At 38.9% G+C, this 72,089-nt stretch overlaps 1 pseudogene; it reads left to right on the forward strand.

Annotated features, from left to right (window-relative positions):
• The first annotated feature begins 34,659 nt into the window (after positions 1-34,659).
• Positions 34,660-45,594, forward strand: LOC136125733 (coiled-coil domain-containing protein 150-like; annotated as a pseudogene).
• The last annotated feature ends 26,495 nt before the right edge of the window (positions 45,595-72,089 follow it).

Raw genomic sequence — 72,089 nt, forward strand, 5'->3', positions numbered from 1 at the left:
GTTCTCCTTTTAGGTGGATAATATCATGTAGAGTCTCAAATTACAAATCAGAGTTTTGCACCATGGTGAGCACAGAGTTAGAATTAGAGGCATTAGATATTTCTAAGGTCTTTTCCCATGTATTTACATCAACACAATGAATTGCTCTTATACACTTCCGGCATTTGCCTACATGAACACAACAAAAAACAAACAGTACTCACATGGAATACTATAAAGTAATGAGAATGAACAAGTTACAAGCAAATAACGATATGGGTGACTCTCACAAACATGAAGTTGAGTGAAAGAAGGCAGACACAAAAGAGCATAGATTGTATAATACATTAATTAATGCCATTTAGAAGTCAGGACAGTGGTTACCTGGGGGTGGGGTGGGAGGTTATGACAGGAAGAGAGCCTCAAGGGGGATTCTGGGAAGCTGGTGATGTTCTCTTTTTTAATCTGGGTGCTAGTGACACAAGGGGATCCACTTGTGAAAATTTATCAAGTTATACATTTATAATAGGGGTGCACCTTTTTGTAGTTACATTATACTTCAATAAAGTTTTTCAAAATTATCAGTACCACTCCTAGAAACGGAGCTTGCCGTCTATTGGACAATACTCTAGATCCACTGACCAACGACCACCAATTTTGCTTTTCTGATGGGGTAGTCACTGTCAGTACTAAAGCTTCTATCATGACATTATCTCAAATAATAATGTCTAACATCACAACTATTTTACATTAGCACCTCATACTTTCTGGATGTCTTCCAGATGAAACATAATGATAACTCTTTGGTTCTAGTCACAAAAAATTCTTGTAAATAATACCTTAGATTAGGCTATTTCTGGAGAGAGTTCCATTGATGTCTTTTAAAACTTTAACCTCAATTTTTATGTGCCTTCTTGATACACCAGAGCAGTGATTTGTAATCAGATGTGTGCCTTGGAATCTCAACCCACACCTGTTGAATCAAAGCCTCTATAGTCTCCCACTTTCTTGTCATATGTAGTTTGAAAATGTGTCCAGGATGAATCAGATGCACTTCTCTATTTAAAAACCGCTCTCTTATTTGAACAGATATTGGCTACATCAGTGTTCATAGCTACATTATTCACAATAGCCAAAAGGCAGAAACAACAAATTTCTGTGACCAGATGATTGGATAAACAAAATCTGGTATATACATGCCATGAAATATTATTCAGACTTAAAAAAGAATGAAATTCTGACACATGCTACAACGTGGATGAATCTTGAAGACAGTATGCTAAGTCAGACACCAAAGGACAAATCTTGTATCATTCCACTTATATGAGGTACTTAGAGTAGTCAAATTCATAGAAACAGAAAGTGGAATGGTGATTTCCAGGAACTAGGGAGAGGCGGGATGGACAGTTAGTGTATTGGGTACAGAGTTTGTCTGGGAAGATGAAAAAGTTCTGGAGATGATGGTGGTGACGGTTGCACAACACTGAATGCATTTAATGCCACTAAACTGTACACTCAAAAATGGTTAATGTGGTAAATTTTATGTTACATATATTTTACCACACAAATAAAAACACTCTCCTGGAGGCTTATTTAACTTATTTTATGCCAAAACAAACTAAGGGTTCACACTATTGGAGGAAGATAATAAAATCAAACACAAGGGCCATCTAATGGCACCAGCAGCCCCCTACTTGAAGGCCAGAGTGACCCACAGCCTTGCATGTAGATAGAGATTTGTACAGTGCCATTTTTTTTTTTTTTTTTTGCGGTACGCGGGCCTCTCACTGTTGTGGCCTCTCCCATCGCGGAGCACAGGCTCCGGACGCGCAGGCCCAGCGGCCATGGCTCACGGGCCTAGCCGCTCCGCGGCATGTGGGATCTTCCCGGACCGGGGCATGAACCCGTGTCCCCTGCATCGGCAGGCGGACTCTCAACCACTGCGCCACCAGGGAAGCCCTGTACAGTGCCATTTTTGTTCTTGCTTATTTGATCTGGACGTTGACTAGTGGGAGGAAGCATTAGGTGCTCAGCCTACAGACTACATATGGTTCCTCTGGCTTGTTGATTAAAAGCAGCCTCTTATCTCATTGATCTCCTTAGGAAGCTAAGCCCTACCTGGCAACAGTTGCCATGCCAGAGGGACTTTGTTTAAACAGCATTCAGAAACGTCATTCATGAGCATTAAAGGAACCCTGCAATAAAGAATTTCATTCCATTTTGCCTTGACTCCTCTAAAGAAAATATCATTTTTCTTTGAGCACTGTCATATAATTGTTTCTAATAACAATAATAGTTTATTACTTTAGGCATTTGATAATTATTTTGGTTTAGTTGTTTATAACAAGATTTATCTCACTCACCTAGCTGTCAAAAGAAACAGGATACCTTCATGGCCTTCATAAGAAGCCCCTGGCTCATGACAGCCAGACTTCCAGTGGGAGGTTTTCTAATACAATTATAGGGGCTCTAACCGACTTTTTGAAATCCAGTTGCAAATATGCTCTTTTTTGGCTAACTAAAGCTGTGGCAAATATAGGTGCTATTACTCCCCCCCACCCCCGTCCCACCACCAAAACCAAAACCAAAACCAAACAAAAAAAACCCTTACTTTTTACGAACTAAAGATCTGATGAAATGACAATGTGGGGACTTCTTTTCAGCTAACTATGGTTCCAAATTAAAGTACATCGACTAAGGCACTCTCTTTAGATGAGCCTGCTTTTATGATTAGAAGAATGTAATGGTAATTGTCTTGTAAACTGGCTGTACCCAAGCAGCGACAGGTTTGGGGATGCAAAACCCTCCACGCGTATATTACCTCCCACTCCGGCAGAAACTGATAGAACACATTTCCTTGGTAACAGAACACTGACTTCATCTGGAGTAGTGTATTAGTTTCTTATCATTGCTATGACAAATCACCACAAATTTAGTGCCTTAAAAAATACAAATGTATTATTTTGCAGTTCTGGAGGTCAGAAGTCTGGAATCAGTCTCACTGGACAAAAAGTCAAGGTATCATCAGGCCTACCTTCTGGAGGCTCTCGGGAAAAATCTATGTCCTTGCCTTTTCCAGCTTCTAGAGACTGCCCGTACTCCCTGTTTTGTGACTCCCTCGTCCATTTTCAAGGCTCATCACTCCAACCTCTCCTTCCATTGTCCCATCTCCTTCTTCTACCTTGAACCCTTTTGCCTCCCTCTTATAAGGATCCTTGTGAATACATTAGACCCACCTGGAAAATTCAGGATAATCCTCCTGTCTCAAGATCCTTAACTTAGTCATATCAGCAAAGTACCTTTTGCAATGTAAGGCAACATGTTCACAGATTTGAGGGATTAAGGGGGCCATGATTCAGTCTACCATGGGAACCTATAGCTCCAGATAAAATATTATACTTACCAGCTTCTTTTCCAGATACAATTATAAGATTAAAATTTGGCCAATGAAATGTAATAAGTGGGCCTTCCAGGAAGAACAGTTAAAGGAAGTTGATTTAACTGGAAGGTGTACCCTTCCTTTTGTTCTTCCTCTTTTCTTCCTATCTTCTGCCTCAAATACAGATATGTTGGCTGGAGTTCAGCAGCTTCTATGGACTCCAGAGTTAACACTGGAAGCGGAATCCATGACTAGGGCAGTGAAGCAAAAAAGGTAGAATAAGCCTGAGCCTTTGCAGGGTCACTGTACCAGCTTGAAATGCCAAACTCTGGATGTATTGTCCATGAGATAATAAACTCTTGGGTATACAAGTCACTATTTGTGTCTGTTACTATCATACAAATACAATTCTTGCCTGATTTGACTCCCTGTATAATTCAGCAAATCTACCTTTTCAGTTGATCAGAGGGTATTTGTTAAGAGTCACACTGTACTATGTGCCTCTACATTAGTAGGGCTTTCAAACTAAATGTAGGAGAAAGAAAGAAAGAAAGAAAGAAAGAAAGAAAGAAAGAAAGAAAGAAAGAAAGAAAGAAAGAAAGAAAGAAAGAAAGGAAGGAAGGAAGGAAGGAAGGAAGGAAGGAAGGAAGGAAGGAAGGAAGGAAGAGGGAGGGGAGAAGGAAGGAAAGAAGGGAGGGAGGGAGGGAAGGAGGAAGGAAAGAAAAATGTGTCAGCCCCCATAGCTTCAGTTAGGGCTGGCACCAGGCACAGCCTGACTTCAGGCCAAACTAGAACCCTAGGATCCATGTTGGCTTTGCCCGCTCAGGGCTTCATCATCAATCTGGTTGCTCTCCTGATGGTACAACGGCTGCAGCAATCCCATCTTCCTCATATCCTTAATTCCCTAAACCCAGAGGAAGAGTGAAAGCCTCTCTGTTCTTGAAGTCCCTTCAAGGTCTTATTAGGCCTCATTACTTCTGTTTAGATTATGTGCATATTCCTGAGCCAGTCGCTGCTGTGGGGACTGAGGGTTGGGATAATCTGATTGAATTGGTTTACACCAATCAGGACCTGCCCTTATGGCTGGGAGTGGGGTCCATCCCCCACATACAATATGGCTGAGAACAAGGGAGGGTGTATGTTATAGAGGCAATGAGTATTCAGAGGCAGTCTAGAAGACTTAATGTGTCAGCCCATCAGTTTCATCAGAGACTTCTCCAAGGCCCTAGAAGAAGAATTTGAGCCATATAATAATTAGCAAAAAATGTTTCTAGGTTAGAAAGTGAGGATTTAAAGCAAACACCTTTAATTCCTAGTCCCCGGCCATCCTCACAGTCTTCCATTCTGCTTATACTGTTGCTCATGGACTCTTTTCCTCCCCAAACCAGAAGCTGCCAGGGCCAGTAAAGATTTCTCTTTGCAGTAGCCTCAAGGTTAAATCTACTCCAAGTTTATCTGTATATACATTTTTCAGGAGATCATGTGGCCCTGAGATACTGTTTCCATGAGAACTCTAAGATGGGTAATGTCATCACTTCTCCTGGGAACAATAGGAAGTTATCTTTGTTACTATGTGTATAGACTCAGCTACGTTTTTGTGTGCAATTCAACCAGTCTAGGACCTTAAATGTTCAGGCATGGTTTTCCCTTTCCTTAGTCCATGAACACAAATCTGCATTCATGTGTACATCCAACCTGCCATACAGGGTAGATTCTTTTACAAACAGGTTAAATTTAAAATAAGGTAAATTTTACTTCATTTCTTATTTTTCAAAAATACAGAAAAAAGACATTCATGTGTCCATGACTGAGATTAAACAAGCATTAATTAATTGTCATATTTATTTTACTTTTTTGTTGTTATTGTTAAATATTAGTTTCAGAACTAAGACAGTTTAGAAATAGCTTAAAAACAAACAAAAACAAACAAATAAAACCCCTAACTCTCACTTTCCTCCTTCCCTCTCTTCCTCAAAAACAACCACTACCCTGAAGCTGATGTACATCATTCCCATTCTGTTTTGTTTTAAGGGGGTTGGCAACATCTTTCTCCCTGTGTATATGTCCAGAAATAAGATATGCTATGGTTAAATCAGTTAGGATACCAGCAAGAAGGTGATGGCACACTCAAAGGAGTAATTAGAGAGAGGTTACGGAGGGTTAAAAGGGACTGTTCACGGAGGGATGGGCAGTTATAAAGAAAAGCAAGACGTGGTGAAGCAACCAGGAAGTAGCAACGATGGGAAGTCCCGACCACCTGTGCATTTGAAAGGGCAAGGGGAGGGAGTCATGTTTCTAGAACCTGGTGTGAGCTGCAGTTTGGGACAGGGGTCTGATGGGGCTTTGACCTGCAGTAGAGGAATTAGAGGATCTCAGTTGTTGCCTAAACCAAGGCCTTCTAGAGAAAATCAATACCAGGCTCTCTTTCCTCCCTCCTCTGATCGCTTGCCTGTGCCTTCCATTGGCCACAACCAACTAAAAGCCAGGATAACTTGTCTGATGCTCTCCATAAAGGTCAGTTTCCTGTGGCACAGAACAGGGAATAGAGGGGTGAAAATGCAATGTGGAAAGTCAAACAGATAACACAATGGTTCTGTATTTTAAAAGGTAACATAAAGACTATCATAAAGTACATAAATTTGATTTTTAAATGATATATAAACTGTTTCCTTCAACCATAAGTTAAAAAACCAAGTTACTAAACTACAAGTTTTATCTCTGAGCACTACAGTTATTCATCAATATGCATTTGATAATCAAAAAAAAGAAAGAAGAGAAAAAGAGGTTGAGGTGGAGGGAGGAAAGAGAGGGAGGATGAGAGGCAGGTGGCGGGGGGCGGGGTGGGACACAGAGAGGTTGGTTGATTCCAGAGTTCGTTGAAGAAAGGGGTAGATTTATTTTTCCTCTATGATGGCTTAGAGAAGCAGCAAGAGCACAGAAGTTTCTTATTTCCTGTCAACTGAGCATCTTCAGAATCACTACGGGTTCCACCCTTCACCTTGCCCTAGTGGAGAATAGAGATATAGCATCTGAAAAAAGGCCGTAAGCAAATAAGCACCATTGTCCCATCTTAAAAACAAAACAAACAAACAAAAAATGTTGAGATATAATACAAATACTATACAATTCACCCATTAAAATTGTGCAATTCCATTATTTTGTATATTCATAGAGTTGTGTATCCATCATCACAACCCGTTTTAGAACATTTTCATTATCCCAAATAGAAAGTCCACACCCCTTAGCCATCACCCCAATACTTTCTCTTTTTCAACTCTTTGGTCACTTGCTGTAACACTGAAAAAAGTAATATTGTTATCTAATTTATGCAACTCCCTAACTTACACAATCTACAATTTTCCTGTAAATTCTGACTCCAGAAATCTAAAGAACTAGACCAGATATATTATAGTAACCTATTGAATGTACTGGAAACATCGTTAACATTCTTCCCTTATTTATTACCCTTCAACACAGATGCCCAAATTAATTCGTCAAACCTGTCAATAACTATATGTTCCTTCTCACTCTTTATATTACGATTAGATATGCTCTGAGGTTTTTAATTACTGTGAGGAGACTTCAATTATTTTTTGCTTCTTTCAGTATCGTCTTTGGTAAGTGAAATACCTTTTAGGATACAATAAATTATTTAAAATCTTTGAATATATTAACGGGGACAGACAAAAAAGACATTGAAATTCCTTGGAGGTAGTTCTGCTTTGTTGGGGATTAATCATAACCTTTATTAATGCACCGCCTCTTATTTTAGTTCCTTCATTTAAGCATAATGTACAAAAACAAGTGAATGTCCAGAGGGGAACAAAGGAAATAAAGGATTATAAAAATGAGTAGGTATGGAGAAATTAGAAATGGGTGTTTGGCATTGTTTCACTCTGAAAAGAAGAAGGCTGAGGAACAACTTGGCTGTCCTCAAGTTTACAGAGAAGATATTAATTCATCTCCATCTCCACAGACCCTTACATATACACTCTTCCTGGACAACATCATCTACTTCCATCATTTCACCTGCCATTTATATTCAACATGCATTGTGGGTTTATAGCTCCAGCCCTAAGTTTCTCTTTTGGTTCTAGACTCACATATCTCACTGGACATCTTTACTTAGATGTTACATGAAACTCAACATGTCCAAACTGAACTCATCTTTCCCCTCTGTGGCCCTTGATTCCAGCCTCATAGTGTTCACACCTTTGTGTAACCCTTTCCCTTTGACAGTGGGTGGGGCCTGAGACTTGCTTCTAACCAGTAGAATACGGCAAAGTTGGCGGGATGGCACTCCTGTGGCGTTAAGTTATACTAGATTCTGTCTTGCTAGCAGACTTCCTCTAGGGACTCCTTGTTGGCTAAACGAAGTTAGTAGTCATGTTGGGAGAGTCCAAGTGGCGAGGATCTGTGGCCAGCCTCTAGAAACTGCAAGTGGCCTCAAGGAGCTGAGGGCAGCCTCCAGCTGTCATCATCAATAAGCTGGGGCCCTCAGTTGTACAATCACAGGACATGAATTTTGCCAACAATCTGAGTGAGCTTAGAAGCATATACTTTCCCAGTTGACCCTCCAGATGAGAATGCAAACTTGGCCAATACCTTGACTACAGCATTGTGAGACATTAAGCAGAGGACCCAACTAAGTCATGCCCAGATTTCTGGCTCACAGAAACTGTGAGATAATGTGTTTTTTAAGCTACTAAGTTTGTGGAAATTTGTTACACAGCAGCGATAACTAATATACCCCAGAATCTCATCCACTTCTGCTTTTCTCTGTCTCCTTATGGCTATATATTCTGCCCTCTTGACCAAGCCATCCTGAAGTCTTCCCTCTTCACCTCTACATTCAACCAGTCTCTGTGGGCCACCATTTCTGCCTCCTGAATAGCTTCTTAATTTAACAATTCTAAAACTCTGTTCCACGGACTGTAAGTAGATACTGCACACACAAAAATTTTTCAGTGGTATATCATGTATGCCATATATAAATTCAGATCTTCAGAATCATTTGCCTGGATATTGCTATAGCCTTTTAATCAGTTTCTCTATGTCCATCCTTTCCTGTTTCCAATCTGTTTCATGGAACTACAAATCTATCTTTCTGAAGTGTAAATCTAACCATTTCACTCCCTAGGCAAATAACTTCATATTTACTGACCAAATTCCTTAGCATAACATTGATCCAACTACCCTTGTCTAGTTTCATTTCTCACCATTTCTGCTCTACTCACCTGCACTTTCAGTTCCCATATACATCTTACTTTTCACCACAAACACACTTGCACAGACTGTTCTTCCATCCTGGAGTTCCCTTTCTGTCCTTAAGTCAACAGGACAACTCCTACCCATCTCTTTTCACTTAATCTTGGCATTATTTCCTCCAGAAAATTTTCTCAGACCTCACTCCCTGGATCCATGTGAGATGTCCTCCTGAGATGCCTTTCCTATGTACTCTCTGGGCCTTATTAGGCTTGATTACAGCAGATGGGTTGTTTGCATTTCAGTCTCTTTTATGAGATAGTGATCCCCTTGTCTTCTGGATTCTTGTCATTAATTTCTGTTCCCCCTGTAGTTAGCATTGTGTCTGACCCAAGCAATAAATGGTTGTTTAATTAATGAATCAATATGCTTGCACTTTTAAGATACATGAAAGTTGGCAGAGAATGCCGTTAACTACACAGTGAGAAGGTATTGACTCTTGGAGCAAGATGTGAAAGAGAAAAGTAGCCTTTCCTCTGCCCTCAGCTCAAGGTTAAGTTCCCATTTCTAAGGCATGTGCTTCACAGGCACTTCATCTTTGCAGAGAGAGATGGCGGGGGATTGAACGTGGTTCTTGAAGATTCAGTCTTGGCTCAACACACTTCTAAGATCTTTGAGGCACTGATGGAAATAGTAGAAATCTGGAGATAGAGCAAAATGTCATCTCAGAGCTACAATCAGTCTGAGTATTGGAAGATACAGAGAATTGAATGCAGGTTTGATACGAGTTATTTTTAATTTGAAAAAAAGCCACCCAAGTAGAACATTTAAATATACAGAAGAAAACAGGAGCCCACATAAAACGGTGTAGAATTGGAGTTCTGTGATTTTTAGTTCAGGTTTTCCCAATACCTGAAACAGAATCAGGACTTGGGTGCATGTTGTTTATTTAGGAGGTGATCCCAGGAAGCTGAAATAAAAGGGTGGAAAGACTGAAATAGAGAAAGGAGAAGAGCCAACAAAGAGTGCCTCATTGACCTGTGGGCAACTGGGGTTTGATTCCCCCTGGAAGACCCTCTGAAGAACCATGTAGAATGTGCTCCAGAATCATTTTACTAAAGAACTGGAGAGGGGCTGGTTATTCTCTGACCTCCCTCCACCATTGGTTGATGGTTGCCCACAGGGCTGTTAACTATCCCCTCCCCCAACTTTCCAGCTGAGCCTGCTTGTTCTGAGTGGCCTTCTGTGGCTTCAGAGAAAACCTTGAGCTAGAAAGGTGGAGAGATTTCACTGCCCACATTGAGACTAGACACTGGCACTGTGCTTGGAATTGTCCACCACCTCTGTGCTGGAATCACATGAGCTAACGGGATATGACATGGGGCACCCAAGTGTCTGCTCTGTGTGTTCTAAGAAGCTGAACTGAATTTGTGATCATGGATTTGTCTCTTTGCTTGAGCCAGAACTGAATCTCTGCAATCTGTGTCCTCTTTGGAGAAACGTTTACTGTGAGTAGATTTAAACTGCACTGTGCCTGTAGAATGTTGCTGAGTTCTGATGAGATGGCTGTGTTCTCACTTGAGTGGTTATCACAGATAAGACCCCGTAATCCTAAGAATGGCAGGAGCATGTGCATACATTTTCATCTCACACTGGAGAAGAGGTCATAAAAGGAACTAGACTGCGTTTGACAAAGCTCGTCTCAGACTGAATTGCTGCTGTCTCACGTATATTATTTAAAATATAATAACACAGGGTTGAGAAATGTTTTTAAAAATCTGTCTCTCTGCTATTTGGAAGTGGGGAATTTAAGGTTGCAATTTCTCTGCTGCTGGGAGTGCATCTCCCGTACTCATATCAGATACTGTGCATTGAGCTGTCATGTCAGGGAGGGTATTCGAGCTGTTATGAACGGTGTGATTATTGTCACTGTCAATCATCTTCGGAAGATAAAGACCTTAAATAGGGTGAGAAGGGAAATTTCCCCCCTTTTCCAGGCCTGGGTTCCAAGTACATGAAGCTATTCATAAGAGGTGAAGGAAACCAGTCTCTGCCACAGAAGCAATGTGGTAACTAGGCAGAAGAGAGGCTGTATGGATAAACCAGGGTTACAAAAACAGCCACACCAAGTAGCCAGTAGTCTGTACTGGGTTTCCCTTCCATATCCTCTGAGACTTCAGTCAAGTTTTTTTACAGCATAGAGTCTAGCTTCAAGCTCAGCTTTGAGGATTTTAGTTTGTGCTTGATTTGGAGTGCTCTATTCTAAAATTCAAGTGAAGAGAGTATGTCCAAAGGATAAGGGTGATAATGGGGTCATATCTGCAGAGAGGTCAGGAGGAATGGAGGCAAATAAAAGCCATTGGGATTCTACAAAATGGAGGTCAACAGTGTCATTTCAAACGGCCATTACAGGAAAGTATTGAAGCTAGTCACCCAATTACAATAACTAAAGAGAGATAAGAGAAATGGAAAACAATCAGTTCAGAACATTCTTTCCATTACAAACTAAGAGAAATAATGTGGTTTTTTAGTTAAAAATTATTTTAACTGTCACACCCTCAAATTCAAACTGAGTCTTAGATTATGACTTCCCAAAGTTACAAATCTAGAAAGTTTTTCTCCCTCAAGTTCAATTATTTTCCAGCTGGAGACCTTCAAGATGATGGAGGAGTAAGATGTAGAGATCACCTTCCTCCTCGTAAATACATCAAAAATACATCTACATTTGGAACAACTCTGATAGAACACCTACTGAACGCTGGCAGAAGACCTCAGACTTCTCAAAAGACAAGAAAATCCCCATGTACCTGGGTGGGGCAAAAGAAAAAAGAAAATCAGAGACAAAAGAATAGGGATGGGACCCATACCTCTGGGAGGGAACTGAGAAGAGGGAAAAGTTTCCACACACTAAGAAGCCCCTGCCTTTTCTTCTGAGCCATGTGGCTGGCAGGGGCTTGGTGCTCCAGCAAGGCAAGAGAAGAGCTAACACCTATCATTCTCAAACTCTTCCAAAATAGAGCAGAGGAAGGGACACTCCCAAACTCATTCTACAAGGCCACCATCACCCTGATACCAAAACCAGACAAAGATGTCACAAAAAAAGAAAACTGCAGGCCAAAACCACTGATGAACATAGATGAAAAATCCTCAACAAAATACTAGCAAACAGAATCCAACAGCACATTAAAAGGATCATACACCATGATCAAGTGGGGTTTATCCCAGGAATGCAAGGTTTCTTCAGTATACGCAAATCAATCAATGTGATAAAACATATTAACAAACTGAAGAAGAAAAACCATATGGTCATCTCAATAGATGCAGAAAAAGCTTTCGACAAAATTCAACACCCATTTATGATAAAAACCCTGCAGAAAATAGGCATAGAGGGAACTTACCTCAACATAATAAAGGCTATATATGACAAACCCACAGCAAACATCATCCTCAATGGTGAAAAACTGAAACCATTTCCACTAAGGTCAGGAAGAAGACAAGGTTGCCCACACTTACCACTATTATTCAACATAGTTTTGGAAGTTTTAGCCACAGCAATCAGAGAAGAAAAAGCAATAAAAGGAATGCAAATTGGAAAAGAAGAAGTAAAACTGTCACTGTTTGCAGATGACATGATACTATACATAGAGAGTCCTAAAGATGCTACCAGAAAACTACTAGAGCAAATCAGTGAATTTGTAAAGTAGCAGGATACAAAATCAATGCACAGAAATCTCGTGCATTCCTATACACTAATGACAAAAATTATAAAAGAGAAATTAAGGAAACACTCCCATTTACCACTGCAACAAAAAGAATAAAATTCATTCCTAAATGAACCTACCTAAGGGGACAAAAGACCTGTATGCAGAGAACTATAAGACACTGATGACAGAAATTAAGGATGATAAAAACAGATGGAGAAATATACCATGATCTTGGATTGGAAGAATCAACATTGTGAAAATGACTATACTACCCAAAGCAATCTACACATTCAATGCAATCCCTATCAAACTACTAATGGCATTTTTCACAGAACTAAAACAAAAAATTTCAAAATTTGTATGGAAACACAAAAGACTCCAAATAGCCAAAGCAGTCTTGAGAAAGAAAAGTGATGCTGGAAGAATCAGGTTCCTGGACTTCAGACTATACTACTAAGCTACAGTAATCAAGACACTATGGTACTGGCACAGAAACAGAAATATAAATCAATGGAACAGGATAGAAAGCCCAGAGATAAGCCCACGCACCTGTGGTCACCTTATTTTTGATAAAGGAGGCAAGAGTATACAATGGATAAAAGACAGCCTCTTAAATAAGTGGTGCTGGGAAAACTGGAGAGCTACATGTAAAAGAATGAAATTAGAACACTCCCTAACACCATACACAAAAATAAGCTCAAAATGGATTAAAGACCTAAATGTAAGGCCAGACACTATCAAATTCTTAGAGGAAAACATAGGCAGAACACTCTATGACATACATCACAGCAAGATCCTTTTTGACTCACCTCCTAGGGAAATGGAAATAAAAACAAAAATAAACAAATGGGACCTAATGAAACTTAAAAGCTTTTGCACAGCAAAGGAAACCATAAACAAGACGAAAAGACTACCCTCAGAATCAGAGAAAATATTTGCAAACGAAGCAACTGACAAAGGATTAACCTCCAAAATATACAAGCAGCTCATTATCAGAAAAACAAACAACCCAATCCAAAAGTGGGCAGAAGACCTAAATAGACATTTCTCCAAAGAAGATATACAGATTGCCAACAAACACGTGAAAAGATGCTCAACATCACTAATCATTAGAGAAATGCAAATCAAAACTACAATGAGGTATCACCTCACACCAGTCAGAATGGCCATCATCAAAAAATTTACAAACCATAAATGCTGGAGAGTGTGTGGAGAAAAGGGAACCCTCTTGCACTGTTGGTGGGAATGTAAATTGATACAGCCAGTATGGAGAACAGTATGGAGCTTCCTTAAGAAACTAAAAATAGAACTACCATATGACCCAGCAATCCCACTACTGGGCAAATACCCTGAGAAAACCATAATTCAAAAAGAGTCATGGGCTTCCCTGGTGGCGCAGTGGTAGAGAGTCCGCCTGCCGATGCAGGGGACATGGGTTCGTGCCCCGGTCCGGGAAGATCCCACATGCCGCGGAGCGGCTGGGCCCGTGAGCCGTGGCTGTTGAGCCTGCGCATCCGGAGCCTGTGCTCCGCAACGGGAGAGGCCACAACAGTGAGAGGCCCGCGTACCGCAAAAAAAAAAAAAAAAAAGAGTCATGTACCACAATGTTCACTGCAGCTCTATTTATAATAGCCAGGACATGGAAGCAACCTAAGTGTCCATCGACAGATGAATGGATAAAGAAGATGTGGCACATATATACAATGGAATATTACTCAGCCATAAAAAGAAATGAAATTGAGTTATTTGTAGTGAGGTGGATGGACCTAGAGTCTGTCATACAGAATAAAGTAAGTCAGAAACAGAAAAACAATGGGAGGGAGATGCAAGAGGGAGGAGATATAGGGATACGTGTATATGTATAGATGATTCACTTTGTTATAAAGCAGAAACTAATGCACCAGTTTGGGGCAATTGTACTCCAATAAAGTTGTTAAAAAAAAAAAAACAGATACCGTATGGTAACACATATATATGGAATCTAAGAAAGAAAATCGTTCTGATGAACCTAGGGGCGGGACAGGAATAAAGACAGACATAGAGAATGGACTTGAGGACACGGGGAGGGGGAAGGATAAGCTGGGACGAAGTGAAAGAGTAGCATTGATGTATATACACTACCAAATGTAAAATAGCTAGTGGGAAGCAGCTGCATAGCACAGGGAGATCATCTCAGTGCTTTTTGACCACCTAGATGGGTGGGATAGGGAGGGTGGGAGGGAGGCACAAGAGGAAGGGGATATGGGGATATATGTATGCATGTAACGGATTCACTTTGTTATACAGCAGAAACTAACACAACATTGTAAAGCAATTATATTCCAATAACGATGTTAAAAAATTATATTTTCCACTAGCTTTCAGGAAATAAGCCTGTGGCTTGAGAACCAGGCTATATGACTATAATTTGATCAACTGGATGTGTTTAACTTCCAGGGAATATCTTTAGGAAGGAGAGGTGCTCCTCTTTATTTCTTCTTTTCTGCCTTGTGCTGTACAAAAACGATGGCTAGAGCCTGAGGAGCCATCTGGAACCATAACGTGGAGGTCCCTTTTAAGGATGGTAGTCAAGAAATGTCTAGAACCCTGGCACCAAAGAGCATCTGCCAGCCCTGAACTGTCCATCTCCTGATTTCATTTACATGACAGAGAAGTAATCCCTCCCCCAACACCATCTTATTTCAGCCACTGTCATTTTCAGTTTACTGTCACTTAATGCAAAATCTAACATTAACTGAGCATCTGGGGATGTGAGCAAGTGAGTGCAGCCACGTTGATAGAAAAGGAGAGGGACTGTGGTCTTAGTTGGTAATCTCAATGGAAATGCAGGTTTATGTGTTGACATTATCCTTGCTGGGTCTAGCTAGTAAAATGACTAGTTGTTGTGGACATTTGTTCACTTTGTCTGAATGCACCCCTTCCTACTTCGGAGAATTTGTTACTTTTTCCACGTGCTTCTAGTGGGACTGCCATTTCATTACCTTCCACGTAGCTGCAGGGGAGGGGTCTGCAGGTGACTTAGGCAGTTCTGGCTTATCATCATTCCCTCTTCCATTTATTGGGATAATTGGTTCAATGGTTGGGTGCCTGACCCTAGCCAAGCCAATTAAAGTCCTCCTCTGAGATCGTTCTAAATGGCTCTAGGGCATAAAGTCCCATTTGACTCCGAAGACACAGGGCTAGAGAGAGGAGAAATTGGTGCTGCTTACAGCCATGTTCCTTACCATGTGGGAAAAGCCTGTATCTGCAATAGAAATGAGGTCTAGCAGAGATAAACGGGAAGAGTAAGTTCGTGGAAGTTGTGGGGGAGGGAGGGAGAGAGGGGGAGGAGTTGGGCCCTAGCCTTGCTAATAATAATTTAATTTTGTGGCTGAGCTAACTGTATTAGTTTCCTATTGCTGCCATAACAAATTGCTACAAATTTAGTGGCTTAAAACAATATAATTTATTACCTTACAGTTCTGGAGGGCAGAAATCCAAAATCAGTCTCACTGGGCTAAAGTCAAGTTATTGACAGGACTTATTCCTTCTGGAGACTCTAGAGGAGAATCTGGTTCCTTGCTTTCTCCAGATTCTAGAGGCTACCTGAATTCTTTGGCTCATGGCCCTTTCCTCCATCTTCAAAGCTCTCTCTCTCTCTCTCTGACCCCTGCTTCCATTACATCATCTTCTTCTATAATTCTGACATTCCTGCCTTCCTCTTTCCCTTATAAAGTCCCTTGTGATTACTTGGACCCAGAAAATCCAGGAGAATCTCTCCATGACAAGATCTTCACCTGTGAAGTCCCTTTTTGCCATGCAAGGTAACATATCACAGGTGCTGGGGATTAGGATGTGGACATCTTTGGGGGGGGCCATTAAATCCCCCCTGGACTTGTAAAAAATTATTTTCTTCTTCTCTTCCTCTTGCCACTTGCAAATAAGAGTCCTGGCCTCACTGACTGACCACAAAACTCCTCATATTAAATCTTACAGAATAAATAGTTTGAGCCCACTTGGATTTATTGTGGTCTGTAAACCTCTTCACCCAGGTCAATGAGGATTCATCATAGGAATTCATTCACCTGTTACATTCTAGTATAAATTCTCAGGATTCATGAGGATTGATGGTCTTGGGTAATTCAAACATGATATTGCCTTTTGCATATTCTGAATCCCAAGAAGTCCAAAATTTTAGAGCAAAATTATTACCAAATAGTGCTATATGGATTATTAAGATATTGCTTAGGATGTGTTTATGCCCTGGAAATCTCAACCCCTTAATTCCATGCAGGAGTTAAAGCCTTATACAAATATAAACCATGGACAGTATATGAATAGCAACTACCTGGGGACTTCAGGGAGAAAAATAACAGGTGGACCATGGAGAGGACTCAAAACTTGAAGAATGGCCTGTGCAGGGGTTAATTTCCCTTTCTTCTTCTTTTTTTCTCTTTTATCTGCTGGTGTTAACCGAAGGAAAACTCCAGTTGCGTGTAACTCTGCAGTACCATGGGCAACTATAACTCTGAGAGAAATACCATCTTTCCAGCCAGAAGACTGGGAAGAGGGGCCCTAAAAAGTTGGAGAAAATGATGGAAATATCAGAGAGGAGAGAGCTAAAGGAGATCCTCTGGTTCTGTGTATGAACCAACATAAGTCACAAGCTCACCACCGAGCTGTACACACACAGAATAGATGTAAAGTAGCATAGAAAAGCCTTCACAAATTGAAATGATATTGGAGCCACTCCCACAGAAGTTGAGACAGAGCTTAAAGTGTGAACCTAACTAGGTTGATTTCTGTTCAATCAGAAAGTAATCAACATTCTCCAGAGGACTTTAACAGGTCCCAGAGTCTCACTATATATTATTCAAAATGTCCAGGGGCTCCCCTGGTGGCGCAGTGGTTGAGAGTCCGCCTGCCGATGCAGGGGACACGGGCTTGTGCCCCGGTCTGGGAAGATCCCACATGCCGCAGAGCGGCTAACATTTGTTGAACATTTGTTGAACATTTTCTACATTCCAGACTCCAAGACTGTCATATGTGCCAAAAACTGTAAAGGGTCTCAGATTATACCCTACTTTCAAGCTAACAAGTTATCCTGCCACAGTTTCACGGATGCTGACAGAGACACGAGACTCCTGGGTAAGAGACAAAGGACTTTGTTACTCTGGACACAGCAAGCAGCATAAGGGTCAGCATGTTTGCATTTGTTCCATTTTCCTCAAATTACCAGAGGGGCCTCATTGCATATGAAGTGGATGGTGTTACAGGAGGGGATCCCTGAGCTTTGGGAATCCAAGTCTTTTATAATGGATGGTAAGCAAGCCTTCCCTTTGCTCCAGAGGCAGACTCTATCTCTATTTTCCCTCTAAAAATGTTCTTGAAAAGAGAGTCCAGAGAAAGAGCAATCAGTGCCTTTCTTCACAAGTCATAGAGAAATGTGAGAGACCTATAGACAATTGTCTCCTGGTGGTATTATTAACTTACTTAATCCTCTCTACTTTACAAATATGGAAACTAAAGTACGGAGAGTCTAGTAACTTTCCCAAGATCATACAGCTAAAGAGTCAGGCATATTGGTTAATATTTCTAGAACAAAGATAGATTTCTGTTTAAGAAAAATCTTTAATACTGTAATTCTAGAATAAGGAATATATGAACTCAATTTCTTCTTTATCATATTAAATAGTAGTCCTTTTGACTTTATTAAGCTGTTGAGTTTATATAAGGAAAAATATTATATCTTCATAGCACTGTATCTAGAGAGAATGTTTTCCACGAACAGTTATTTTAAGAAGCCAGGACGCTTTCCAGGAAGAGAATACACGGGGGTAGAAAATGAAACCAGCCAAGTTGTCAAAGGTTTCAAGAGACAGTATGCACTTCAGAGCTAATATAGAAGCTTGATTTTATCAACAATATGTTTGACTGAATTTACTATCTTTGTGGGTTTTCAGTACTGATTGTTATGGAGGAAACAAAGAAGAAAGCAATGTGAATATGGATTTTCCTATTTGTTGAGTGCCAGAGGAGAAACAGTTCTACTTTGTCATATAGTCTTATTAAATAATGTTCTTTTTTTTTTTTTTTTTGCGTTACGTGGGCCTCTCACTGCTGTGGCCTCTCCCGTTGCAGAGTACAGGCTCCGGATGCGCAGGCTCAGTGGCCATGGTTCACAGGCCCAGCTGCTCCGCGGCACGTGGGATCCTCCCAGACCGGGGTACGAACCCGTGTCCCCTGCATTGGCAGGCGGACTCTCAACCACTACGCCACCAGGGAAGCCCTAAATCATGTTTTATAAAGATTTAACCTTTTACCATTTGATCATTGTTTCACCGAGATATCCAAGTGATACCTTGATCTCGATTTGAATGTTTTTAGTGGAATAAATATATTTATATTCTGTAGGGATTATCACTATTGTAACAAGGTGTCATCTCTGTCCAAATATAATTATGAGAGGTGTATAAAGGAATCATAGAACCTTAGCAATAATGGAACAGATTCTGAGAAATAAGATCTATAAATTGGCTGTTTAGAATTCAATGTCTGGGTAAAACATTATTTTGATTTCCACCTTTTTCACCCACCTGAAATTTCCTATATTTTAGATGAGACACATTCCTGTTGTAATACTGACCTGTAGCTTATTCCAGAGCCTTGTGTTTTGAAGGGCTGAGTTAATCTTTGATTATTAAAAATAGAAGCATTCTTATTATTTATAGGAACACTTATCTGAATTCATCACTTACATTTAACTTATCAGATCAGTTCTTTAAGAACCTTTTTTCATTCCATAAATAAAAATTTTATTCTATTCATATGATTTATTGACTCATGGAACTCAAGGATGTACTGAATATACAATAATGCAGCTAAACTTCAGAAACAACTGAACTAAGGTCCTTGCTGCAGTTATAACATTTCACCCATTGAATTCTAAACAACCACTTTATAAATTTTATTTCTCATCAATTTTCCCATTACTGTGCAGTTTCTCTTGGCCAAAAATTATGTGGAAAAGACTCTGGCTGTGCTGGAGACATATATACAGAACAATGTATGAAAATGGAAATCCCTACAGTAACCATGGAGATGAGGCACAGGTTCTGAGGAAAAGGAACAGCGCTGAGGAAACCCTCAATGATGCCCTCTACAGGACCTCAATGATGTCCCTTTCTTTTCTCCCGATTTTCTACAGTAAGTTGCAGTTTACTCTTTCTTCATATGTAAGATGCTTCAAATAAATCAAAAAACAGGCAAAGAGGGGCTTCCCTGGTGGCGCAGTGGTTGAGAGTCCGCCTGCCGATGCAGGGGACGCAGGTTCGTGCCCCGGTCTGGGAAGATCCTGCGTGCCGCGGAGCAGCTGGGCCCGTGAGCCATGGCTGCTGGGCCTGCGCGTCTGGAGCCTGTGCTCCGCAGCGGGAGAGTCCGCAGCGGGAGAGGCCGCAGCGGTGAGAGGCCCGTGTACTGCAAAAAAAAAAAAAAAAAAAAAAAAAAAAAAAAACAGGCAAAGAAAGATATAAATAATGAGAACAATATAACCAAGTCTGAGATAATAATATTCATGTCACCAAACCTGCAGGTTAGGAATACAGAGCAAACGAATCATTCAATTCTGATACATATGTTGTAGACTTTCAGAGTTGGATATATAATGATTATCCTATTTTCTCCAGTGAAACTCAGGTAATCACCAATGCTAACTAATCGACTGATTCATTCATTTATTCAACAGCATACACTGAGATCTTACTTTATGCCAGATATTTAAAGAAGTACATTTATTTTATTTTTAATAAGTTATACATTCAAATGATTAAAAATGAAAATAATACTAAAAGGTATACACTATAAAGTTTTATTCCCACAGAGGGTCCCAGCTACCATTTTCCCCATCCCATATACCCTATAGGTAGGGTGACCATACACCCTGGTTTTCCTGGAACATTTCCAGTTTGTGCTTTTTGTCTTGGTTTAATTATTAATAGTGTCCCCTTTTTATTCTTGAAAATGTTCTGGTTTAAATAATAAAAATGAGAGAAAAAAGTCAATAAATTTGATGACAGAAAATCAATAGAGAGAATCAATGAAACCAAACGCTTGTTCTTTGAAAAAAAAATCAATAAAATTGATAAACCTCTAGCCATATTGACCAAGAAAACAAAGACAGAAGACAAAAATTGCCAATATTAGGAATGAAAGAGGAACTATCACAACAGATCCCATAGAGAATAAAAGGATAATAAAAGAAGACTGCAAACAACTCTATGCCTATAAATCAACTCAGATAAAAGAGACCAATTATTAAAAGGCAAAAATTACTTAAACTCACTAAAGAACACTGCAATACCAAGAACAAAACAAAACAAAACAAAACAAAAAAGCTAGTCCTATAGCTATAAAAGAAACTGAATTTGTAGTTCAAAACCTTTCAACAGAGAAAACTCCAGGCCCAAATGTTCACTGGCAAATTCTAAAAAACACTTAAGGAAGAAATAATATCAATTCTAAATAATCCATTTCAGAAAATATAAGAAGAGGAAACACTTCTCATGTATTTTATACTGCTAGGATTATCCTAATATCACAACCAAACACATTATAATAAACTGAAAATAAATACCAGTATCCCCCCACAAACATAGATACAAAAATCCTCAATAAACTATTAGCAATAAGATATGGTACATATATAAATGGAATATTACTCAGCCATAAAAACGAACGAAATAATGTCATTTGCAGCAACCTGCATGGGCCTAAAGATTATCATACTAAGTGAAGTAAGTCATACAGAGAAAGACAAATATCATATGATATCACTTATATGTGGAATCTGAAAAGATGATACAAATAAACTTATTTACAAAACAGAAACATTCACAGACTTAGAAAACAAACTTATGGTTACCAAAGGGAAGGGGTTGCAGGGAGGGATAAATTAGGAGGTTGGTATTAACATATACACACTACTATATATAAAATAGATAATCAATAAGGACCTACTGTATAGCACAGGGAACTCTACTCAATATTCTGTAATAACCTATATGGGAAAAGAATCTGAAAAAGAATAAATATATGTATATGTATAACTGAATCACTTTGTGTACACCTGAAAGTAACACAACATTGTAAATCAACTATAGTCCAATATAAAATAAAAATTAAAAGAAAAACTATTAGCAAATCAAATCTAGGCATATATAACAAAAATAATACAGAATGACCAAGTCGGGCAAAACCTAGGAATACAAGGTTGGTTCAACTTTTGAAAACTCAGTGTAATTCACCAGATTACCAGACTAAAGAAGAAAAAAACAAAACAAAACATGATTATCTCAATAGCATTTGACAAAATTCAACACCTCTTCATAATAAAAACTCTCAACAAACTAGAAATGGAAGGAAAATTCCTTAACCTGATAAAGGATAACCATAAAAAGCCTACAACTAATATCAAACTTAATGGGAACATGGTAAAGATAATCTTCTTTCACCACTCGTACTCAACACCACAGTGAAAGTCCTAGCCAGTGCAACAAGGTGAGAAAAATAAAGTCACTTCAGATTGTAAGGGGTGAAAATACTCTATTTACAGGTGACAGGATTTTTACATAGAAAATCCCCCCAAATATAGCAAAAACAGTTCCTAAAACTAGTAAGTGAATTTACCAAAGTCACAGGATAAGAGATAAATACAAAAGTCAATTACATTTCTATAAACTAACTTGGATTAAAAAATTTTTTAAACAATATTTACAATAGCACCAAAAAAAAAAGAAAACATAGATATAAATCAACCTATGAATAGGATCTATATGCTGAAAACTACAAAATACTGATAAAATAAATCAAAGAAGACTTAAATAAGTAAAGAGATATATCATGTTCGTGGATTGATAGACTCAATAATATTAATCCTAAATTCTCCCCAACTTGATATACAGATTCAGCATATTCCCCATCAAAACCTTAGCAGAATTTTTTGTAGGTATCAACAAGTTGATTTTTAAATTTCTAGGGAAAGGCAAAAGAATTAGAATAGCCAAAATAAAGTTGAAAAAGAAGAACAAAGTTGGAAGACTACGCTTTCTGATTTCAAGAAATACTGTAAACTACACTAACCAAAGACAGTGTTGCACTAGAAGAAAGGATGGATAATCTTTCCAACAATAGTGCTAGAATAATTGGATGTCCATAACCAAAAACAAAACAACTTATACCTCATACCTTATTTTTAAAAATAACTCTAGATCATAGACCTAAAGGTAAAACACAAAATGGTACAACTTCCAGAAGAAATAATAAGAAAAAATCTGCATGACCTAGGGTTAGGCAAGGAATTTTTAGGTATGACACCTAAAGAGCAAATACATAAAAGAAAAATAACTGGTAAGTTGGTTCTATCAAAATTAAAAACTTTTGCTCTGCAAAACACTGTTCAGAGAATGAAAAGACAAGCCACAGACTAAGAGAAAATGTTGTCAAATCACATTTTGATAAAGGACTTGTATCTCAAAAAATTTATCAGGAAAAAACCACCCCATTTTTAAAATGGGCAAAAGGTATGAACAGACACTCTATTATAAAAGATACATTCATGTCAAATAAACAATATGAAAATATGTTCAACATCATTAGTCACTGAGGAGATGTGAATTAAGCCACAAGATATCACTATACACTTACTAGAATGGCTAAAGAAAAAAAAATACTGACACTATCAAGTGTGGACAAGGATGAGAAGCAACTAGGAATGCCATACATTGTTGATGTATATGCAAGATGGTAGAGCCACTGTGGAAAGCAGTTTGGCAGTGTCTTACAAATTTAAACATATACCTACTATATAATCCAGAAATCCCACTCCTAAGTGTTTAATCCAAGAGAAATGAAAAATTTATTTTTACACAAAAACTTCTATGCAAATATTTATAGAAGCTTTATTAACAACCACCCCCCCCCCCAAACTGGAAACAACTGAGATGTCCTTCAACCAGTGAATGAATAAGCAAACTGATATATCAATACAGTGGAATGCTAGTCAGCTATAAAAATGAATTATTGATTCATGCAACAACATGGATAAATCTTAAATGCATTTGCTAAATGAAAGAGGTCAGACCCAAAGGATATGACTGCATTAACATGACATTTTGGAAAAGCAAAATTATGGGTATGGAAAACATGTCAGTTGTCAGAGGCTGGGTGGTGGGGGGGAGGGACTGACTATTAAGGGGTAGAATGATGTAATTTTGAGGGTGAGGAAACTTCTGTATACAACTGTGGTGGGAGATAGAAAACTCTAATAATTTGTTGAAACTCATTGAACTGTACACCACAAATAGTACATTTTACCATATGGAAATTAGATAAAACCAACAAGGATTTGGACAGAACACAAGCTGGAATGCAGACTGGGACATATAAATCTAACTGTATTACAAATAAATCAAATAGCCACCCTGAAGCAGGTGGAGAAGAAAGGAGTGACCCAAGTAACTTTGGAAAATGGTGTTTGGACTGGGTGCTATAAGGCTGAAGACAAAAAGATCTGTGGCCAAGCAACATGCTCTAGTTTTAAATGTGTTTCTTATCCGGTATGGATTAGCAATTTTTAAAACTGCTTTATATGTGTACTAGGGTTGAACAAACAAGTAGATTTGTTGTGGATAATGAGAGCCAGGTTTCCCACAGTCACAGAAAGAAGTTAAAAGAAAAGGGCAAAAGTTAGAATAAACTGTGGTGCTGGATTTCAGTGGGAATATCAGTATGAACTCATGTCTTGTTTATATGTCCACACATTTACATACATGTAAAACATATATATATACACAGATAGATACAGAAATATAGATATATTAGTGTATATGCATGGGGTGGTATTTATACATATATTTCCTATCTATGTCTTCTGAGGGGAACTAGAAGCAGTGAAAGCCTAGCATTCAGATTTTAAATACCATTCTTTAATAAAAAGAAACAGGGCTCCTTGCAGAAGTGGTTGAATCTAGGGCTGGGCCAGGAAAATACAAGATGAGCCTGAAAATCTTGCAATGATAGAAAGTAGGGTAGTGCTTAAAGAAAAAAAAAAATGAGACACAGTGGCTCCTTAATGGTCTCTGAATGGCCAAAGCTGGAACGATTTCAGCAATAAAAGAATAATGGTATTGAATTATAGCCCAAAAAATAAAATAAATATCCATAAGCTCATACTGATGTAAATAACTGAATAAATAAATAAATGGGAGAAAACATACAACTCCTTTATACAAAAGAACTCCAACTAGTAAATGAGGAAAATAGAAGCCACCATTAACACACCATAAAAGCTGTTAGCAAGAAAAACCAGCTAAATTTAGTGGGTGAAAGTTTAAGGAGAAACAGGATATTTGCACAGGCTTGAAGTGTCTCTCCCCAAATACTTATTAGTTACAGAGAAGAACACAGTAAGATTACTGGAGAAATCTAACAGGCATCACCATAAGCAAGAGATGAATATTAACTTAAACAGTAATAAGGCAGGCATATCATGTACTCCCGAATATGAGGCACCAAGAAGTACACAATGTCACTTCTGTGGTATTTTTCCCAAATTGCATAACCTCGATCTAGTCATGAGAAATCATGACAAACCCAAATTGAGGGACATTTTACAAAATAACTGACCAGTAGTCTTCAAAGATCCTAAGGTCATGAAAGACAAAGGCTGAGGAAGGAGACAGGACAAGTAAATGCAATGTAGGATCCTGGATTGCATCCTGAAACAGAAAAAAGACATTAGTGGGTAAACTGATGAAATCTAAATGAAGTTTGTTGTTTCATTAACTGTATCATACCAGTACTAATTTCTTAGTTTTGATCACTGTACCATGATTATATAAGATTAGTCAGGAGAGTGAGACATAGCCTCTGTAGAAGCATTCAAAATTTATTCATTAATTCATTCACTAAACAAGGACTTGCCAAGCCTCTACTGTCTGCCAGGCCTTGTGCTTGCTGCTGAAAATTTAAAAATCAAAATAAAGAGAACAAAGGTCCTGTCCTCAAGTAGCTTACAGCCTAATCAAGGGGAGGTAAGGCACACTGACAATTATGCTGTACAATAAATACTTTGGGAGGGAACAGAATGGCTCTGCGGAAGAGGTTACATTTCCGTTGAATTCACCAGACTGATAAGAGGGAGGGCATGCCTGGCGGAGGGTGCAGAGCCTGCAAGCACAAAGACGTGCCTGTAGGCTTGAATTCAAGGTTTCCTTGGGGGGCCAGATGCAGATGAGGCTGGTGGATTAGGCTGAAGCCATTAGAAATTTGGGCTTCATACTGTTCAATGGAAAACTAAAAGTTCAAGTGGGGAACTATTAAATGTTTTTAAGCAAAGGAATAAGATAATCAGATTTACTTTCTCAAAAGATCATTTTAGGAGCTATATGGAGGATGCTTTGGGAAGAGTGATCAGAAAACCAGTTAGAAGGCTATCATAGTAGTCATGAGAGAGGATGGTCCTTATGGAATCCCTAGGATTTCCATGGCTGAAAAGACCTTGTTTTTGAGTGGGGTCAACAAGTGTGAAACTATTTATCAATTGAAAATCAAGAGGGAAATCAGAAAAAAAAATCAATACGTTCAGGCACTTAGATTAAAAACAGACTTTTAATATAGTAAATTCTCAGGTGTCCAGAAACCCCTTCTCTAACAGATGAATTAGTTTATTGGCGACTTCAGATTCTTTAACTCTGTAATTGCCTGACTTAAGTTCTAATGTGGTTTACCAAATGGTAGACAGAGGAAAATAAATTAAAAACACTAAATTTAATCAATTTGGCTCCCTGACTGCTGTTTAATATGGAGAGTCAAGGAGAAGGTGAAAACTCTCATTACACTGAAGTGTGCAGATTATCTACCGAGTGCATACACATATCCCCCATCTTCATCCATAAATCAGAGGTCACTGCAAGAGAAAACCTACGAGTAATTTGGCTCTTTGTATTGACGCTCTAAAATACTCTCCCACTTTTCATATTAAAAGCTTTATTTGGCCCCTCCACCTGAATAACGTTTGCGGTGCTCATTTCTCCTTCACCGGATGGCCCTACAGTTTGATGAATATGCCTTACAGCTGTGGTTTGGACATTCTCTCCATCTCACGTGAGTCCCATCTATCAGAATAAGAATTGCCAGATCAATTCAGCCAGCCACTCGCTAAGCAAAGGAGGACTCATCTCGGATCTGACTGCATTCACTTGAGGGCTAAAGTTATTCTCAGCTGCAACCCCAGAGAGACAAGAAGAATACATTAATTGCCCTGGTGCTGGTAAAAGGTGTTCTGTCCAGCTACCTAAGGCAAAGCCGTGTTGCCTTTTCACTGTAGAAGACTTCCCGGTAAGGGCGAATTCCCGGTCTTACGGCAAAACTCAGAAACGACTGCAGTTTTATTCTCGGTGCTCTCTCTCGTTTCGCAGCTACTTACAGTCAAACTGAGAAATACCTACTCACCTGTAGACAAAGCAAGAAATAAATTATGCTGAAGAGACAAAAAACCAGGGAGCAGACATGTGTTTTACTCTCGGTCTGTTCATGATGAACGAGGATGAAGAGGGGCTTGTTTTTTTCTTCAATGAGAAGAATGTTTGAGCTCGGTATTTTTACCATTTTTTATGCTCATTAACAAAATCTTATTTTCCTGTCGTTCATAAGTTACTTGATACTTTCATCCTTCTAAAACTAAAAACAGTTTCTTCTCTTGGACTCTGACCGTTTGCAGGGTATGTGTCAAATGACCCAAACGCTGCACGCTCACCGGCATGGGATGGGTAATTCCGCAAAGCGGACGCCGCAGGACCTCCGGGACGTGAGTGGGCTGAAACTACCTATCCCGGCGTGCCCCGCTCGCGAGCTCAATGGAGATCTGTAGTCGTCCGGGTCACGGGGCTGCGCGCTCAGTGCGCGCCTCCGGATAGCGGCCTGGGTCCCGCCCGGGGCGGAGGGCCCTCCAGGGCCGGGAAAACTGCGATTCCCGGCATGCCCTGCCACGGGTGCGCCTGCGTACGGGAGCTACCGCGCCGGAGAGCGGGTAGGTTTAAAACGCTGTCTTAGTTCCGTAGAAGCCAGCCCATCTGCTGCCGGACAAAGCCACAGGCGGACAGACGGACTGTGGGGTGAGGCTGCGGGACCCTGGGAGGTAGGGAGTCCGCGGGGGCGGGTCGGCGGTTCAGTTAAGGTCCCAGTCATCTCTCCCTGCCGCCCTCTCCCCTAGCTGGCGGAGTTTACTCTTGCCCTCTGGACCTCAGGACCCTGAATTATGGCGCTTCTGCGCTGGATGCCGGTGAAAACCGTTTAGGAGCGAGGTTTGCGTTGACTTGGCCCCAGCGGGGGAAGGATAGCCACCAGACAGGGCCGCGCATAAGCCCCAGTTCGACTTTTCTTTATTTATATGTTAGGTTGGCGTTATAGGTTCCTGGGAAAGCCGTTTCGTTTTCTGGTTTTGCCACCGGTTATCTTCCCTGGCCCACTCGTTAGAATGCAGGTGTCAGGAATTTACATTCGTTCATTACTGTTTCCCCAGCTCCTACCAATTAGGCTGGAACAAAGTTAAATTTTTGTTGAACTATACCGCTGTTTGCCACCCACAAATGTCCCATGTACTGTCTGGGCTCTGAAGATAGAAAATGATTAAGAATCTGACCTTACTGAGGCGAAGCTCGGGTTAGTCTGGCTTGAATGCTCCACACTGATCTTGGAGCGCCCAGGACTAGGTCCTTGAATCTTTTCTGTTCTCTGTTATCCAGTCTCCGCGGCTTTAAAAGCCATTTATATATTGACAACTTCAGAATTTATATCCCTTATTTGGAGTCAGGGGAGAAAGGTCCACTGAGTACAAATGGAGTACAAGTTTCCCACATATTTTTAATAAGATGCAGATTCCCACCTAAAATTTTTTCGCGTAATTGTTGAAATGTCATAGTTTTGCTGTTATTTCCCCAAGGTACCCAAAGTAGATATAAAATGCTTACATAACCATACAGGGTATGTGTGCGCATTCAGCCATAAAAACAAGACGGAAAACAACACAAATTAAATTGCTTCATTTTCTCAGAAAAGGGAAAGTAAGTCTATATATGTTTAGGTAAGAATTTGATTGGCATCATCACTCACACCCACCTGAACCTCATCTATACTGGAGCGTCTCAGGCTTCTGGAGAGAAAAAATATTCTCAAACAAAAAGGAATAAACTTGGCCCCCAGCCTCTGCGGGAGAGGAGGTTTATAGAAAATTCATCCTAAGGAGGGAGAGATCGAGGTGCCTGGGACACTGACTGACGGTGGGCAGAGGATAAAGCTTTTGAGTGAAATACATGGTGTTGTCCTTGAAATATCCTCTTAGTCAATCACTGAGGTTCAGGTCATCAAAGAAGTGGATTCAAAAACTAAACAAGACAATCTACCTTTGAGGATTTATTACAAACAGGTCTCAGGGTTAGTTGACAATTCTTCCCTACCCCCTCTCCACGTGAGGAGAAAAACAATGTCAAGGTCAGGAGAGCCCTCAGAAACAAAAATGGAAACAATGGTGACCCAGTAGCAAGAGGAGGACAGCCTTAATAGCCACCAGGAAGTCCCTGAGTACCTGCGAGCCTGTTAAAGGAAGAGTAAAGTAAGAACTTGGGATCCAGTGAATCCGTTGAGTTGAGGTTTAGAGTCAGGAGAGATTCTCATTTTCGCTGCAGTTGCTCATACTCCTGCCTCTCCTCCCTTATCCGGCAGGTCCAAGCAAGGGTAACAGAAACACCATGCCTCCACACACAATCCGCAGGCCACCTGGAGGCCAGTGGCCGTAACTCTATCACTTCCATGCTCAGTAGACTTATAACTCTATATGTTATTAAGAAGTTACAGGGCTTCCCTGGTGACGCAGTGGTTGAGAGTCCGCCTGCCGATGCAGGGAACACGGGTTCGTGCCCCGGTCCGGGAAGATCCCAAGTGCTGCGGAGCGGCTGGGCCTGTGAGCCATGGCCGCTGGGCCTGTGCATCCGGAGCCTGTGCTCCGCAACGGGAGAGGCCACAACAGTGAGAGGCCCGTGTATCGCAAAAAAAAAAAGAAGTTACAGACTTTCAACTCTATCTATAACTTATGGGGAGAAGCCATAACTCTTCTTACAAGAAGAGAACTGAGCTCTAATTGCTAATATTCCAGCAAAGAGACTATAGCTTGAACATATCTGTGCTTTGCTGTTTTTGAAAAGGAGTAAATATCATTGAATGCAGCCTTGAACCTAAGCCCTGATGCTTGATAGCAACGATAATAAAAACACTAAGATATAAGCTTTTTTTTTTTTTTTTTTTTTTTTTTTTTGCAGTACGCGGGCCTCTCACTGTTGTGGCCTCTCCCGTTGCAGAGCACAGGCTCCGGATGTGTAGGCTCAGCGGCCATGGCTCACGGGCCCAGCCGCTCTGCGGCACGTGGGATCCTCCCGGACCGGGGCATGAACCTGCGTCCCCTGCATCGGCAGGCGGACTCTCAACCATTGCACCACCAGGGAAGCCCTAAGCTTTTATTTTTAAAAAAGTTAATTCACAATTACTTTCATAAATATATCATTATCAAATTAATACAGTGCTGTCTCTATGTTTAGGGAAAGTATTTCCAGAGAGCTCAGGTTACCTCACTGAAAGCATGGCATGAATAAGACAAATGTCATAAGTAATATACTAGTACAAGCCAGGTGGCTTTGAAAAGGCAACACTTGCTTCTGTAGACACAGGCTCCATTCTTATATCTGGCAATAGCTACAACTATATGCTGTTGGTTCCAAAGTAACAGGCCAGGAACTCAGTGTTGCTTACCACAACCACTGGAAAATAATTTGGTCAGTAATATTTTCTTCATTTACTCATATGTCCAATAAACATTTCTTGAACGCCTACCATGAGCCAGAAACTGTTTTGACACCAGGGAATGCAGCAATGATCGAAAGAGACAAACTCCCTGCCCTCTTGGAGCTTATATTCCAGTTGAGGAAATAAGTAAAATATATAGTTTGTTCACTGGTGCTAAGTACAATGGAGAAAAAGTAGGAAAGAGGATGGGAGGGAGGCTGTGGTGCAGGCTTCCATTTTAAACAGAGCGGTCAAAGGAAACCTCACTGAGATGATATTTAAGCAAAGACCTGTGAAGGAGGTACAGGAGTGACATCTGGATGGGACAGAAAGGTCCAGAAAGAGTAAACAGAGTGTGAAGACCCTAAGTCAGAAGGCCTGATGGGTCCACAAACAGTAAGGAGGTCAGTTTGACTGGGAAGCACAAAGTGAAGGAGAGAATAGTGGGAGATAAGGTCAGAGAGTAATAACAGGACAGGTTACTTAGAGCCTTAAAGGCTATTGTAAATGTCTGCCTTTGCTTTCAGAGCTATTGGAAGGTTTAGAGTGGAGAAGTGTTGTGATCTACCTTAACTTTTAACTGGATCAGGCTGCCTAGATGGTAGCCAGGCAGAGATGGTAGAAAGACAACAGCAAAGTAGGAAGACCAGTTGTAAAGCTACTACGATAACCTGGGGAGATGCCGCTGGCTAGCACCAGGGTACTAGCAACGGAACAGTAAGAAGTGGTCGGAGTCCAGACATATTTTAAAGATAGGTTTGGTTGATAGATTAGATGAGAGAGGATGCACTGGAAGCACAGTGTCGCCATTAACTGAGACGATGAAAGCCTGTTAGGAAGAACAAGTTTAGGGGGAAAGATCAAGAGTTGTTTTGGAAATGTTAAATTTAAAACAGGAAAGATGCCCAATACCTGACTGAACTTGTCCACCAAAAATGAACTTTTATATTTGTGTTAGTATTATGTATCTGACTTGTGACATAAATTAATTAGACAGTCCTTTATATTATAACCAGCTCCCTGGGCCTAACAAGTTGCCACAGAAATTGCCCTCCCCTCCCACCTCCAGCACCGCTTGTCATTTTCTTTACCTCCTTCTTCTTCCCATCTCTCTACCAACTATTATCTGGGACTACTATGTATTCCAGGACTGCTTTTGTTGCAAGCAACAGGAAAGCGTGACTAAACAAAAGTTTATATTTCTCACATAAGCAAAGTTTGGAGGTTACTAGTAAGTCAGGTTAATCTGAGCTTCTCTGGCCTTTTCCTTGTTTCTCAGATGCTGGTGATCCCAGACTCTTTGTTTACATTTAACAGTGAGGTACTGCATGGCTGACTTAAAGAGAGCCCTCAGAGCTCCGGGCATCATACAGGGGAAGGAAAGGACAGGTGCCATCATTTCTGTTCTTTTTATCAGGAAAAAAAAAAGTCTTCCCAGAAGCTTCTTGCAAACTTCTGCCTAAAGTCTCACTGGCCAGGATATGTCACATGGATGTGCCAGCTGTAAGGGAGGGTGGAGACATGAACTTTTCAACTTCTTTTGGAGGGAGGACAAAGGAGCCAACTGCCTGTCACAAACCCCATTAAACACCCTTTCCGTACTTTTTCTCCCAACCCCAGGCCTGGTTTATTTCTATGTTGGCAGTAGCCAGACAGCAGGTGACAGAAAATGGAATGGAGGGTAAACCCATCTGGTGTTTCTTCACTGTTACCTCTCTATTTTCTTCCCACCCCACACTATTGGTGGTTCCCCCAACCCTAGCCCTGGTTTCATGGCAGTAGAACCAGCCCTAAGGTTTGTCTTTGAGGTTCTTCTTTCTGTTACCTGAGGGACACTATCCTGGCCCATGTGGTAACCTGAGCAGGAAATTCCAAACTTGGCTTTTTTCAGAAATGTAGATGAACCTTACTTCATATCTTTGTGTATCTAGAGACTCTATTTATATCTGTGTCTACTTTTGTCATTCCCTTCAAGAATGAATTGAAAGCATGAAAAGCAGTTAATAGAAGAAAACTTCTTTACCCCCTGTCTTTAAGCTGATTGTTAACAGAAAATCTAAAGAATTCAAAAAGGTTATGTGTGTCAGAAATGCATTCTGTTTTATAGAGGAGCACAAAGGAGAGAAATCTTGGTCAGGAGTATAAAATAAGAATAAAAAGAAAATTTGTACCCTTTGACCTACATCATTCCATTTCCCCTATCTTCCAGCCCCTGGCAACCACCATTCTATTCTCTGTTTCTATGAAATCAGATTTTTTTGTTTGGTTGCTTTTTAGAGTCCATATATAAGTGATATACCACACACTATTTTTTCTCTGTCCAGCTTATTTCACTTAGCATAATGCCCTCCAGATTCATCCTGCAAATGGCAGAATTTCCTCTCATGTGGCTGAATAACATTCCATATATATATATATATATATATATATATATATATATCACATCTTTATCTGTTCATCCACTGAAGGACATTTAGGTTGTTTCCATCTCTTGGCTATTGTGAATAATGGTGCAGTGAACATGGATATGAGGATATCTCAATATACTGATTTTAGTTCCTTCAGATATATACCCAGGAGTGGGGTTGCTGGATCATATGGTAGTTCAAGTTTTAATTTTTTGAGGAACCTCCATACTGTTTTCCATTATGGCTGTACCAGTTTACATTCCCACCAACGGTACATAAGGTTCCCTTTTCTCCACATCCTTGCCAACGTTTGTTATCTCTTGTCTTTTTAAAACTAGCCATTCTAACAGGTGTGAGCTGCTATCTTGTGATTTCGATTTGCATTTCCCTGATGATTTGTGATGTTGAGCATCGTTTCATGTACCTGTTGGCCACCTGTATATTTTCTTTAGAAAAATGTCTATTCAGGCCCTCTGCCCATTTTTTAATTAGATTATTTCTTCCTTTGCTACTGAGTTGTATGAGTTCTTTATATATTTTGGATATTAACCCTTTATCAGATATATGGTTTGCAAATATTTTCTCCCATTCTGTAGGTTGCCTTTTCAAATAAGACATTCTGAGGATCAAATGTATAACATGGTGACTATAGTTAATAATATGGTATTGTATACTTGAAAGTTGCTGAGAGATCTTTAAGTATTCTTACCACAAAGAAAAATGGTTACTTATGTTAACTATGTGAGGTTGTTAATTATGTGGATGTGTTAATTATTTTGATCTTGGTAACCATTCTGCAAGGTATATGTGTATAAAATCATCATGTTGTACACTTTAAATGTATACAATTATATTTGTCAACTATTCCTCAGTAAAGTGTTTGTTTGTTTGTTTGGGGTTTGTTTTGTTTTGTTTTAAGTAAAAAGAGAGAAACAGGCCATATTCTGGGACCTGTGGGGGAAAAATAGAAGATGGTTAAAGAGCTGTCCTCAGTGGCTGTAACAGTGTTACATTGGCAAGAAGCTCAGCCTTTACGCTGGTGCCCCCTTAAATCCTGCCGCCAGTTTTAAGACTTCTTTAATTCCTTCCCTGGGTCCTGGGGACCACCTTCAGTGACTTGAACCTGAGGGAGTCCCCACTTACATTGCCTGGGATACCTCAGGGAGGTATCTAATCACACAGTAAGTGGGAGAGAAAGGTGTATTACAAATATCCCAGGTGGGGCCTTTGTGAACACATTCCCACAGATACACTATTGCTAGTGATGCTTAAGGTTTATTGTTTGATTAGTATAGAAATGTCTGTACAGGATAGAGTTGCAGGAGAATGTCCTTAAAGTTTCCACCAATGATCTTGTCATTGAACTTTGGGCACATGATTTGTTTAAATGTTGGGACTGCTTATAAGCTGATTCTGCTTCTGTCACTAATACCTGAAAGAGTAGTCTCACTACTCCCATTTACTCTCATGTGGTCTTGCGGGAGGAGTCTGGAAATTTGATGTCAGTAGGTGTAAAAGAGTCTTTGCTATGGAGTTATGTTTGCAAGTTATTTTTACAAATCACTGCTTCAAGGTAGTTGGTAAATCTATTTTATGACAACTGCTCGGAGATCCAAGTACTGTAGAGTGTTGTTTTGTTTTCAGAAAGGTTGGATGGGAATATGTTAAAATGAAAATGGCTGGCAATGAAAAGAGGTAATAACTCCTTCAGCCAAATCATAGGTCCTAGTGTATGTCTAATCGTAGCAGACAGGGTAGACTAGATTGTGCTGCAGTAACAAACTACCTAACAATCTGCGGCTTATAACAGCATTAGTTTCTTGCTCACTCACACTGTATGTCATGGATGGGCCATGGCTCTGCTCATGTAGTCTTTACTCTGGGATCTTGGCACATGGAGCAGGCCCTATCTGGGATGTTGGTCATCGCATGGAGAAGGGAAAAGAGATGATGAATGACAAGTTGGCTCTTAAAGCTTCTACCCACATTTAATTGACCAAAGCAGGACACATGGCCATTTCCAAGCTCAACAGGACAGGGATGTATAATCCTCCACAGGAAGGGGCAGTGGCTATTTTGAACAATAGAACCAACTACACTAATATTGTGACTTTAATCTCAGGTGCATATGGAAACTACAATGTCCAGACCAGTCCTCTCTCCAGCCCGCATCAATGCTACAGCTTCTGAAACAGTCACGGTACTTCAGCAAAGGATGAGAATAGTTGAGGAACAGACCAGTTCTCTGAGGGATGACCTAATAATGTTGGACTTTGGTGAAAAAAGGTAAGAAATTAAAAAATTGTGTCACAGTATCTTTGTAGGTTGAAGAATTTTGCCTCACTGGTTACTCATAAGGAGTCACAGTGTGGGTGGTTTGGCAGGTGAAATAGGTACTTAGAAAAGAATTGAGAAATAACATTAGAATATTAATTAGAAAATATTTGCAAGATAGAGTTGTCCTGCTGTAATGTCCTGCTGTAATGTCCTACTACCACTATTCTAAACAGATTTTTAAAGTGTGTTAATTAGGTGCACAAACTTCAATATCCTATTCTCCCTCAATACTTGATTAAAAACAAATGTAATTTTTTATATAATTAGAAAAAAAATTTGGTCCTTTTTTAAAAATAAGAATAGATTTTGATATTAGTTAAGGTGAACATCTACAACTTGATTCATGCATTAATATGGTCTTTATTTTCTTTCTCCAGATTTATTGTAAATTAAGAGAGGTTATAAGTCTTAAAAAAAATTCATAGTTTATAATGAAGTACTCAAAAGAAGAACTGTGTTTTTCCTTTGTGCTCCTGAAGAAGTTATTGCCATTAAAAGTTAGATTGTCAAAGGCCTTGAGGAATCTGGGTGCTTAAGTGGCCAATGCTGAATTTACTGGTGTGATTTTCTTTAAAATTATGTATGTATTTCCTGAATGTCTCTTATGAAGACCTAAAATTAGTATAGTTGGTATAGCACACATAGAATAAATAACTCTTCAGCAAAGATTAAATTTGTACCATTGTTGAGTATGTTAGAACAAAATGGGAATGTTTATTATCACCTTGTTTAAAACTTTTCTAAAAAGGATGTGAAATACTGCCTCCATGCTAACTTTAATTCTTAGTTTACCATTAACATTTAACATGTTTTATATATCACTTGCTTTTACATACAAGATAAGTTTACAAAAAATTCCAATTAAAATAACCATTAAAAAATCAGTGGTCTTGGGCTTCCCTGGTGGCACAGTGGTTGAGAGTCCGTCTGCTGATGCAGGGGACACGGGTTCGTGCCCCGGTCCGGGAAGATCCCACATGCCGCGGAGCGGCTGGGCCTGTGAGACGTGGCCGTTGAGCCTGCGCATCTGGAGCCTGTGCTCCACAATGGGAGAGGCCACAACAGTGAGAGGCCCGCGTACCGCAAAAAAAAAAAAAAAAAAAATCAGTGGTCTTTACCCATCCCACATTGGTCTCATCCTCTTTACCTAATAGTGCTCTCTATGTTTAAATTTGCAGAGGCTATCAGATGCTGGTTAACTAAAGAATATAGTTTTTATACTCAGTAGAAATGTTACATTGATTCGATGGTTGGGATTACCCTATAATATTGTTATATTGGGATCTTTGTCCAGAGGCCACTTGCAAACTCCAAAATGTTTAGAGGAGCCTGTGAGCCAGAACATCATTAGCCCTATCCAGAATGAAATAATTTGTTCAGGAAAAACAGATATTTTATGGAAGAACTGTGAGTTTCTGGTAAATCGAATGTGCCGTCTGGAAAGCCTCATCCAGTCCTTGAAGATGAACATCTTCGTCTGCAAACTGAAAAAGATTTGAACCCACAAAAAACAGGTATAGAGAGAAGAGAATCATCAGAAATTCGGTCCTGTGTGGGTGCTTGATGAGTTCATGATTCTTTTCCTTTCCTGACCTTCTTTGATCTGCTTGATGACCCTCCTGTCCTGTCTGATAGATTTTCTGAAGGAAAGATTGAATACAATACAGGAGGAGCATTCCAGGGATCTGAAGCTATTGCAACTGGAAGTGATGAATTTGTGCCAGCAACTAAGAGATGTAAAATAGAAAGAAGACAAGGCACAAGATGAGGTGCAAAGGTTGACTGTGACTCTGCAGCTTGCCTCAGAGGCAAAGGCTTGAGTCCAGAGTTCTGGAATACAAACGCACAGTTACTGTGTTAGCTGGAGGAGGCAACAGACCCATAAAACTGACTTTTAAAAATAGGTGATGTTGGTGTGAGGATTCTTGACATCTGAAATTTATCTACATTGATAGCCTATAACATTGTGTGCTGTCAGTAATTGAGTATTTATAGATTCCTACCCTCTACATGTGACTGTGCGGATCCAGAGATATGAGGGAGTCTGTGCTCTTCAAGAGCTTATATGCTAGCTGGGAGAACAAGGCATAGCAGGACAAACTAAAGAGAGAAAATAAGGGTATAAGAAATATTAAAGGACAGTATAGGACAATAAGCAAATATTGCCAATAAGTGTTCTGTATTCAGGTGGGTTTGGGAAGGTGGGCATGTCCTGTCTAGAATAGATTAGGCTAGGCTTCAAGGAAGAGACGGGACTTGAGATGAACCTTTAGAAGGCAAAGCAGTGAGGTGAGGACGTTTAAAAGACCACACACAGGGGCAGCAAAAAATAAGACTAGGGAAAAAAACAAATGATTTTGTTTACCCTTCACAGGCCAGGCAGTGTAACAGATGTTATTTTGTTTAAAACATGTTTTGTTTAATCTCTGCAAAACCTCAAGATGTAGGATATTGTTGTCTCTCTCTCTTTTTTTTTCTTTGCGGTACACGGGCCTCTCACTGTTGTGGCCTCTCCCGTTGCGGAGCACAGGCTCCGGACGCGCAGGCTCAGCGGCCATAGCTCACGGGCCCAGCCGCTCCACGGCATGTGGGATCTTCCCGGACCGGGGCATGAACCCATGTCCTCTGCATCGGCAGGCAGACTCTCAACCACTGCGCCACCAGGGAAGCTTTATTGTCTCTATTTTAATGATAAGTGTACTGGGGCTCAGAGAGAAGTCACCTCTCTGAGATCACACTTGCCTGTTTTCTTCCTGTAACTCAGATTTGAACCTAGATCTTTCCCTTGGGTGCAGTTAGGAGGAAATGCATAAACTAGCTGGACAGGAGTGAGGATTTGTTTGTGTAAAATAAGTTGGAAATTGACTAGGGATAAGCTCATAGCGGATTTCAAGATCAAGAATAATCAAGTAGTTGGGCTTGATCCTATGGGGAGTGATTAAATTTTTGATAAGAAAGTGACATAATTAAAACAAGAAAACTAATTTAGCAGTAGTGTAGAGTATCAATTATAGGAGAAGAGATTGGAGATAGGAAAACCAATTAGGAATCCATTGCCTTATTTGAGACATAGACTTTATTAGGTCTGAATTACGGTTGTAGCATTTTGAGAGGAAAGATACGTTAGAATGTGGTATTGGATAGGGGCTGAAGGTAGAGAATAAGGCAAAGACAGCTTTGAGTTTTTACATCTTAGATTGTAGTGCTATTAATAATAATATAAAAGAGAATGAATAGTGAAAGCTGTGTTTTTCATCCTCAACTCCTAAGCATAGATAATATTTGAGGCTAGAAAAAATGGAGTACTTAAAAAAAATAGGAATATACCCTGTAAGAAAAATGTCTAGCAATTACTAGGTTTTCTTCTGATTATTGAATTTTACATAGGAGGTACATGTGACTAATCATTTTTTAGTTATCTGAAAGGGAAAATGATAGAAGTCATGAATCAAAGTAATAAAATAACTTTAAATATCTCATTGTAATAATTACTTTAGACTCATAATAAGAAGTGTTTATAACTGTATTCAGAATAGCATGTATAGGTTGCCCCAAAAAAGTCTAGATTTGAACTGTGATATACCACAGACAGTTTCTTCCTGTCATTTCAGATTATTTAGAACCTTTTCTCCTTCTATTTTAGAAGAATGCAGCCATTATTGAAGGGGAACTGAAGACCACAAAACGTAAAATGAACCTTAAAGTTCAGGAGGTAAGGGCTTCCCTGGTGGCGCAGTGGTTGAGAGTCCGCCTGCCGATGCAGGGGACACGGGTTTGTGCCCCGGTCCGGGAGGATCCCACATGCCGCGGAGCGGCTGGGCCCGTGAGCCATGGCCGCTGAGCCTGCGTGTCCGGAGCCTGTGCTCCGCAGCGGGAGCGGCCACAACAGTGAAAGGCCCACATACCGCAAAAAAAAAAAAAAAAAAAGTTCAGGAGGTAAGATAAAAAGGAAGGTGAAGGGGGCGTTGGAATTGCAGAGGGGGAAGTCAAGGAAGTGGATAGAATGAAAAGAAACCATTGAAGAAGAAAATATGTGGCTGTTTATTAGGAAGATTTTAAAAATATGCCACATGAAGTTATACCGGCCCATATGTGACATTAAGACTTCCTTTCACCTCAATACTGCCACAAAACCAGAAATAAAAAATAAATGCTCTCTGAGCCGGGAGGGAAACAGTTACCATGAAACTCATGCAGTTGCCCATATACTAGAGTTAAGTGGACATACAAAGACCTTTTACACTAAAGTTGTGCTTAAAATAAAAAGCTTTTAATAAGTCTGCTCATCTAATTTTACCTTAAAACTTTCATTTCAGTCTAAATTTAAGTAGATAACAGATTGGAATTATGGAGTAGGTGGCTGCTAAAAGTTGTTGGACTAAAAATTTGCAGCTGAAAACAGTGGAAGAATCAGAAGAATTACCAATTCAATACACCTTGACAGTGGCCTAAAAACCTCAATATTCCCTGACAGAATAATAGTTGACATGAGTCCAAATCAAAAGGATCAAGTTATATTTAAAATATCCTGTTATACAAAACAGAGAAATAGATATGCTATTTTAAAAATTATGAATTACAGTGTGTTTAGGGTGGTGAGTGTAGCTATCTGGGACATTCTCTCATGTAGAGTATTTTATTTGCCAATAGTAACTGATAAAAGCATGATTGTTCATTGTTAGTTGGAGTATATTGTTTCATGCTTTAAAAAAATATTTTGGCTACTTTAATAGATTCTTTTTAGAGCAGTTTTAAGTTTTTATAAAAATTGCACAGAAACAGAGTTCCCATATATCCTTTCTCCCCACCCCCAGAGCTTCCTCCATTATTCACATTCTGTGTTAGTCTGTGATGAACCAGTTTTGATCCATGATTACTAAATTCACAGTTTAGATTAAGTTTTACTTTTTGGTCATCACAGTATACAGAATAGTTTCACTGCCCTAAAAATGCCCTGTGCTCTACATACACATCACCCCGTGCCTCCCTCCCCCACCCCTGTCTTTCCCCAAGCCCCTGGCAACCACTGATCTTTTCACTGTCTCTCTAGTTGGAATCATACAGCATGTAGCCTTTTTGGACTGGCTTCTTTCGCTTAGCATATGCATTTAATCCTCCATGTCTTTTCATGGTTTGATAGCTCATTTCTTTTTATCAATGAACAATAATCCATTGTCTGGATGTACTGTAGTTTATCCATTCACCTACTGAAGGACATCTTAGTTGCTTCCAAGTTTGGCAGTTATGAATAAAGCTGCTGTAAACATTCATATGCAGTTTTTTGTATGGACATAAGTTTTCAACTCCTTTGGATAAATACCTAGGAGTACGATTCATACTTATGATAAGCTTATGTTTAGCTTTCTAAGAAATTGCCAACCTATTGCAGTGGCTATGCCATGTTGTGTTCCCACCAGCAGTGAATGAGAGTTCCTGTTGTTCCACATCCTCACCAGCATTTTGTGTTGTCAGTGTTTCGAATTTTTGCCAATTTTATAGGCGTGTGTATAGTATCTTGTTTTAATTTGCAGTTTTCTACAGAGTTGATATTGAACATCTTTTCATATGCTTATTTGCCATTTGTCTATCTTCTTTGGTGAGGTATCTTAGATCATTTGCCCACTTTGCAGCTGGGTTTTTTTTCTTATTGTTGAGTTTTTAGAGTTCTTTTTATATTTTGGATACCAATCCTTTATCCAGTTTGTGTTTTACAAATATTTTCTCCCAATCTGTAGCTTATCTTTTCATTCTCTTAACAGTGTCTTTTGCAGAGCAGACGCTTTTAATTTTTTTTTTTTTTTTTTTTTTTTTTTTTTGCGGTACGCGGGCCTCTCACTGCTGTGGCCTCTCCTGTTGCAGAGCATAGGCTCCAGACGCACAGGCTCAGCAGCCATGGCTCATGGGCCCAGCCGCTCTGCGGCATGTGGGATCTTCCCAGACCGGGGCATGAACCCGTGTCCCCTGCCTCGGCAGGCGGACTCTCAACCACTGCGCCACCAGGGAAGCCCCAGACGCTTTTAATTTTAATGAAGTACAACTTATCCATTTTTTTCATGGATTGTACTTTTGGTATTATATCTATTAATAAAATATCATTGCCAAACCCAAGGTCACCTAGATTTTTCTGTGTTATCTTTTAGAAGTTTTATAGCTTTGCATTTTACATTTAGGTTTTGAATTATTTTTTGTGAAAGGTGTGAGGTCTGTATCTAGATTCTTTGGGTGAGTTTGTGTATGTGTATGTCTAGTTGTTCCAGCACCATTTGTTGAAAAGACTATCCTTTGGATTGCCACTTAACATTATTTTTTTATTGGGGAAGTCTTAATTCTTGGTGCTGTAGTAAAATATTGAATTTTTATTGAACTTGTCAAGGACCTGAAGAAGGACTATGCTAGTCAAATAGGGACATTTTGAGGGTATGTGAAGCAGGCAGGATATATTAGTCTGCTGGGGCTGCCATAACAAAGTACCACAGACTGGTGGCTTAAACAACAGAAATTTATGTCTCACCATTCTGGAGGTGAAAAGTTCAAGATCAAGATACCATCAGCAGGTTTGGTTTTTTCCTGAGTCCTTTCTCCTTGGCTTGCAGATGGCTGTCTTTTTTCTGTGTCCTCACATGGTCTTTTCTCTGTGTACACATCCCTGGTGTCTCTTTGTGTACAAATTTCTTCTTATAAGGACAACAGTCATGTTGGATTAGGGCCCACCCCAGCGGCCTCATAACTTAAACAACTCTTTAAAGGCCCTATCTCCAAACACAGTCATAGTTTGAGATACTGGGGTTTAGGCCTTCAACATATGGATTTCAGAGGGATGCAATTCAGCCCATAATAAAGGACTATACAAAGATAAACTAAATGCAGTATATATCTTTCTAAGAGATAAGAAATATATATATATATATATATATATATATAAAATCTGGTTCTGATGAACATGAAATAGATTAACTGGTAGCCCTTCATAATGCTTTAGGGATGAATATCTTAGTAGTATAATTATCAAATAAAGATTCCCTTTATAAGGCACTTAAATTATATCTTGAGAAAATTATACTATATAATTCGATGTAGAGCTTAGAAAAGTATATTATGCTACTCTAAATTATAAAGTGATTGTAATCTGATACTAAAATAAAACCTGAAAAATATAGCCCAAAGCAAAAACTATAGCTCATTCTTAAATAAGATTCTAATATTAATATTTAACTGATTATTGGATAAGGAAGGAATTTCTAATCTTGAAAAGAAGGAACAAGATTATAAAAAGCTCTATAAGTTTGACCATATAAAAATTAAAATCTTATACATGTATAAAACAAAACTAATGAAACATAACAAAACTAGATAGTTAATAATCTTCCCTTTTAAAGAACTTAAATTGACTTAAAAAAAACAGAGGGCAAAGGATAAGAACAGTTCAGAAAATATATAAAGAACTAATAACCATATTAGAAAATGTTTAATCTCACTAGGGACCAAAGAAATGAAAAAAATATTAAGGAGTTGTTTTTCATTTATTAGCAAAGATTTAAGAAAGTGATAATCTGTAGTGCTGATGATATTCATTCAAATACTACTGATAAGGTAAAATTGGAAGGAGAATTACAAAATGTATCAAAAGTCTAAAAAATGTTTATACCTTTAACCTAGTGATTCCTTTTGTAGGATTTATCCCAAGGAAATAATCAGAAATTCAATGAAAGATTGATTCACAAGCATGTTCAGCAGAACAGTATTTAGAATAGCAAAACACTGGAAATATCCAAATGTTCAGTGTTACGTGTATGGTTAAGAAAATCATAGAACATTTCCAGAACGGGCTATCTTGCAACTATTTCATGTCAACATATTTTTCATCTCATTTCACTTTTTAAAAACTTCTGAAATTGTTAAATATATCATCCTTCAAGAAAACACATATAAAGTACATATGTACAATGTAGAGAAGAGTTATAAAGTGTACTCTTACATCATGTTTACTGGGGTTTAAAAATAGAATTTCTGGAACTTCCCTCGTGGCGCTGTAGTTAAGAATCCACCTGCCAATGCAGGGGACATGGGTTCAAGCCCTGGTCCGGGAAGATCCCACATGCTGTGGAGCAACTAAGCCCGTGTGCCACAACTACTGAAGCCCGCTCACCTAGAGCCCATGCTCCACAACAAGAGAAGCCACCACAACAAGAAACCCGTGCACTGCAATGAAGAATAGCCCCCACTCACCGCAACTAGAAAAAGCCCACACGCAGCAACGAAGACCCAACGCAGCCAAAAATAAATAAATAAGTAAATAAATTAAAAAAGAAATTCTTTCAATTTAACGTCACTTCATAAAAGGAACAGCATTTTTCAGTTCCCATTTAAATTAGAAAGGATTTCTTTACTTCATGATAAAAGAGACTCTTAACCTTCTTTTTATCTTTATCTGACTCATAGTCATTTATTGATAGAAATAAGGTCAGTGTACCCAAATTCTTGAGTGTTGTTTTTGTCTGCTGCTTAACAACTACTTCATTGTTTTGATCTTTAAGTTCCAATACATGAAAAAAGAAATCCGATACATAATTGAAACAGCTTTCAGAGGAATGTTTATAATACTATGGGTTAAAAAAAATATATATATATATATATGTGAAGAAATCAAAATACAGGAAAATAAAGAGTTAAAAAATAAAGTTAGAAAATAGAGAAATACAGAAAATACATATACTAAGACATATTAGTGTTTTTCAAACTTGACAGCAATACATTGTAAGACATTTTACACTGCAACACCATACATACATGCATATACACAAACATTTCATGAAGCAGTACTTACCCTTCCTTACTACTTGCTATGTGCTCTGATATTTTCTTTCTATTCTTTTCTCCCTCGCCTTTTTCAAGTGCTTCTTGCAACTTACTAATGCATCTTGACACACAGTTTGGAAAACAGACTTACACAGTAGGAAGATGAGGGTAAAAAGTTTGACTCTGCATTTCTTAGAAGGTTATCCGTTAGGGAGAAACAAAAGCATGTTTCTGAGTAGTCATAAATGAACGAAGAATGGGGGTGAGGTGGCATGTCTGGTAAACTTTTCATGGTGACTTTGATCTTTGTTAAACTGCTATGAAGTTCCCTTGCTCTTGCCTAACTGCAGTGTTGCTCTATAGCTAAGGAGACGACTGTCTGAAGAAAAGCACCTAAGGGAATCTCTTGAGAAACCTGGATCAGGCGTGCTACTCAAAATACAAGAAATGGGATCAACAGTGAAGGTGGAACGGAAACAGGTAGAGAGATTTTCTCTCCTTGTTTATGTTGGGAAAGTGAAACCAAAAGGGAAAAGCTAATGTTTTACCTACAAACCTATAGTTTTGCTTATTACCTCTAGATTTATTAAATTCTTTTCTTTTCTTTTTTTTTTTTTTTTTTTTTGAGGTTCGCGGGCCTCTCACTGCTGTGGCCTCTCGTGTTGCGGAGCGCAGGCTCAGCGGCCACGGCTCGCGGGCCCAGCCGCTCCGTGGCATGTGGGATCTTCCCAGACCGGGGCACGAACCCATGTCCCCTGCATTGGCAGGCGGACTCAACCACTGCGCCACCAGGGAAGCCCTAAATTCTTTTCTTTAGTATTCCTCTATTAACATTCTTACTACAATTTTAAAAATTTTAGTGCAAAATAAGAAAGGACTCAGATGCCATTTAGTCCAGCACTCTTAATTTATGAATGAGGGAGCTAAGGACAGAGAGGTTATTTTGTCTCAGGCTTTACAGAAGTGAACTCTTAGTTCCTGGGAGGGAATCCTTCCCTCTACACCATATAATCTCTATTACAAGAATTGATTTTGGAAAGCACTGACCTAGTCTCTTGTTATATGTATTGTATATGATGTGCAGAGAAAAGAAAGATTAAACTGAGCTGACATTTGAAGCAAGGAATAAGTCAAATAATCAGGAATGTGTTTACATTGCTGTTTTCAAGGCTCATTATTTATTTTAGCATAATATTTTTGCTTTCATCAAAGTTGTTATTTGAAATATCTACATGTAATTTAGAATATTTTAAATTCTAAGTACCAAGGCAATTAGTAGTTTCAAATCATAATACCTATTATTGGATTACATAATTTTTATTAGTTTAATGAGTGCTGTCCTTCACAATGGAATTATAAAGAGGATTCTACTTAAAGAATTTGCAAATGATCCTTTATTACTATACTTTAGAGTGCGAATATAGTAGGCACTAGCCACGTGTGGCTATTTAAATAAAAATTAATTTTATTTGTTAAAATTAAACAAAATTAAAGATTCAATTCCTCACTCACTCTGGCCACATTTTGAGTTCTATTGAAGAGTGCACAGAAAGTTCTCCTGGACAGCACTGCTGTAAGACACTGTTGAAGAGTGCACGGAAAGTTCTTCTGGACAGCGCTGCTGTAAGACACTGCACTCTGTTGAGATCTTTAACTGTAACACATAAACACCACTTCTTCCTCCAGGAACATTAAGATCAGAAAAATCTGCCTTACGCCTGTGCTATAAGTTAGCTTAGTAGAAATCTTTACCTTACAGAAAAGGAGTTTTTCTTATACGATTTCAGGTGCAAATTTTGCAGCAAAACTGTGTTGCCCTAACGCATTTCTATTCAGACCAACCAAGAACTACTGGCACAGGAGTGACAACAGAAAGGGAAGTTGGAGACCGCTACCTCACAGCTCAAGTCTGATCTAGGTATGAAAACAGATGCTAGAAATTACACTTTTGTTAGTTTTTTGAGATTTCATGTGAAAACTCTTAAGATTCCAAATTCTCGAAGTGGCCAGTGTTACTGGTATTTCCCACAGACCTGAATGTAAAAAGTTGCTGATTTCCTTTTTATCTGTGGCACTGAGAAAGACAGAGAATGTTGGTAATAAAATAGAATTTGACCCTCTTAATTGTAAACTTATGTGGATTTTTTTCAGGTTTATTTGACTGTGGACATGGGAACATTTGGGTTCTATAAATCTAGATTGAATATTGGATAATAGAATGCTAATAAGGAAATGAGGTCATTAATCCTTGCTCTCCTACTGATTCTAATGATTTATCATGTCAGACTCTCCATTCTTCAGGTTATCAACCTATTGTGGTCAACTTGTATTTGTAGAAATGGATAGTTGTAAGGTACCATAGAGAGAGGTTAGATTAACTACTCGTTTGAGGAGGAAAAAAACATCTGTTTTTAAAAAAAAGAGTCCTAAAAGGTGACAGAGCTAGGAAATGGAAGTGTCTAGACTTGATTCCAGGTCGCTCAGAGACATGCTTCTTCCAACCCAACAGCCCTTATCAGACTACTGTTTGTTAATATATAATTGTAACAGCAGTTTTCAGGTAGATCTCACTATAGAGATCACACAGAGTTCCAGTGCACTGCTTTACGCGTGAATAACACTTCATGATTTACACAGGGCTTTCACATACATTATCTCATGTAATACACAAAACTATCTGTAATTCCTAAAGTTACAAAATGAATAAATGGTGAGGTGAGGCCTCAACCTAGATCTTCTAACTCCAAACCCAGTGTTCTTGCCACTGTGGCTTCCCTGCTCTGTGGCTGTAATGAGGACAGGGAATACCAAAAGGGAAATGAAAATTAAAGGAAAAAAACATAAAGGGTAATCCATTCAATGCTTTTCCTTACTGCTTTTAGCAGAAAGTATTCTTTTTCCATATAGTTATTGAGTAATGAATTATTCTGTGAAGTTCCCACTGATAATGCCCCTAAATAATTTTCTGCCTTCCTGTGACGGCATGCCTACAAAAATACATGTTACATTTTATTGTACTACCACATTATCCCATTTGAGCCTTACAGCAAACTTGTGAGAAAGATAAGAAAATATACCCCATTCTACAAAAGGATAAAAAGATCTATAGTGAAGGACTCACAGTAAACAGAATAGCTGGGACTAAAACACAGCTCTTTCTATTATATTAGTTGTCCTTCTAATGAAGTGATTTTTTAAAATGTGACTTTCTTAATGGATTAATGCTTTATTTTGGAATTTTGTAAGAATATATGGAAGACCATTAAAAACATTGAGATTAGAATAACAGTAATTCAAATTAACATTGAAAAAAGGAAGCCTGTCTGAATACCAGCTATATGCTTCATATTGAATAATAGATGCTTTACATGCATGCAATTTTATTACTTTAAGGTACAAATAGTTATTCTAACTAGATTAATCAAAGGAATGCCTTTAGATATTTGCTTCAATGAATTTTAAAATGTACTCATTTATTAATAATTGTTTATTTTATTTATTAGCAATAAACATTATATATATATATGTGTATGTATATGTGTGTATATTACACACACATTAATTAAAGTGAGTAAATTGTTCTCCGAAGTAGGATAAACATTCCCCTTTTAGTCTTTCTTTGATTAGTGGAATTTTCAAAATACATCATGTAGTTTATCTTTTTGATCCTTCACATATGTTAAATTAGAATTTATTTAAAATGAGTCTTGGACTCATTTTCAAGAAGTACAGTTTTTCTGAGTATATCATAAATAAAATGAGATTTTACGTGTGTTATAATTTTCTGGCTTTAGAATTTTTAAGTGAAACAAAACTAATAGACCTTTATGAATTTTCTATGAAGCCAAACATTAACCTCAGAAAAGTTTATATCTCTTGGCTGCTAGTATACAGTGCCAAACTGTTCTCCTATTTCTGCCTTTGGCTTTATTTTCACTGTATATACATACTCTGAGTGGTTTCAGATCTTTTATTTTTCCCACACCAAATCATTCTCCTGAGCTCCAGATGGTATCTTACTGCCAACTAATCGTCTATATTTAGATGCTTTGCAGATACCTCAAAACACATGATGAAAGCTTAAGTGTTGCAGTCATTTTTACTTATTATATCCTCCAAACCTGCTCCTTGCCCTGAATTCCCTGTTAGAATCCACCAACCACCCCCACTGTCCAGGTCTGTACACTAGATATTTTCCTTGACTCATCTACTGCCTTTACCCCACCGGTCAGTCACCAAGTCCTGACAATTCTCCCTGCTTGCTTTTCACAAGTCTTTTCCTTCTGCATCATTACCTCAGAGCCAGCTCTCATTGTTTTACACTTGGGTTACTGCAACAGCTACTAAACTGATCTCCCTGTCTTTATTGAGCCTTGGTCAGAGTAATCTAACAAAAGGCTTTTTGATCTTTTTGATTGTGTGCCTCTCTGTCTTGAAATCCCTCAGACTCGTCATCATCTGTGCATTGAGTAAAATGTGACCTCATTTACCATTGTACGTGACTGTGGACTAGTTTCTTGATAATTTCAGGATTTAGTTTCCAGTCTATAAAAATATGATAGAAATACTTGCGTTCTCCTTATTTCTGCAAAATACAGACTAAAACAAATTTTTTTTAAAATCAAAGTTTCTCAGGGAAAATACCATGTGATTTCAATGTAGTTGTAAGTTATCATCATAGTTATGTGGACTTTTTTTGTTTTTAGTTTCTAGAGATGACCTCATTTCCAAGTTGGTTGAAGAAAATAAGGGAGGTTTTGAGTACAGAGGTTTTCTTTCATCTCTTCACTAAATAGTATTTCCTCACTCATGTTGGTTTACAGTCCTTCTGATTCTCCTAAAATCTTTATTAAAAAAAGTTTCAGTGTAAATGAGTGTATATCCAGAACTGTTGTCAACTGGGTATTAGGAAGTATTTCATGCAGATTATTATAGTTTGAAAAAAGGTGAATTGGCAAAACTAATGAGACTTATTTGCATTTTATACCTATTGCAAATGAATTGTTGTGAAGCTTTTTTTATGAAATGTAAGAAATAGTAACTATTTTTGGTGATGGTTTATCAACAACATGAATGTATGTACTTACTACCACTGAATTTAACACTTAAATAGTTTTATGTGAACTTACTCTTAGAAATAGTTAAAATGAGTATAGTGCTATACAGTAGGCCCTTGCTGGTTATCTGTTTTGTATATAGTAGTGTGTATATGTTAATCCCAACCTCCTAATTTATCCTTCCCCGCCCCTTTCCCCTACAGGGGAAAAGAATCTGAAAAAGAATACATATTATTATATGTAATTGTATAATAATATAATGTATATTTGTATATAATATATAATATTAATAGTATTATTATATATAACTGAATCGCTGTGCTGTACACCTGAAGCTAACACAATATTGTAAATCAACTATACTTCAATAAAAAAGACATTTCATTAAAAAGACTTAAAAATGATAAATTTTGTTATGTGTATTTTACCACAATAAAAAATAAAAAATAGAATAAATGTTACTACTTTTATATCAAGACATTTCTAAATCAGTCTCATGGTGTAGATGTTATATGATGTTAACTTTTCTTGAGATGCTTCTTCCGGAAAGCTAGAAAAGTGGTTCTCTCTCTGAAGGGAGAGGACTTAGACTTTGTTCTTCCCCATTTGACGAAGTACCTATTAGGTAAAACCCAGCCCACAACTCACATCCCTATCGCCTTTCCCTCATCTCAAAGAGAACATTTTTTTTCACAGAACAAAGGTGCTTTCTTCTACTCCACCTTCAGGTATTCTTTGATGAAAATCTCTTCCCCTACTTATAATTTTAAAAGATCCTTGCATGTGTTTCTTTGAAATAATAAGCTCATACTGCTAATAGGAAGAAATGTGTATGTAACATAAACTAAAAATATTTCATCTCAGAAAGTAGAATTTTTTTTTGACATAAGGGTACTAGGTAAATATCAAGGTTTGTTTTTAGGCAAGTTCTTTCTAATTGGAGTCCCAGTATGAGAATATTTTTAATAAATAGTTTTGATAAATAATTAATAAATTAAGAGAAGTTTGGGAGTTGGATATATCAAGATTTTAAAAAATCCTTTATAAGACACTTATCTATGTATATTAGAACTTGAACTGGTACTAGCCACAATACAGAACAGGTATTTTGATAGAGATACATGTAATAGCTTTTACATATAGAAAAAGAGAAATTCTTTTTTTTTTTTCCTGTAGAATATACAGATGTCTTTCAACAAGGAACATGAACAAAATGCATATTTGAGGTCTGAAATAATATCCCTTCATGAAGCATCAGAAAAAGCACAGGTAAATCTTCCCATTTCTCTAGTGTTTAGATGTTAATTTTGTTCAGTTAAAGAACCAAGATTAATCCTGGTTACATGAATTCATACCATTGCCATCATCCAAAATTTTTATTTCCATAAGATTTACTTCATTTGTGAAACATCATCAAATTAACTACATTTCTCATTTCACCCTCTAAATTCCTGTGATACGTAGGTATTTGAGATATACTGCTAAGACATGCACTAGTTTAAACTTTGCCTTGTTTGCTTTCTAATTTACTCACTAAATGTATGCCTTTTATTTCCCCCTGTGAAACTCTAAGCAGTTCAATGCCAAGGGCTATCTTACACTTTCTTTGTATCTTCTATGGCAAAGCACAGTAGGAACCTAATAAATACTTGCTGATTTTGGAGTTATGTGTAATCATTTTATGTGGGATAGTGGTTCCCAAATTCAGCTGATGTTTTCTGTATATGCATGTACATGGAGAGGAGTCACCACATATGCAAGCAACCAAGTTATTTCTCATAGGGCCCAAAGAAATAGTATCGATCGTTTAAAAGAATTTTTTGTTAGTACAATTTGATTATTTCAATGTTAGGATCATAGTGTTGTTATGCTCTCTTTATGATAAAGAAAATACAAAATGTGATCTTTCATAAAATAATAACAGTTACTACTACTCTTACTATAAATGATAGTTAACATTTACTGAATCCATACTACAGTCATGGCACAATTCTAAGCACTTCATGTTACTAACAAATTGTAATCCTCTCAATAGGACTTCTTTAGAACTATTATTATTCCCATTTTAAAGATAAGAAAGTTGATATACAGAGAGGTTTAATAATATAGCTAGGGCTTCCCTGGTGGCACAGTGGTTAAGAATCCGCCTGCCAATGCAAGGAACAGGGTTCAAGCCCTGGTCCGAGAGGATCCCACATGCTGCAGAGCAGCTAAGCCCGTGTGCCACAGCTACTGAGCCTGCTCTCTAGAGCCTACAAGCCACAACTACTGAAGCCCTTGAGCCTAGAGCCCGTGCTCTGCAACAAGAGAAGCCACCGCAATGAGAGGCCCACGCACTGCAATGAAGAGTAGCCCCTGCTCACTGCAACTAGAGAAAACCAGCATGCAACAAAGAAGACCCAACACAGCCAAAAATAAATTAAAAAAAAAAAAAAATATATATATAGCTAGTAAGTGACACAGTTGGAATTTGAGCCCAGCAATCTAGCTGTAAAGAAAATTCGCTATTTCTTTTCAAGGAGCAAGAGTTCTCCTCTGTCTTACCCCCAAGTATTCCTTGATAAGTAGTTTGTGCATCTGGTTATAACTTTAAAATGCCCATGAATGTCTTATGATGCTGTCCCACTTATGATGCTGTCCAGATAATCTTTATCTCTCCTTTCTTGTTACTGTTTTTTTGAGTGTTTTTTCTATGAACCCTTCAGAGTTATTTGCCCCATCCTTAAGGAGTTTATACATTAAAACATAAGATCCTTACCAAATATACTTTGCAAAAATAACTGAGAATTAAGATAAATATTTTCCACAGGAATACAAATTTCAAAATACCAAAAGGGCAAGAGAATTATAAACTAACTACATGTATGATAGATGTGTTACAGAAAAGATTTTTGTTTTATTTTGGAAGGTTAATCTTGTGAAATGGCACAGTGATCTGTATTTGCTTTTTTGAATACTGTAATTGGTGATGAAGGAGCTTAGATATTTTGTTATCAGCTAAACAATTCTGAAAGCTCATCATCCAGTTTTGAGAATGAAACATTGGCCATGCATCTACATTGTAAATTCCATTCTGTAGATGTCTTGCTGTAATTGACCAGCATTCAAAATTATGAAGAATGGAAGATTGGTAAACTGCCAAATGCTTCAGTTCCACTGTATCAACAAATTTCCCCTTTTAACTTACAGTTGTTTAGGATGATGACTGCAAATATTTGAAAGTATTTTATAATCTAATGAAATATCAATTGGGATTAGGTTAAATAAATTAGGTTCACATGTATGTGACCATTGTTAAAAATGATGATACGTGAGTAAAAAGACTTATTTATTGGAGAGATCTGTGATTTGCTGTATATGTTGTCTTAGGTTTTGAATGACCAACTGACTAGAAAGTGTTCAGAGCTGAACAGAATGCTTCAGACTGTTAGAATGGAAAATACCAGAATCATTGCTGACCACCAAGCCATTCTGCAGGTATTCATTTTTAACACTAGTCAATTTCTGGTAGAGTCATCAGGAAGCCTCCTTGGCTAAGAGATCAGGAAATACAAATAGCCAACTGGATACATAAAATATTTTAGCAATTAGTTTCAAGGATTTTTCTGAATTATTTTATTTTTTAATTGTTTTCTGTTTTCATCAGAGGGGTCATTTGGCCTTACACTCAATGCTTTCTTAATGGTTTCTTCTCAAATATCATTACTTTAGGAAAAGTAATTACCTGTCCCAGTATTGATAGAATCATGGAGAATACTTATGACTGACCCTAAAGTATTTACCTTTTCCCCAAAGACCTGTGCTTTCCCATTTTGCTTATGCCATTCCCTCTGCTGAGAATGGTCTTTACTTCATTTTCAACTGTTTGAGATTGTGTTCATTCTTTAAGACTCACTTTCACCCAGAAGCTTGATCACTCCAATCAGAAAGAATCCGTTTTGTCTTTTAATTTCTACTTCTAGGACACTAAACAGGCTGTAATAATAAGGCTCTCTCTCTTTTTTTTTTTTTTTTTGAGCATACTTACTGCATACCAAGCATTGTGCTAAGGATTTTACATATATTACCTTCTTTAATCCTAGCAGTTACGTAAAGGGATATTTGTCATCCTCGTTTTACAGATAATAAAAATAAGATTTAGAGAAGTTAATCAACTTGCCCAAAATCACCCAGCTAGTATAGGGTGGAGCCAGATTTAAATCTAGATTTGACTCCAGACTCAGTGTTTTTAATCATTTATGTTATGTTGCTTCTCTTGTTCTGCATCCTATAGTAGTAGTTTATGTGCATGGCTCATTTCCTGTACTACATTCCTAGGACATTGTCTTACATATCTTTGTTATTACCCATAGGGCTAAGTGTGTTTTGCACATAACAGGTACTCAATAAGTATTTTTTATTCAGCAAGCATTTAGTGTTTATCTCATGCAAGTATGTTGCTAGATCTAGATAGAATTATGGCAGTGAACAAGACAAGTCCCTACTTCCATGGAACTTACAATTTAGTAGACTGAATAATGTGACTTATGTATGTAACACTTTCACAAACATTTTAATACTTTGGAATGTGACACAAGTGAGATCCCATTTTACCAGGTATGAAGGTGTGAAGGTTTGCCTTGCAGTCAAATATTGTTCAAAAAGAAGTGTTTTAAAATATGTTTACAAATATAATTGTTAATATGTACTATATTTACAAAAGCTTTATAAATTGTAGGTAGAGGAGGTGTGCATAAAAATGCTGTTTTGATAATTGAAAATAGTAAGCCAGAGAAAATTGTGCAAAACAGTTATAGACTTTTGCTGTAGCAGTATCTGAGTGCAATTTCAGATACTGCCAAAAGAATTTACACTAAACTATGAAACATGATTGTCCCTGGAGAATGGAATTATTTGGAAGCGATGTGGGGGAGATAGAGGTGGAGCGATCATTTCACTTTATATACGTTGATATTGTTTTACTTTTTAAAATATAGTATCATGTTGAAATTTTAAAGTACCAAAATATACTTAATATAGTTTTTTAAAAATCTTTTTTGGAGTATGGTTTCTTTACAATGTTGTGTTAGCCTCCACTGCACAACAAAATGAGTCAGCCATACACATACAGATATCCCCTCCCTCTTGGACTTCCCTCCCATTTAGGTTACCACAGTGCATTAGGTAGAGTTCCCTGTGCTATACAGTATGTTCCTATCAGTTGTCTATTTTATACATGGTATCTAAAAATTTGTTCATGTTAGGAGTTTTATAAATTTTGCAGCAAGCTGGATAAATAATGCATCTTGATTATTGGCTAGAAGAGCTATAAAATGATAGAATTGTGGTCAGGTCAGGGTAGGTACAAAGAGCAAGCTGGAAATTAAGATAAATTCTTTTAAAAAGGAGTTTTATTTATATAAATTAAATTTGTCTGTTGTAAGTATCAGTATCTTTGATCAGTTGTTTAGAGTGATACCCTATCAAATGACTTCTGGCATCTCAACTTTTAATATTGCTTCTAACACTCAGGAAGAACAGAAAATGATGACACAGACATTTCAAGAACAAAACTTACTGCTGGATGCAGCCCATGCCAGTATCACAAATGAGCTACAGACTGTTCAGAATGAGAAAACACAACTCCAAATGCATCTGTAAGTAAACTGTGGGCAACTTTTGCATCTTTTGTTTTTGCATTTGTATTTCTTATCTTTAATGAAAATGTTTAATTCTGCATTTGCTGGGCCAGTCACAAAAATAAAGACTCTGCCCTAAAGGAACTAGTTTTGTTAGAACATTTCGGTAACTGCTCTCAGGAGGAGATATGTTCTGTAAGAACATTTAGTCTTTCTGTTAAAGAAGAACTCTCGTTCAGCTTTCATATCTCCTTGTTCTCTTCCTGCAGGGACCATTTAGTCCTTGATCATAACCAGTGTATCCAGAAAGCACAGGATGCTGAGAAGAGGGCAGCTGTGCAAAAAGAGCTGCTAGAATCAACTATTGCAAGATTGCAAAGTGAACTGGAAGCATCAATACAAGAGAAGACCTCTCTGCTAGAGGAGAAAGAAGGACTTCAGAGAGAGGTAGGTAGAGGCAGATTTATGTTACCTCCTGGTTGTGGTGGTGATCTTGTTTTAAAATTTTATTGTAAGTGCAAAAGACAAGAAATACAACCCAGATGCAGTTTGTCTGAGTTGCCCATGAAAGAGATCTTTGGGTGGCTAATCTGTGTCTTTTAGCATGCGAGTGCACTGTGCCAAATAGTTACCCTTATATAGCATGAGTGAATGTTAACTAACCATTCACACATCCTCATGTTAGTTAAGGAGTCAGATTTTAAACTCGATTTTCCCAGTAGGAGTGGGACAGTGTAGCAGAAACAATGTAAGGGGAAACAGCCCTGTCTTCCTAGTTAGGAAAGAACCAGCAGAGTCTGACATGTAGACGTGTCTCTCTAATTTCAGGGCTATTTGTGAAGTCTGCTCTGCCTCAGAGACTCCCCGAGTGGCCCCTTTTCTGAGTGGATGTGCTATCTCTGCAGTGTAGGTATTAATTGACATGCAGGGTGCATCTGCTATAGTAGAGCCTGTCAGCTGTTTTTAAAATGACCCATTTCTTTTTTTCCCTTCTCTTGGGCAGGTTAATAAAACCGAGAAAGAAACAACCGAAGAAAAATGCAACTTGGAAAAGGAATTAGCTAAAAGCAAGGTATTCCACATTTTGTTGTTATGTCATTATATTTAATTCCTTCTGTATTGCTGCCTCCTGTATCAGCTTATCTTAATGAGGAGATGGGTTATTTTGTTGAATACCAAAACATGGGGGAAATAGAGAAGCCACGAAGCTGGATGCACTTGGAGCACTCCAGTCACTTCAGCGTAAGGCTGCGTCTGGGGAATGTTTGCTTGTTGAGCATCTCGTGTTTGCCAGTGAGTCATCACTGCCTCGGACCCTAGTGTTCACCGAGTAGCTTAGCCAGGGAGTCCCCTGAGAGTGAGCTAATGGGCCTGTGGGCTGCAAAGGGATGATTGCTGACGATGCTGGTGTTTTTCTTTGTTTGTTTTTTGTTTTTTTTTAAAAAAGAAAACTAATTTAAGCTTCCTAACTTGTTAGCACTTGCCACTTTATTTGTGAGATACCTCTTTCTGGGTTCTATGAAGGTAGAATGGCCATAGAAACAAATACAATCCTTATTCAAACAAAAAAAATCTTTAAGACATTGCTCTTTGCATTTCAAAATTTGAAGAGGGTAAAGATTATGTATCACTATCATCTAGAGAATATATCTGGAGCATCAAGGACTATCAGCCCATCCCCATTCAATAAACCCAGCAACAGGTGTCAGATATAGTCATCAAGCCTTGACTGTTTCTTGACTCAACTAAATAGCATTCTTAGTACCATATATGTGAACTTTTAGTTTAAGAACTGGGGAGAGAAGAAAAGCTAAATTCTGAGCTGGAGCTCAAAGACAGTTCACTAAGCTGGCAGGTACCTTCTGTGGTTTAGTCACTCATATCTAGTGATTTGAAAACAGTCCACCCAAAAAATCTTTTAAATAAAGCTGAATTCCTGTGGCAAGGACTTTGCTGGTGTCAATGTGGCCTCAAATATGTTTTTTAAATTTTGGGAATTTGGTGGATACTATTAAGTTCATTAATACTTTTTGCTTTAAAATGCTAGTGAATATTTCATGGCTAAGGCAAATGCTATTTGTGATTAAAACATGGTATTATTATTTTGCTTGTCTGATTTCATTTGTTTTAATGTAGACTAAGTGTATGTTCAAGGGGCTGAAAGATACTTGCTCGTTAGAGAGGTTCTATTAAGCCAAATGACAGTGCTTCTACAGAGTTCCGTTTTTTGGCCTAACTTGATATTTTTTACATGTGTACTCATTGTAAAGCTATGTTTTCTTAAAGTCAGGCTTACTGAGTTATAAATTAGAGTGAAATTCACCCTTTTTTTATTACTGTACAGTTCTGTGAGCTTTGACAAGCACAATCATGTAACCACCACCACAACAATCGAAATATAGAACATTTCTATCACCCCGGAAAGTTCCCTTGTGCATTTTTTTTTTTTTTTTTTTTTAAACATCTTTATTGGGGTATAATTGCTTTACAATGGTGTGTTAGTTTCTGCTTTATAACAAAGTGAATCAGCTATACATATACATATGTTCCCATAAGTCTTCCCTCTTGCGTCTCCCTCCCTCCCACTCTCCCCATCCCACCCTTCCAGGCTGTCACAAAGCACCGAGCTAATATCCCTGTGCCTTGCGGCTGCTTCCCCCCAGCTATCTACCTTACTACGTTTGTTAGTGTGTATATGTCCATGACTCTCTCTCGCCCTGTCAAAACTCACCCCTCCCCCTCCCCATACCCTCAAGTCCGTTCTCCAGTAGGTCTGCGTCTTTATTCCTATCTTACCCCTAGGTTCTTCATGACATTTTTTTCCCTTAAATTCCATATATATGTGTTAGCATACGGTATTTGTCTTTTTCTTTCTGACTTACTTCACTCTGTATGACAGACTCTAGGTCTATCCATCTCATTACAAATAGCTCAATTTCATTTCTTTTTAAGGCTGAGTAATATTCCATTGTGTATATGTGCCACATCTTCTTTATCCATTCATCCGATGATGGGCGCTTAGGTTGTTTCCATGTCCTGGCTATTGTAAATAGAGCTGCAATGAACATTTTGGTACATGACTCTTTTTGAATTTTGGTTTTCTCAGGGTATATGCCAAGTAGTGGGATTGCTGGGTCATATGGTAATTCTATTTGTAGTTTTTTAAGGAACCTCCATACTGTTCTCCATAGTGGCTGAACCAATTCACATTCCCACCAGCAGTGCAAGAGTGTCCCCTTTTCTCCACACCCTCTCCAGCATTTATTGTTTCTAGATTTTTTGATGATGGCCATTCTGACTGGTGTGAGATGATATCTCATTGTAGTTTTGATTTGCATTTCTCTAATGATTAATGATGTTGAGCATTCTTTCATGTGTTTGTTGGCATTCTGTATATCTTCTTTGGAGAAATGTCTATTTAGGTCTTCTGCCCATTTTTGGATTGGGTTGTTTGTTTTTTTGTTATTGAGCTGCATGAGCTGCTTGTAAATTTTGGAGATTAATCCTTTGTCAGTTGCTTCATTTGCAAATGTTTTCTCCCATTCTGAGGGTTGTCTTTTGGTCTTGGTTATGGTTTCCTTTGCTGTGCAAAAGCTTTGAAGTTTCATTAGGTCCCATTTGTTTATTTTTGTTTTTATTTCCATTACTCTAGGAGGTGGGTCACAAAGGATCTTGCTGTGATTTATGTCATTGAGTGTTCTTCCTATGTTTTCTTCTAAGAGTTTGATAGTTTCTGGCCTTACATTTAGGTCTTTAATCCATTTTGAGCTTATTTTTGTGTATGGTGTTAGGGAGTGATCTAATCTCATACTTTTACATGTACCTGTCCAGTTTTCCCAGCACCATTTATTGAAGAGGCTGTCCTTTCTCCACTGTACATTCCTGCCTCCTTTATCAAAGATAAGGTGTCCATATGTGCGTGGGTTTATCTCTGGGCTTTCTATCCTGTTCCACTGATCTATCTTTCTGTTTTTGTGCCAGTACCATACTGTCTTGATTACTGTTGCTTTGTAATATAGTCTGAAGTCAGGGAGCCTGATTCCTCCAGCTCCTTTTTTCGTTCTCAAGATTGCTTTGGCTATTCGGGGTCTTTTGTGTTTCCATACAAATTGCGAAATTTTTTGTTCTAGTTCTGTGAAAAATGCCAGTGGTAGTTTGATAGGGATTGCATTGAATCTGTAGATTGCTTTGGGTAGTAGAGTCATTTTCACAATGTTGATTCTTCCCATCCAAGAACATGGTATATCTCTCCATCTATTTGTATCATCTTTAATTTCTTTCATCAGTGTCTTATAATTTTCTGCATACAGGTCTTTCGTATCCTTAGGTAGGTTTATTCCTAGATATTTTATTCTTTTTGTTGCAATGGTAAATGGGAGTGTTTTCTTGATTTCACTTTCAGATTTTTCATCATTAGTATATAGGAATGCCAGAGATTTCTGTGCATTAATTTTGTATCCTGCTACTTTACCAAATTCATTGATTAGCTCTAGTAGTTTTCTGGTAGCATCTTTAGGATTCTCTATGTATAGTATCATGTCATCTGCAAACAGTGACAGCTTTACTTCTTCTTTTCCGATTTGGATTCCTTTTATTTCCTTTTCTTCTCTGATTGCTGTGGCTAAAACTTCCAAAACTATGTTGAATAAGAGTGGTGAGAGTGGGCAACCTTGTCTTGTTCCTGATCTTAGTGGAAATGCTTTCAGTTTTTCACCATTGAGGATGATGTTTGCTGTGGGCTTGTCATATATGGCCTTTATTATGTTGAGGAAAGTTCCCTCTATGCCTACTTTCTGGAGGGTTTTTATCATAAATGGGTGTTGAATTTTGTCGAAAGCTTTCTCTGCATCTATTGAGATGATCATATGGTTTTTCTCCTTCAATTTGTTAATATGGTTTATCACATTGATAGATTTGCATATATTGAAGAATCCTTGCATTCCTGGAATAAACCCCACTTGATCATGGTATATGATCCTTTTAATGTGCTGTTGGATTCTGTTTGCTAGTATTTTGTTGAGGATTTTTGCATCTATGTTCATCAGTGATATTGGCCTGTAGTTTTCTTTCTTTGTGACATCCTTGTCTGGTTTTGGTATCAAGGTGATGGTGGCCTCGTAGAAGGAATTTGGGAGTGTTCCTCCCTCTGCTATATTTTGGAAGAGTTTGAGAAGGATAGGTGTTAGCTCTTCTCTAAACGTTTGATAGAATTCACCTGTGAAGCCATCTGGTCCTGGGCTTTTGTTTGTTGGAAGGTTTTTAATCACAGTTTCAATTTCAGTGCTTGTGATTGGTCTGTTCATATTTTCTATTTCTTCCTGATTCAGTCTTGGCAGGTTGTGCATTTCTAAGAATTTGTCCATTTCTTCCAGATTGTCCATTTTATTGGCATAGAGTTGCTTGTAGTAATCTCTCATGATTTTTTTTATTTCTGCAGTGTCAGTTGTTACTTCTCCTTTTTCATTTCTAATTCTATTGATTTGAGTCTTCTCCCTTTTTTTCTTGATGAGTCTGGCTAGTGGTTTATCTATTTTGTTTATCTTCTCAAAGAACCAGCTTTTAGTTTTATTGATCTTTGCTATTGTTTCCTTCATTTCTTTTTCATTTATTTCTGATCTGATTTTTATGATTTCTTTCCTTCTGCTAGCTTTGGGGTTTTTTTGTTCTTCTTTCTCTAATTGCTTGAGGTGCAAGGTTAGGTTGTTTATTCGAGATGTTTCCTGCTTCTTAAGGTGGGCTTGTATTGCTATAAACTTCCCCCTTAGAACTGCTTTTGCTGCATCCCATAGGTTTTGGGTCGTTGTGTCTCCACTGTCATTTGTTTCTAGGTATTTTTTTATTTCCTCTTTGATTTCTTCAGTGATCACTTCATTATTAAGTAGTGTATTGTTTAGCCTCCATGTGTTTGTATTTTTTACAGATCTTTTCCTGTAATTGATATCTAGTCTCATGGCGTTGTGGTCGGAAAAGATACTTGATACAATTTCAGTTTTCTTAAATTTACCAAGGCTTGATTTGTGACCCAAGATATGATCTATCCTGGAGAATGTTCCATGAGCACTTGAGAAAAATGTGTATTCTGTTGTTTTTGGATGGAGTGTCCTATAAATATCAATTAAGTCCATCTTGTTTAATGTATCATTTAAAGCTTATGTTTCCTTATTTATTTTCATTTTGGATGATCTGTCCATGGGTGAAAGTGGGGTGTTAAAGTCCCCTACTATGAATGTGTTACTGTTGATCTCCCCTTTTATGGTTGTTAGTATTTGCCTTATGTATTGAGGTGCTCCTATGTTGGGTGCATAAATATTTACAATTGTTATATCTTCTTCTTGGATCGATCCCTTGATCATTATGTAGTGTCCTTCTTTGTCCCTTTTAATAGTCCTTATTTTAAAGTCTATTTTGTCTGATATGAGAATTGCTACTCCAGCTTTCTTTTGGTTTCCATTTGCATGGAATATTTTTTCCATCCCCTTACTTTCAGTCTGTATGTGTCTCTAGTTCTGAAGTGGGTCTCTTGTAGACAGCGTATATAAGGGTCTTGTTTTTTGTATCCATTCAGCCAATCTGTGTCTTTTGGTGGGAGCATTTAGTCCATTTACATTTAAGGTAATTATCGATATGTATGTTCCTATTTCCATTTTATATATTGTTTTGGGTTCGCTACTATAGGTCATTTCCTTCTCTTGTGTTTCGTGTCTAGAGAAGTTCCTTTAGCATTTGTTGTAAAGCTGGTTTGGTGGTGCTGAACTCTCTCAGCTTTTGCTTGTCTGTAAAGGTTTTAATTTCTCCATCAAATGTGAATGAGATCCTTGCTGGGTAGAGTAGTCTTGGTTGCAGGCTATTCTCCTTCATCACTTTCAGTATGTCCTGCCACTCCCTTCTGGCTTGTAGGGTTTCTGCTGAGAGATCAGCTGTTAACCTTATGGGGATTCCCTTGTGTGTTATTTGTTGTTTTTCCCTTGCTGCTTTTAATATGCTTTCTTTGTATTTAATTTTTGACAGTTTGATTAATATGTGTCTTGGCGTGTTTCTCCTTGTATTTATCCTGTATGGGACCCTCTGTGCTTCCTGGACTTGATTAACTATTTCCTTTCCCATATTAGGGAAGTTTTCAACTATAATCTCTTCAAATATTTTCTCAGTCCCTTTCTTTCTTTCTTCTTCTTCTGGAACCCCTATAATTCGAATGTTGGTGCGTTTCATGTTGTCCCAGAGGTCTCTGAGACTGTCCTCAGTTCTTTTCATTCTTTTTTCTTTATTCTGCTCTGCAGTAGTTATTTCCACTACTTTATCTTCCAGGTCACTTATCCGTTCTTCTGCCTCAGTTATTCTGCTATTGATCCTATCTAGAGTACTTTTAATTTCATTTATTGCATTGTTCATCGTTGCTTGTTTCATCTTTATGTCTTCTAGGTCCTTGTTAACTGTTTCTTGCATTTTGTCCATTCTACTTCCAAGATTTCGGATCATCCTTACTATCATTATTCTGAATTCTTTTTCAGGTAGACTGCCTATTTCCTCTTCATTTGTTAGGTCTGGTGGGTTTTTATCTTGCTCCTTCATCTGCTGTGTGTTTTTCTGTCTTCTCATTTTGCTTATCTTACTGTGTTTGGGGTCTCCTTTTTGCAGGCTGCACTTTTGTAGTTCCCGTTGTTTTTGATGTCTGTCTCCAGTGGCTAAGGTTGTTTCAGTGGGTTGTGTAGGCTTCCTGGTGGAGGGGACTAGTGCCTGTGTTGTGCTGGATGAGGCTGGATCTTGTCTCTCTAGTGGGCAGGTTCACGTCTGGTGGTGTGTTTTGGGGTGTCTGTGGCCTTATTATGATTTTAGGCAGCCTCTCTGCTAATGGGTGGGGTTGTGTTCCTGTTTTGCTAGTTGTTTGGCATAGGTTGTCCAGCACTGTGGCTTGCTGGTCGTTGAGTGAAGCTGGGTGCTGGTGTTAAGATGGAGGTCTCTGGGAGATTTCCACCGTTTAATATTATGTGGAGCTGGGAGGTCTCTTGTTGACCAGTGTCCTGAAGTTGGCTCTCCTACCTCAGAGGCAGAGCCCTGACTCCTGGCTGGAGCACCAAGAGCCTTTCATCCACACGGCTCAGAATAAAAGGGAGAAAAAGTAGGGAGAATTAGTAGAAGTATGAGTAAAGAAAGAAGGAAAGGAGGAAAGGAAGGAAGGAAGAAAGAAGCAAAGAAGGAAAGAAAGGAGGGAGGGAGGGAGGGAGGGAGGGAGGAAGGAAGGAAGGAAGGAGGGAAAGAAGGAAAAAAGACAGAAAGAAAGATGATACAGTAAAAATAAAATAAAGTATAATATAGTTATTGAATTAAAAAATATTTAGGAAAAAAAAAAAAAAGGGACGGATAGAACCTTAGGACAAATGTTGGAAGCAAAGCTATACAGAGAAAATCTTACACAGAAGCATACACATACACCTTCACAAAAAGAGGTAAAGGGGGAAAAATCATAAATCCTGCTCCCTGAGACCACCTCCTCAATTTGGGGTGATTCGTTGTCTAAAGGAGGGAAGGAAGGAAGGAAAGAAAGAAAGAACGAAGGTAAAGTATAATAAAGTTATTACAATTAAACTTAATTATTAAGAAAAAGAATTTTTTAAAAAAAGTCATGGACGGATAGAGCCCTAGGACAAATGGTGGAAGCAAGAGTATACAGACAGGATCTCACACAGAAGCATACACGTACACATTCACAAAAAGAGGAAAAGGGAAAAAAATCATAGATCTCGCTCCTAAATTCCACCTCTTCAATTTGGGATCATTCCTTGTCTATTCAGGTATTCCACAGATGCAGGGTATATCAAGTTGATTGTGGAGCTTTAATCCGCTGCTTCTGTGGCTGCTGGGAGAGATTTCCCTTTCTCTTCTTTGTTCTCACAGCTCACAGGAGCTCAGCTTTGGATTTGGCCCTGCCTCTGCGTGTAGGTCGCTGGAGGGCGTCTGTTTTTTCGCTCAGACAGGACGGGGTTAAAGGAGCCGCTGATTCGGGGCCTCCGGCTCACTCAGGCCGGGGGTTGGGGGATGGGGGTAGGAGGGGCACTACGTGCGGGGCGGGCCTGCGGCTGCAGAGGCAGCGTGACGTTGCGGCAGAGGCCGGCGTGATGTTGCACCAGCCTGAGACCCGCCGTGCGTACTCCCGGGGAAGTTGTCCCTGGATCCCGGGAACCTGGCAGTGGCGGGCTGCACAGGCTCCGCGGAAGAGGGGTGTGGAGAGTGACCTGTGCTCGCACACAGGCCCCTTGGTGGCGGCAGCAGCAGCCTTAGCGTCTCCCGCCCGTCTCTGGGGTCCGCGGTTTTAGCCGCGGCTCGCGCCCGTCTCTGGGGTTTGCGCTTTCAGCCGCGGCTCGCGCCCGTCTCTGGGGTTCGCGCTTTTAGCCGCGGCTTGCGCCCGTCTCTGGAGTTCCTTTAAGCAGCGCTCTTAAACCCCTCTCCTCGCGCACCAGGAAACAAAGAGGGAAGAAAAAGTCTCTTGCCTCTTCGGCCAGTGCAGGCTTTTCCCCGAACTCCCTCCCGGCTAGTCGTGGTGCACTAACCCCTTCAGGCTATGTTCAAGCCGCCAACCCCAGTCCTCTCCCTGCGCTCCGTCCAAAACCAAAACCTGAGCCTCAGCTCGCAGCCCCGCCCGCCCCGGCGGGTGAGCAGACAAGCCACTCGGGCTGGTGAGTGCTGGTCAGCACCGATCGTCTGTGCAGGAATCTCCCCGCTTTGCCCTCCGCACCCGTCGCTGTGCACTACTCCGCGGTCCCGAAACTCCCCCCTCCGCCTCCCGCAGTCTCCGCCCGCGGAGGGGCTTCCTAGTGTGTGGAAACTTTTCCTCCTTCACAGCTCCCTCCCACTGGTGCAGGTGCCGTCCTTATTCTTTTGTCTCTGTTTTTTCTTTTGCCCTACCCAGTTACGTGGGGAGTTTCTTGCCTTTTGGGAGGTCTGAGGTCTTCTGCCAGCCTTCAGTAGGAGTTCTGTAGGAGTTGTTCCACGTGTGGATGTATTTCTGGTGTATCCGTGGGGAGGAAGGCGATCTCCGCGTCTTACTCTTCCGCCATCTTCAAGGTCCCCCTCCCTTGTGCCTTTTAGTAGTCATCCTCTTCCTCCATCCCCATCCCCTGGCAACCACTGATCTGTTTTTCTATCCCTGTAGTTATATCTTTTCCAGAATATCATATAAATGGTATCATACAATATGTAACATTATAAGTCTGGCTTCTTTTATTTAGTATAGAGCATTTGAGATTTGAGATTCATGCATGTTACTGTATGTATCAGTAGTTTATGTTCTGTTATCACAATTTCTTTACCCATTTGCCAATTGAAGAACATTTGGGTTGTTTCCAGATGTTGGCAGTTATGAAAAAACCTGTATAAATATTCACATGTGAACATGTATTTTTATTTCTCTTGGATACATATCAGGAATTGGACTACTAGATCCTACAGTAAATATATGTTCAACTGTCTTCCAAAGGATGTGTGCCATCTTGCATTCCTACCAGGAATATATGAGTTCCAGTTTCTCTGCACTCTCACCAGCACTTGGCATTGTCAGTTCTTTTAGTTTCAGCCATTCTGATTGGTGTGTAGGGGTATGTCATTGTGGTGTACTTTGCTTTTCTCCAGTGACTAGTAATATTGAGTACGTTTTCATCTGCTTATTTGCTATCAGCAACTTAAAGTGTCTCTTCAAATCTTTTAACCATTTTTAATTCAGTTGTTTGTTTTTTTTTTTTTTTTAAACATCTTTATTGGGGTATAACTGTTCTACAATGGTGTGTTAGTTTCTGCTTTATAACAAAGTGAATCAGCTATACATATACATATGTTCCCATATGTCTTCCCTCTTGCGTCTCCCTCCCTCCCACTCTCCCCATCCCACCCCTCCAGGCTGTCACAAAGCCCCGAGCTAATATCCCTGTGCCTTGCGGCTGCTTCCCCCTAGCTATCTACCTTACTACGTTTGTTAGTGTGTATATGTCCATGACTCTCTCTCGCCCTGTCAAAACTCGCCCTTCCCCCTCCCCATATCCTCAAGTCCGTTCTCCAGTAGGTCTGCGTCTTTATTCCTGTCTTACCCCTAGGTTCTTCATGACATTTTTTTCCCTTAAATTCCATATATATGTGTTAGCATACGGTATTTGTCTTTTTCTTTCTGACTTACTTCACTCTGTATGACAGACTCTAGGTCTATCCATCCCATTACAAATAGCTCAATTTCATTTCTTTTTAAGGCTGAGTAATATTCCATTGTGTATATGTGCCACATCTTCTTTATCCATTCATCCGATGATGGGCGCTTAGGTTGTTTCCATCTCCGGGCTATTGTAAATAAAGCTGCAATGAACATTTTGGTACATGACTCTTTTTGAATTTTGGTTCTCTCAGGGTATATGCCCAGTAGTGGGATTGCTGGGTCATATGGTAATTCTATTTGTAGTTTTTTAAGGAACCTCCATACTGTTCTCCATAGTGGCTGAACCAATTCACATTCCCACCAGCAGTGCAAGAGTGTCCCCTTTTCTCCACACCCTCTCCAGCATTTATTGTTTCTAGATTTTTTGATGATGGCCATTCTGACTGGTGTGAGATGATATCTCATTGTAGTTTTGATTTGCATTTCTCTAATGATTAATGATGTTGAGCATTCTTTCATGTGTTTGTTGGCATTCTGTATATCTTCTTTGGAGAAATGTCTATTTAGGTCTTCTGCCCATTTTTGGATGGGGTTTTTTGTTTTTTTGTTATTGAGCTGCATGAGCTGCTTGTAAATTTTGGAGATTAATCCTTTGTCAGTTGCTTCATTTGCAAATGTTTTCTCCCATTCTGAGGGTTGTCTTTTGGTCTTGATTATGGTTTCCTTTGCTGTGCAAAAGCTTTGAAGTTTCATTAGGTCCCATTTGTTTATTTTTGTTTTTATTTCCATTACTCTAGGAGGTGGGTCACAAAGGATCTTGCTGTGATTTATGTCATAGAGTGTTCTTCCTATGTTTTCCTCTAAGAGTTTGATAGTTTCTGGCCTTACATTTAGGTCTTTAATCCATTTTGAGCTTATTTTTGTGTATGGTGTTAGGGAGTGATCTAATCTCATACTTTTACATGTACCTGTCCAGTTTTCCCAGCACCATTTACTGAAGAGGCTGTCCTTTCTCCACTGTACATTCCTGCCTCCTTTATCAAAGATAAGGTGTCCATATGTGCGTGGGTTTATCTCTGGGCTTTCTATCCTGTTCCACTGATCTATCTTTCTGTTTTTGTGCCAGTACCATACTGTCTTGATTACTGTTGCTTTGTAGTATAGTCTGAAGTCAGGGAGCCTGATTCCTCCAGCTCCTTTTTTCGTTCTCAAGATTGCTTTGGCTATTCGGGGTCTTTTGTGTTTCCATACAAATTGCAAAATTTTTTGTTCTAGTTCTGTGAAAAATGCCAGTGGTAGTTTGATAGGGATTGCATTGAATCTGTAGATTGCTTTGGGTAGTAGAGTCATTTTCACAATGTTGATTCTTCCCATCCAAGAACATGGTATATCTCTCCATCTATTTGTATCATCTTTAATTTCTTTCATCAGTGTCTTATAATTTTCTGCATACAGGTCTTTCGTATCCTTAGGTAGGTTTATTCCTAGATATTTTATTCTTTTTGTTGCAATGGTAAATGGGAGTGTTTTCTTGATTTCACTTTCAGATTTTTCATCATTAGTATATAGGAATGCCAGAGATTTCTGTGCATTAATTTTGTATCCTGCTACTTTACCAAATTCATTGATTAGCTCTAGTAGTTTTCTGGTAGCATCTTTAGGATTCTCTATGTATAGTATCATGTCATCTGCAAACAGTGACAGCTTTACTTCTTCTTTTCCGATTTGGATTCCTTTTATTTCCTTTTCTTCTCTGATTGCTGTGGCTAAAACTTCCAAAACTATGTTGAATAAGAGTGGTGAGAGTGGGCAACCTTGTCTTGTTCCTGATCTTAGTGGAAATGCTTTCAGTTTTTCACCATTGAGGATGATGTTTGCTGTGGGCTTGTCATATATGGCCTTTATTATGTTGAGGAAAGTTCCCTCTATGCCTACTTTCTGGAGGGTTTTTATCATAAATGGGTGTTGAATTTTGTCGAAAGCTTTCTCTGCATCTATTGAGATGATCATATGGTTTTTCTCCTTCAATTTGTTAATATGGTTTATCACATTGATAGATTTGCATATATTGAAGAATCCTTGCATTCCTGGAATAAACCCCACTTGATCATGGTGTATGATCCTTTTAATGTGCTGTTGGATTCTGTTTGCTAGTATTTTGTTGAGGATTTTTGCATCTATGTTCATCAGTGATATTGGCCTGTAGTTTTCTTTCTTTGTGACATCCTTGTCTGGTTTTGGTATCAAGGTGATGGTGGCCTCGTAGAAGGAATTTGGGAGTGTTCCTCCCTCTGCTATATTTTGGAAGAGTTCGAGAAGGATAGGTGTTAGCTCTTCTCTAAACGTTTGATAGAATTCACCTGTGAAGCCATCTGGTCCTGGGCTTTTGTTTGTTGGAAGGTTTTTAATCACAGTTTCAATTTCAGTGCTTGTGATTGGTCTGTTCATATTTTCTATTTCTTCCTGATTCAGTCTTGGCACGTTGTGCATTTCTAAGAATTTGTCCATTTCTTCCAGATTGTCCATTTTATTGGCATAGAGTTGCTTGTAGTAATCTCTCATGATTTTTTTTATTTCTGCAGTGTCAGTTGTTACTTCTCCTTTTTCATTTCTAATTCTATTGATTTGAGTCTTCTCCCTTTTTTTCTTGATGAGTCTGGCTAGTGGTTTATCTATTTTGTTTATCTTCTCAAAGAACCAGCTTTTAGTTTTATTGATCTTTGCTATTGTTTCCTTCATTTCTTTTTCATTTATTTCTGATCTGATTTTTATGATTTCTTTCCTTCTGCTAGCTTTGGGGTTTTTTTGTTCTTCTTTCTCTAATTGCTTGAGGTGCAAGGTTAGGTTGTTTATTCGAGATGTTTCCTGCTTCTTAAGGTGGGCTTGTATTGCTATAATCTTCCCCCTTAAAACTGCTTTTGCTGCATCCCATAGGTTTTGGGTCGTTGTGTCTCCACTGTCATTTGTTTCTAGGTATTTTTTTTATTTCCTCTTTGATTTCTTCAGTGATCACTTCGTTATTAAGTAGTGTATTGTTTAGCCTCCATGTGTTTGTATTTTTTACAGATCTTTTCCTGTAATTGATATCTAGTCTCATGGCGTTGTGGTCAGAAAAGATACTTGATACAATTTCAGTTTTCTTAAATTTACCAAGGCTTGATTTGTGACCCAAGATATGATCTATCCTGGAGAATGTTCCATGAGCACTTGAGAAAAATGTGTATTCTGTTGTTTTTGGATGGAGTGTCCTATAAATATCAATTAAGTCCATCTTGTTTAATGTATCATTTAAAGCTTGTGTTTCCTTATTTATTTTCATTTTGGATGATCTGTCCATGGGTGAAAGTGGGGTGTTAAAGTCCCCTACTATGAATGTGTTACTGTCAATCTCCCCTTTTATGGCTGTTAGTATTTGCCTTATGTATTGAGGTGCTCCTATGTTGGGTGCATAAATATTTACAATTGTTATATCTTCTTCTTGGATCGATCCCTTGATCATTATGTAGTGTCCTTCTTTGTCCCTTTTAATAGGCCTTATTTTAAAGTCTATTTTGTCTGATATGAGAATTGCTACTCCAGCTTTCTTTTGTTTTCCATTTGCATGGAATATCTTTTTCCATCCCCTTACTTTCAGTCTGTATGTGTCTCTAGGTCTGAAATGGGTCTCTTGTAGACAGCATATATAAGGGTCTTGTTTTTGTATCCATTCAGCCAATCTGTGTCTTTTGGTGGGAGCATTTAGTCCATTTACATTTAAGGTAATTATCGATATGTATGTTCCTATTCCTATTTTCTATATTGTTTTGGGTTCGTTATTATAGGTCGTTTCCTTCTCTTGTCTAGAGAAGTTCCTTTATTATTTGTTGTAAAGCTGGTTTGGTGGTGCTGAACTCTCTCAGCTTTTGCTTGTCTGTAAAGGTTTTAATTTCTCCATCAAATGTGAATGAGATCCTTGCTGGGTAGAGTAGTCTTGGTTGCAGGTTTTTCTCCTTCATCACTTTCAGTATGTCCTGCCACTCCCTTCTGGCTTGTAGGGTTTCTGCTGAGAGATCAGCTGTTAACCTTATGGGGATTCCCTTGTGTGTTATTTGTTGTTTTTTCCTTGCTGCTTTTAATATGCTTTCTTTGTATTTAATTTTTGACAGTTTGATTAATATGTGTCTTGGCGTATTTCTCCTTGTATTTATCCTGTATGGGACTCTCTGTGCTTCCTGGACTTGATTAACTATTTCCTTTCCCACATTAGGGAAGTTTTCAACTATAATCTCTTCAAATATTTTCTCAGTCCCTTTCTTTTTTTCTTCTTCTTCTGGAACCCCTATAATTCGAATGTTGGTGCGTTTAATGTCCCAGAGGTCTCTGAGACTGTCCTCAGTTCTTTTCATTCTTTTTTCTTTATTCTGCTCTGCAGTAGTTATTTCCACTACTTTATCTTCCAGGTCACTTATCCGTTCTTCTGCCTCAGTTATTCTGCTATTGATCCTATCTAGAGTACTTTTAATTTCATTTATTGCATTGTTCATCGTTGCTTGTTTCATCTTTATGTCTTCTAGGTCCTTGTTAACTGTTTCTTGCATTTTGTCCATTCTACTTCCAAGATTTCGGATCATCCTTACTATCATTATTCTGAATTCTTTTTCAGGTAGACTGCCTATTTCCTCTTCATTTGTTAGGTCTGGTGGGTTTTTATCTTGCTCCTTCATCTGCTGTGTGTTTTTCTGTCTTCTCATTTTGCTTATCTTACTGTGTTTGGGGTCTCCTTTTTGCAGGCTGCACTTTCGTAGTTCCCGTTGTTTTTGATGTCTGTCTCCAGTGGCTAAGGTTGTTTCAGTGGGTTGTGTAGGCTTCCTGGTGGAGGGGACTAGTGCCTGTGTTGTGCTGGATGAGGCTGGATCTTGTCTCTCTAGTGGGCAGGTTCACGTCTGGTGGTGTGTTTTGGGGTGTCTGTGGCCTTATTATGATTTTAGGCAGCCTCTCTGCTAATGGGTGGGGTTGTGTTCCTGTTTTGCTAGTTGTTTGGCATAGGTTGTCCAGCACTGTGGCTTGCTGGTCGTTGAGTGAAGCTGGGTGCTGGTGTTAAGATGGAGGTCTCTGGGAGATTTCCACCGTTTAATATTATGTGGAGCTGGGAGGTCTCTTGTTGACCAGTGTCCTGAAGTTGGCTCTCCTACCTCAGAGGCAGAGCCCTGACTGCTGGGCTGGAGCACCAAGAGCCTTTCATCCACACGGCTCAGAATAAAAGGGAGAAAAAGTAGAGAGAATTAGTAGAAGTATGAGTAAAGAAAGAAGGAAAGGAGGAAAGGAAGGAAGGAAGAAAGAAGCAAAGAAGGAAAGAAAGGAGGGAGGGAGGGAGGAAGGAAGGAAGGAAGGAGGGAAAGAAGGAGAAAATGTAGAGAGAATTAGTAGAAGTATGAGGAAAGAAAGGAGGAAAGGAAGGAAGAAAGAAGCAAAGAAGGAAAGAAGGGAGGGAGGGAGGAAGGAAGGAAGGAGGGAAAGAAGGAAAAAAGACAGAAAGAAAGAAGATACAGTAAAAATAAAATAAAGTATAATATAGTTATTGAATTAAAAAATATTTAGGAAAAAAAAAGGGACGGATAGAACCTTAGGACAAATGTTGGAAGCAAAGCTATACAGAGAAAATCTTACACAGAAGCATACACATACACGTTCCCAAAAAGAGGTAAAGGGGGAAAAATCATAAATCTTGCTCTCAGAGACCACCACCTCCTCAATTTGGGGTGACTTGTTGTCTAAAGGAGGGAAGGAAGGACGGAAAGAAAGAAAGAACGAAGGTAAAGTATAATAAAGTTATTACAATTAAAATTAATTATTAAGAAAAAAAATTTTTTTTTAAAAAAACATGGACGGATAGAGCCCTAGGACAAATGGTGGAAGCAAGAGTATACAGACAAGATCTCACACAGAAGCATACACGTACACATTCACAAAAAGAGGAAAAGGGAAATCATAGATCTCGCTCCTAAATTCCACCTCTTCAATTTGGGATCATTCCTTGTCTATTCAGGTATTCCACAGATGCAGTGTATATCAAGTTGATTGTGGAGCTTTAATCCGCTGCTTCTGTGGCTGCTGGGAGAGATTTCCCTTTCTCTTCTTTGTTCTCACAGCTCACAGGAGCTCAGCTTTGGATTTGGCCCTGCCTCTGCATGTAGGTCGCTGGAGGGCGTCTGTTTTTCGCTCAGACAGGACGGGGTTAAAGGAGCTGCTGATTTGGGGGCTCCGGCTCACTCAGGCCGGGGGTTGGGGGATAGGGGGAGGAGGGGCACTGCGTGCGGGGCGGGCCTGCTGTGGCAGAGGCGGCGTGACGTTGCACCAGCCTGAGACCCGCCGTGCGTACTCCCGGGGAAGTTGTCCCTGGATCCCGGGAACCTGGCAGTGGCGGGCTGCACAGGCTCCGCGGAAGAGGGGTGTGCAGAGTGACCTGTGCTCGCACACAGGCCCCTTGGTGGCGGCAGCAGCAGCCTTAGCGTCTCCCGCCCGTCTCTGGGGTCCTCGGAGCCGCGGCTCGCGCCCGTCTCTGGGGTTTGTGCTTTTAGCCGTGGCTCGCGCCCGTCTCTGGGGTTCGCGCTTTTAGCCGCGGCTC

This window comes from Phocoena phocoena, chromosome 7, assembly GCF_963924675.1.
Source record: "Phocoena phocoena chromosome 7, mPhoPho1.1, whole genome shotgun sequence".
In the NCBI taxonomy this organism is placed as follows: Eukaryota; Metazoa; Chordata; class Mammalia; order Artiodactyla; family Phocoenidae; genus Phocoena; species Phocoena phocoena.